At 37.0% G+C, this 72,089-nt stretch overlaps 2 protein-coding genes across 10 annotated transcripts in view; both read left to right on the forward strand.

Moving 5' to 3' along the window:
* The first annotated feature begins 8,889 nt into the window (after positions 1 to 8,889).
* LOC145514642 (UDP-glucuronosyltransferase 2B18-like) lies at positions 8,890 to 31,851 on the forward strand. Of its 5 annotated transcripts, none has more exons than XM_081513019.1 (8): positions 8,912 to 9,116; positions 10,963 to 13,521; positions 15,956 to 16,001; positions 16,814 to 16,962; positions 23,514 to 23,645; positions 27,482 to 27,569; positions 28,423 to 28,642; positions 31,464 to 31,851. In XM_081513019.1, exons 4-8 carry the CDS (start codon positions 16,840 to 16,842, stop codon positions 31,741 to 31,743), a joined length of 843 nt encoding a protein of 280 aa, XP_081369145.1. In that variant the 5' UTR covers positions 8,912 to 9,116; positions 10,963 to 13,521; positions 15,956 to 16,001; positions 16,814 to 16,839; the 3' UTR covers positions 31,744 to 31,851. The 5 variants fall into 5 exon arrangements, with proteins under 5 accessions (XP_081369134.1, XP_081369145.1, XP_081369114.1 ...); XM_081512988.1 differs by having other exon boundaries at positions 8,924 to 9,116; positions 12,833 to 12,975; XM_081513008.1 differs by lacking the exon at positions 10,963 to 13,521 and having other exon boundaries at positions 8,890 to 9,116.
* A 30,154-nt stretch (positions 31,852 to 62,005) lies between these two features.
* The window catches only part of LOC145514648 (UDP-glucuronosyltransferase 2B4-like), a 19,586-nt gene continuing 9,502 nt past the window's right edge, over positions 62,006 to 72,089 (forward strand). For 2 of the 5 annotated variants that reach the window (XM_081513035.1, XM_081513056.1), the window contains exons 1-2: positions 62,006 to 62,735; positions 63,592 to 63,740. In XM_081513035.1, coding sequence (XP_081369161.1) covers positions 62,006 to 62,735; positions 63,592 to 63,740 — 879 coding nt within the window. Of the gene's footprint in view, positions 62,740 to 63,591; positions 63,741 to 72,089 lie in introns of all 5 variants that reach the window. The other 3 variants (XM_081513077.1, XM_081513067.1, XM_081513045.1) reach the window with 3 other exon arrangements.

Consider the following 72,089-nt stretch of genomic DNA (forward strand, 5'->3'; position numbering starts at 1 on the left):
AACCTTGCTGAGCCTTACCACTCATCTGTAAGATGGAATACATATTATCTTATTCTGTTGTAGTGATATAATGAGTTAATACATGTAACCTGATTAGTAAGTGATACTTACTATTTTATTGTGTGTTTTTACAAACACACCTATTTCTGTGCCTGTTGTTATTTTACATACAGAGCATGTACATACTGGACTTAGTTATGTTAGTAGGCAGAGAGATCTGTGAATAAGTATGTAATTTAAAAAAGTCACCATTTAAGTACATATAACAGTTTATCAGGAAGGTTGAAAACCAAAATAATGTATTTGGTGGTTATTCATCTTCATAGACAAGGGAACTGAAACAAAATGTGGGCTTGGAATAGTTTTAAGTAACCCCGTTATACTATAAGAATAGGGACAGTGCCTCATATTTACTGAATCTTTGAACAGTATTAAATAGCTGGAGATACTTAAAAACATACTTTAGAAACCTTGAAAAATAAGTACTGTAGATTAAAGGTTAAGCCCCAAAATATCGCACATGGCTGATTGAAAAAGTAACTAAAGGCACCATGGAAGAAAAACAGAATTGCCCTGAGAGAATAATATGAGATGTTACAGAGTGTGACTAAATATGATCTAGTAAAATAAGAGAACATAGGACATCCTACCTGTGGTGGATTCTAAATTCAGTGGTTTAAATCCTAACTATATTAAAGGTAGACTCTGTAAGATAACAGTGCAGAATGTTTGCCAAGGGGTGACCAGGAAATAGGAAGATCAAGTGACTGCTTTGCTTTTCATAGCAGAAAGCTGTAGGAAAATTATCCTTTATATTCTCTTTGGAAGCAGATAGTTCAGTTGTGCTTAAAAATAAAAAAAGAGAAATAATGTTTTTTCTTAAATGAGATAAAAACTAAGTTGGCTACACTTCTAGGTTTGGACCTAGAACTTGGTCACGTTTTAAATAGAAAGGGTTGTAGACATTCTGTTCTTTGTTCAGTTGTGAAGTTTTCTAGGATGTGTGTATGTATGTATCCTATATATACACACATACATATATTCATAGTATTTCTTATTTGAAGATTTTGTCAGTTTAAGGTTTACTTGATTTTTCATTGATTATTACTGTGTATTATCTCCATAGCTGTAGTCTTTGAACTTGCAGTCCCTTAGGTTGTGATCTCACTTGTATTTAAAGCAAATGAACAGCTATCCTGCTAGTTACGTTTGCTATTTAAGTTGATCATGCAGTCAGTGCCAGTTGATTGAAAAAGATTGTTAATTGAAAATGGTTAAAATGGAAAATGATTTAAGGAAAGAAGGAGATACATATTTTAATATAAAGCATATAAATATATTCATATGCCTATATTTTGATATAGGGTTTAAGTTTCTTGTTTGATTAATGGTGTTCTGAATGGAGTTACATGTTTTTAATTCCGCAACCATATGGTAATGCATTATCCACAGTTGCCTGTTTTTCTTTTTATTTTAGTCATCCATGAGTTCAGTGAACAAATTAGTGGAGATTCTAGGGGAGAGATGATGGTAGCTTGGACTAGAAGGGGAAGTGGTAAGAAGTAATCTGATCTAGGATGTATTTCAAACATGGAACCAAGATAATTTTCTCTTGTACTAATTTCCAAATGTATAACTTTTGGACCTGAAACTGAAAAGGAGAAACCACTGCTCAGAACTGAATATGTGTTCTGGAAGATCAAGTAAGATCTTTTTTCTTCACATCTGAAATCCACTTTTCCAGTGAGCTCCATTGGCTCTACCTTTGAAATACAGTAAGTCTTCAACATAGTAACCTTCAAGTAGTGAACTTTAAAATATGTGAATGTGCAATGTATGAAAGTCCTATTATTGACAGTCTTTCAGCTTTACCATCTCCCAACCCCTGCTTCCTCCTCCAGGAAGTAATTCTTGCCTGTTCACTAGCTACCAGCCTGTTTGCCAGCTGTTGTACTGTACTGCTGTACTTTTCAGGATACTGTACTGTAAGATTAAAAATGTTTATTTTTTGTGTTTTTTATGTATCATTTCTGTGAAAAGTATTATAAACCCATTACAGTACAGTCCTATATAGCTGATTGTGTTACTTGGTTACATAGGCTAATTTTGTTGGAGTTATGAACACACTCTTGGAATGGAACTCATTCATATGTAGGGGATTTTGTGTACCTCTTAAACCAGATAACTTCTCACTGTTTTCCTTGCCACCATCCTAGTCCTTGCTGCTGTCATCTCCCCAATTATTGCAATAATCTTCCAACTGATGTTGCCCCCTTATATTTTGTTCTGTATATACCAGTAGGAGTAATTATTTAAAATGTAATTTATATAATGATACTCATTTGCTTAGAAAACTACACTTAAAAGAAAACCCAAACTTTAAACTGTGGTTTCAAGGTTTATATAATCTGGCCCCTACCAGCTTCTATAGCTTCATCTTCTAAACCAGTGATTCTCAAAATGTGGTCCAAGGGAAGCTGGAGGTCCCGAGTCTCCTTTTAGGAGATCTGTAAGGCCAAAATTATTAATAATACTAAGATGAAATTTACCTTTTTCTCTCTCATTCTCCTGAGTGTAGAATCAAGTTTCCAGATGCTACATGATCTGTGTTATTGTTACAAGTTAATGTAGAAACCGGTATGACAATCCAGCTACCTTCTATTAAACTAGTCATTAAAGAGAATTGCAAAAATGTAAAACAGTGCCATTCTTCTCAGTAAATTTTTTGTTTGTTTTGGACAGTGGACTTGTTTTTTGTTTTTTAAAAAAAGTTGTTTAACACATAGTTTTATTCAAATAATTTTTAAAATAATTTCCCAGTCTGATTTCTTAATAGGGCAAATATCATTAGCTCTAGCTCACAGAAACAGCAGTTTGGAGGATCCTCAATAATTTAAGAGTGTAAAGGGATCATGAGAGCATACTCATAAAGCTTGAGAGCTATTGTCTTGCACTGTATGCATTTTCTTACATCACATCAGCCTCACTGGCTTTCTTGTTGTTTGTAGAATATTCCAAGCATACTTGTAACCTAGGGATTTTTTCATTAATTGCTATTTTTCTCTACCTGAAGAATATTTTCACCAGCTTTCTCACTTTATTCTCATATCTGTTCAAATGTTACTACCTCTTTAACAAGACCTTTCCAAACCACAAGCCTACGGTTTTTGAAAGAGCCTTCTCGGGACTTCCCAGGTTGTCCCATGGTTAAGACTCTACAGTTCCATGGCAGGGGCACTAATTCAATCTGTGGTCAAGGAATTAAGATTCCACATGCCACATGGTCGTGGTGTGGCCAAAATAAATAAATACAATTTTAGAAATAAAGCAAAAGAGCCTTCTCCCTACTCTCTGTCTTTTACCTTGATTGAATTTCTTTCAAAGCATTGATTCACTGCTGGAAATTATACAGTTGTTCTCTTGTTTATTTGTTCCCTTAATAGAATGTATACTCCATGAGGGGAGGAGCTTTGTTACACGCCTAAAGCCTAGAATAGTGTTTGGTACATAAACTGTTAATCAGTAAAAAGAAAATACACAGAAATGGAATTCATTAGTAAAAATGTATGTGACTTAGAGGATAGACTCAGGAGATCTAACATGAATTAATAGATTTCTAGAAGGAAAAAAGAAGCAGGGAAGTAATAGTTAACTGAATAATAGAAAACTATATCCAGACCTGAAGAAAGACTTGAATCTGTATACTGAAAGGCAGAATAATAAGCAGAAGTTATTCTTCATAGTGAAATTACTGAATATTAGGGATAAAGATGATCAGAAGCTTAGAAAGAAAGCTCAGATAGAACAAAAAGGAAAGATAATCAGGTCAACAGTGGCAACACTGAGAGGTAAACAACAGCTGTGATTAAGAATCCCATACCTCACCAAGATATTTTCAGACACAGAAGGAACCAAAGTTTGTCCATCACCCATGTACACTATTTGTACATTTGAGAGAGGATTAGTAAAACTGGAAATCAACAACATCTATAGAGAACTGACCTCATATCTTTTAACATAACTTTTTTAGAATTACGAAACATCCTTTTAAAAAACTGGTTCTCAAAGTGTGATGCCCATACCAGCAGCAGCAGCATTACATGGGAATCTGTTAAAAATGAAGACTTCAGAAACTCTGAGCTTGATACCCTGTAGTCTGTATTTTAAGAAGCCCTTTGAGTGATTCTGATGCATATTTAAAGTAAATTGCTTGTAGAAACTGTGTATTTAGATGTTTTTCATCCCTTCTGATGGTCTTTATTTTTTCATTTGTATCTGTACACTATTTACATTTAATATAATGATATATTTTTAAAAGTTTATTTGTTTACTTATTTTTGGCTCTGCTGGGTCTTTGTTGCTACACAGACTTTGCTCTAGTTGCAACGAGTGAGCAGGGGGCTACTCTCTAGATGTGGTGCACCAGCTTTTCATTACAGTGGCTTCTCTTTCTGTGGAGTGCAGGCTCTAGGGAACATGGGCTTCAGTAGTTGTGGCATATAGCCTCAGTGGTTGCGGCTCCCAGCTCTGGAGCACAAGCTCAATAGTTGTGACACACAGGCTTAGTTGCTCTGTGGCATGTGGGATCTTCATGGATCAGGGATCGAACCCATGTCTCCTGCATTGGCAGGTGGATTCTCTACCACTGAGCTACCAGGGAATCCCAGTGTGTTTTGATTTAGGTTAACCAGTTTAGTAATTCATTTTCTGTTAGTTTCCTCTGTTTTTCATTACTCTGTTTCTCCTTTCCTGCCTTCTCTTAGGTTATTTGAATATTCTTTTAGTATTCCATTTTAAATTTACCTAGTGTGTTTATTTTCTTTAGTTATATCTCTCAATAGTTTCTTTAGTGGTTGCTCTGGCAATTACAGTATATATACTAAAGTTTTCATTGTCTGCTTAGAATAAATTCTCTTCTCCGCTAAGTGGATTATGGAAATATTACTACTATATAGGCCTCTTTATGCACTCCCCCCACCACCAACAACTCCTTTCTGTTCTTCTTGTCTTGCATGTGACATTTCCTTTATGTAAAGTCTCATTAAAAAGAGGACACAAACAGATGGAGAAATATACCGTGTTCATGGATTGGAAGAATTAATATAGTGAAAATGAGTATACTACCCAAAGCAATCTATAGATTCAATGCAATCCCTATCAAGCTACCAATGGTATTTTTCACAGAACTAGAACAAATCATCTCACAATTTGTATGGAAATATAAGAAACCTCGAATAGCCAAAGCAATCTTGAGGAAGAAGAATGGAACTGGAGGAACCAACCTGCCTGACTTCAGGCTCTACTACAAAGCCACAGTCATCAAGACAGTATGGTACTGGCACAAAGATAGAAATATAGATCAATGGAACAAAATAGAAAGCCCAGAGATAAACCCACGCACATATGGACACCTTATCTTCGACAAAGGAGGCAAGAATATACAATGGAGAAAAGACAATCTCTTTAACAAGTGGTGCTGGGAAAACTGGTCAACCACTTGTAAAAGAATGAAACTAGAACACTTCCTAACACCGTACACAAAAGTAAACTCAAAATGGATTAAAGATCTAAACGTAAGACCAGAAACTATAAAACTCCTAGAGGAAAAATAGGCAAAACACTCTCCGACATAAATCACAGCAGGATCCTCCATGACCCACCTCCCAGAATATTGGAAATAAAAGCAAAAATAAACAAATGGGACCTAATTAAAATTAAAAGCTTTTGCACAACAAAGGAAACTATAAGCAAGGTGAAAAGACAGCCTTCAGAATGGGAGAAAATAATAGCAAATGAAGCAACAGACAAACAATTAATCTCAAAAATATACAAGCAACTTCTGCAGCTGAATTCCAGAAAAATAAACGACCCAATCAAAAAATGGGCCAAAGAACTAAACAGACATTTCTCCAAAGAAGACATACAGATGGCTAACAAACACATGAAAAGATGCTCAACATCACTCATTATTAGAGAAATGCAAATCAAAACCACAATGAGGTATCATTTCACACCAGTCAGAATGGCTGCTATCCAAAAGTCTACAAGCAATAAATGCTGGAGAGGGTGTGGAGAAAAGGGAACCCTCTTACACTGTTGGTGGGAATCCAAACTAGTACAGCCACTGTGGAGAACAGTGTGGAGATTCCTTAAAAAACTGGGAATAGAACTGCCATATGACCCAGCAATCCCACTGCTGGGCATATACACCGAGGAAACCAGAATTGAGAGAGACGCGTGTACCCCAATGTTCATCGCAGCACTGTTTACAATAGCCAGGACATGGAAGCAACCTAGATGTCCATCAGCAGACGAATGGATAAGGAAGCTGTGGTACATATACACAATGGAATATTACTCAGCCATTAAAAAAAATACATTTGAATCGGTTCTACTGAGATGGATGAAACTGGAGCCCATTATACAGAGTGAAGTAAGCCAGAAAGAAAAACAACAACACAGTATACTAATGCATATATATGGAATTGGAAAGATGGTAACGATAACCCTATATGCGAGACAGAATAACAGACACAGATGCATAGAACAATTTTATGGACTCTGAGGGAGAAGGTGAGGGTGGGGCGTTCTGGGAGAATAGCATTGAAACATGTATATTATCATATGTGAAACAGAACACCATTCCATGTTCGATGCATGAGACAAGGGCTCAGGGCCGGGGCAATGGGATGACCCAGAGGGATGGGATGGGGAGGGAGGTGGGTGAGGGGTCCAGGAAGGGGAACACATGTAAACCCATGGCTGATTCATGTCAATGTATGGCAAAAACTATTACAATATTGTAAAGTAATTAGCCCCCAACTAAAATAAATAAATTTATAAAAAAAAAAAAAAACGCTGATGCTGTGAAAGTGCTGCACTCTATATGCTAGCAAATTTGGAAAACACAGCAGTGGCCACAGAACTGGAAAAGGTCAGTTTTCATTCTAATCCCAAAGAAAGGCAATGCCAAAGAATGCTCAAACTACTGCACAATTGCACTCATCTCACACGCTAGTAAAGTAATGCTCAAAATTCTCCAAGCCAGGCTTCAGCAGTACATGAACCGTGAACTTCCAGATGTTCAAGCTGGTTTTAGAAAAGGCAGAGGAACCAGAGATCAAATTGCCAACATCCGCTGGATCATCAAAAAGGAAGAGAGTTCCAGAAAAACATCTCTTTCTGCTTTATTGATTATGCCAATGCCTTTGACTGTGTGGATCACAATAAACAGTGGAAAATTCTGAAAGAGATGGGAATACTAGACCATCTGACCTGTCTCTTGAGAAACCTGTATGCAGGTCAGGAAGCAACAGTTGGAACTGGACATGGAACAACAGACTGGTTCCAAATAGGAAAAGGAGTATGTCAAGGCTGTATATTGTCACCCTGCTTATTTAACTTATATGCAGAGCACATCATGAGAAACTCTGGGCTGGAAGAAACACAAGCTGGAATCAAGATTGCTGGAAGAAATATCAATAACCTCAGATATGCGGATGACACCACTCTTATGGCAGAAAGTGAAGAAGAACTAAAGAGTCTCTTGATGAAAGTGAAAGAGGAGAGTGAAAAAGCTGGCTTAAAGCTCAACATTCAGAAAACTAAGATCATGGCATCTGGTCTCATCACTTCATGGCAAATAGATGCGGAAACAGTGGAAATAGTGTCAGACTTTATTTTTTTGGGCTCCAAAATCACTGCTGATGGTGATTGCAGCCATGAAATTAAAAGATGCTTACTCCTTGGAAGGAAGGTTATGGCCAACCTAGATAGCATATGTAAAAGCAGAGACATTACTTTGCCAACAAAAGTCTGTCTAGTCAAGGCTATGGTTTTTCCAGTGGTCATGTATGGATGTGAGAGTTGAACAGTGAAGAAAGCTTAGAGCCGAAGAATTGATGCTTTTGAAGTGTGGTGTTGGAGAAGACTCTTGAGAGTCCCTTGGACTGCAAGGAGATCCAACCAGTCCATCCTAAAGGAGATCAGTCCTGGGTGTTCACTGGAAGGACTGATGTTGAAGCTGAAACTCCAATACTTTGGCCACCTCATGCGAAGAGTTGACTCATTGGAAAAGACCCTAATGCTGGGAAGGATTGGGGGCAGGAGGAGAAGGGGACATCAGAGGATGAGATGGCTGGATGGCATCACCGACTCGATGGACATGGGTTTGGATAGACTCCGGCAGTTGGTGATGGACAGGGAGGCCTGGTGTGCTGCCATTCGTGGGGTCGCAAAGAGTCGGACACGACTGAGTGACTGAACTGAACTGACTCTTATAATTCCAGAATATATCCAATTCCCTCTCTTTCGGTCTTTGGAGCAATCTTTTCAATACTTAACACTACTGAACCATACATTTAGGAATGATTAAGATGGTACTCTAATAATTCCAGAATATATCCAATTTCCTCTCATAAGGTCTTTGGAGCAATCTTTTCAATATGTTGCTCCATTGTGATGAAATGTCTCGCTGATCCTGTTTGTGATTCCAATTGTCTCTCCATTCACACTGTTCACATTAGATGAACCCAGGGTAGGCAAGGCACAAGCTAAGAGGCTGGAAGGAGACTCAAGGAGCCATAGGAACTGCAGACAGGTTTATTCTCTCCTGACTGGTACGGCAGCCATAACACAGCTTCTCTCCTGGCTGATGCAGCATCTGTAGCAGCAGCCATAATATAACCATAACCTAGCCTTACCATAACCTCACGTAACATAACCTTGGGTCGCGCCAATGTAGCCCCAATGCAGCAGCAGCAAGGGTTTTCATGGTGAAGCTCCTACAGGTCTACTGCACAAAGCAGCCCATGACCAGTAAGTACCTCATGACGTGCATGTGCAGTGCTGCAAGTAATCTCATCTGTTACATAACTGTGCAAACTCATTGTTTACAGAACATGGGGCGAGAGGGCATGAGAGCATGGGGCAGGAGAGCCTGACTGGAGCCATCTTGTTAATTTCCCCACATGAAGCAAATTTTTTTTCCACAGGAAGTGAGTTTGCCCAGGGCTCTGGAGAAAAAGATATCGTGGTGTTTTCTTTGGAGTCAATGGTTATTAACAGAAGAAAAAGCCAATATGATTACATCAGCTCTTGCCCAGATTCCACAAAAGGTAGGTAAAGTAATATAATAGTGGAAAACTATTTAATGTGTCACTTAAATAATAAAAAAGATGTGATTACAGACAATTTCTGCAAGAAAGGTAAGCTACTATGATAGTTCCAACTCATCTCGGATATTTATAAAAACCAAAATGTATATGGCAAGTGCTACAGTAGTTTAGAGTATCTTTTATTAACAATAATTTTATTGTTATTAAAAAATAAAATAAAAAAACATTTTATTAATAAACTTTTGGATTCAGTTCAGTTCAGTCCCTCAGTCGTGTCTGACTCTTTGTGACCCCATGAATCGCAGCATGCCAGGCCTTCCTGTCCATCACCAACTCCCGGAGTCTACCCAAACCCATGTCCATCGAGTCAGTGATGCCATCCAACCATCTCATCCTCTGTCGTCCCCTTCTCCTCCTGCCCCCAATCCTTCCCAGCATCAGGGTCTTTTCATAGAAAATATTTAAGAGATCCAGTATGAATTTTGATATTATAATGGGACTGAGGGCAGGAAGATAAACCATCAAATTCTGCTTTGTCATTTGTTTCTTTTCATTGAAAGACTCCTGAGTACACAGTAAACATACAAATATTATCAAGAGTTAAATTTTAACAGTAAGTGCATTAGCACAAAGACATTATGCAATAGTGGTAAAAGTCTGGAATGCATTATGCAGATTGTACTTGCCAGATAATCCTGGCCCCTTCCATTTCCCCTAAATTTTAAAGCAGCCCTATCAGTGTGCTTTGCAGGGTGCTATTCAGAAAAAGGATGGTCAGGGCTCCCCAAGAGACTTCCAGATCCCATCCAGACACAGTGACTTAGAGAAAGAAATATCATCCTCCCTGGTGACTTTGTCCTGCCAAAGTCTGAATCAGGAAGATCAAAGAAAAACGATGAAGATGGGGTCCTGCTCTTAAGTAAACTCTGTGCATTGTAAGGTCTGGCCTTTAATGGACTCTGCTTCTAACCTGTCACATTGCTCTTCCTGAGTAAGAAGGGAGAGGGACTGTAAGAAGGAATAAAGCATAAGGAAACTAGCATGGAAAAAATTCAGCAGCCTCTTTCTCCATAAAATAGAGTGGTACTTTATTTTTTAACACATAAAATTCCCCTGGAGTCTTTGGATATTTTGAACTACTTTTATAATTTGCTGTCTGATATTATAATCTTCTCCTGATGACCTATGCTGTTTCTTTGCTGATAGTTACTTTACATTCACAGAGCAAATAGAGGTTAAACATTATAAATTATAATCCAGTGTATGAGAATTGGTTGGGAATTCCAAAATTCATACCATACTTTTGTACTGGGCATAAAAACTACATGATTGTTGCTGTCACTCCTTTGTGGTTCATTGTTTATGTGTTCATGGTCAGCTGAATAAATTTTATTATCACAAAGTTGGAACTTTTCAAACAGCCTTATTGATACTTATAAATTGCCAAAAAAAAAGTCTTCCTTTATAAATGTAAACTATTTCCAAACCAGGAAAGTTGGAAACACTTTTGATTCATGTCAAAAATTACTAATTGTTTTTTTCTTGTAAGTAATGCTTTACAATTTGTAATCTAAGAAGCTATACTTTTCAGGTAGCCTTAATTAACTTATTACTAATAAATTATAAATAAGATTTATTTCTTTTAAGTGGCTGATTCAGTTCAGTTCAGTTCAGTTGCTCAGTCATGTCCAACTCTTTGCAACCCCATGGACTGCAGCATGCCAGGCTTCCCTGTCCATCACCAACTCCCGGAGCTTGCTCATACTCATGTACATCAAGTCAGTGATGCCATCTAACAATCTCATCCTCTGTCGCCCCTTCTCCTCCTGCCTTCAATCTTTTCCAGCATCAGGGTCTTTTCCAGTGAGTCAGCTCTTCACATCAGGTGGCCAAAGTATTGGAGTTTCAGCTTCAGCATCAGTCCTTCCAATGAATATTCAAGACTGATTTCCTTGAGGATTGATTGGTTTGATCCCCTTGCAGTCCAAGGGACTCTCAAGAGTCTTCTCCAACACCACAGTTCAAAAGCATCAATTCTTTGGTGTTCAGCTTTCTTTATAGTCCAACTCTCACATCTATACACGACTACTGGAAAAACCATTGCTTTGACTAGATGGACCTTTGTTGGCAAAGTAATGTCTCTGCTTTTTAATATGCTGTCGAGGTTGGTCATAGCTTTTATTCCAAGGAGCGAATGTCTTTTAATTTCATGGCTGTAGTCACCATCCGCAGTGATTTTGGAGCCCAAAAAGTAAAGTCTCTCCCTGTTTCCATTGTTTCCCCATCTATTTGCCAAAAAGTGATGGGACCAGATGCCGTGATCTTAGTTTTCTTAACGTTGAGTTTTAAGCCAAGTTTTTCACTCTTCTCTTTCACTTTCATCAAGAGACTCTTTAGTTCTTCTTCACTTTCTGCCATAAGGGAGGTGTCATCTGCATATCTGAGGTTATTGATATTTCTCCTGGCAATCATTCTCCATATAAGTTAAATAAGCAGGGTGACAATATACAAGCTTGATGTACTCCTTTCCCGATATGGAAACAGTGGCTGAGTACACATGTATTTTCCTTGTATATCAAAAGATGTAAAAGATGTATATCAAAACATATATTAATGAGTGGATACATAACTGTCTTCTATAACATAAGCCAGTAAATATCAATTTTGAAAATGAGGAGTAGTAGAAAATACAAAATTGTAAAATATATAGTAAACTTAAGTTTTGTAAAACTTGTGAATTCTGAATTTTTGTCAATGACATGTTTAAAACTCTGAGGGTTGAGGATTGAAAAGATATAGAAGTTAAGAAAATTAGAAAAAGAAACAAAGTATGTTGGTTATTAGAAATTTCCCACTTTTTTTTTTGCTTTAGAATAAAGACCATCTAGTAACTTTTTAAAGTATCTGTATTTGGCGATTAAAACCTCTTTTGTCTATGCCATCATGTGTGAATGGTCATGTTTATATTCCATAGCTGATTGAATATAGAAATAAATATGCAAAATTTAAGTATTCCTACTGATGTCAGTGCATTAGTAGTTATCGTTGCTTAAGATCACTCATCCTTTCTTCCTTACATGCCATATGGAAGACATTTAACTAGTTATCTTTTAATATCTTTTGAATTGTAGTGCTATAACTTTAAACTCATTGAATAAGGTTTTTTCGTTACCCTAACAGGTTCTATGGAGATATGATAGCAAAAAAACAAACACCTTAGGACCCAATACTTGTCTGTATAACTGAATCCCCCCAGAATGACCTTCTTGGTAAAAATTGGCAGAACAAATCTAAAAACATGGTTAACAGCTGAGCTGAGTGATAGTACTTCAATAGGAAACAAAATTATCAAGTGTTTATTATTGAAATATTCAGAAAGAAAACTTTATTTCTGTGTTTTTACTCCCTAACTAGAGTGGAGAAGGAAAACATATCATAGTTGGCAATGTATTATACCTGGTCATGTCCCTTATGCTCAGAATTAAAATATCTTCATTTGCCTGTAATTGCTTCTAACAGTGAGTAGCTTAATGGGTTATTGTTCTACCTCTGAATTCTTTCCTTACATCTATTGGTTCTCCTGTGTAAGAGTATTTTAAATACTACTGATAAATAACAGCTCTTTATTTATTACCAGTGACTCTCCATTTTCTATAGAAAAAAAAAATCCACAATCATTTTCATGAAGTAGTAGCATATTTCTTAATAAAATGTAGATTCTCCTTTCTTTGGTTCCACTGCCACTACCATTACCCTTCCTGTGACCTTCACTGCCGGAGTCCTGCTCCAGCTGCTCCAAGGGTTCCCTCAGGATGGACGGCGTCGGGAAGAGAAGAGAAGACACAGCGAGACTAGGCAGGTGTGAAGCAGCGTCTGCGTCTGAGCTTTATTTTTCAAAGGGAGCTTTTATATCGTGAGTTGTAGAGTCATGCCAAATCAGCTTAACGGGTTTTTGACCCTTATCGAAACCAGGATATTTTTTGTATATATCTTATTTACAAAGGTCTTAAGCTGTTTACATTATCTTCTGGCCTGGAGGCCTGTTAACATCTTTATGACTCTTTAGTGATAAGGGTTGATTAGCCAAAACACTTGTTTTTTAAAGAATACAGGCACAGTGTATTATGACAAAGAAAGGATTTATTAACTCAAAGGTTTAAAGTAAAACCTGTTTTTTGTAATCTATCTTTTGCCTTGAGCTTAACAGAAAAGAATGCGGTCCCATAAGGTCATCGTACAGCAAGCTGAAACAATGGAGCACAAAAGTCAGTTCTTTAACAAAAATCACCAGCTAAATTAACAACTGTCTTATTATTTTTATATTAAGGCTAAACCTTTATTTATATAAGTCTCTAACTATTATACCTTTATTATACAGGCTCAGGACGTTAATAACAAAAACATAGTAAGTAAATATATACCGAATAACAGTTTCATAGAGTAATATTTCTTATGTTTTCCAATAGGCTTTCTCCCCCTCGAAGGGTTCTGTGCCCATTGGAACCTTTTGTGCGTACAGACTCTCAGTGCTGTTTATTGTTGAGGAGCAGTCATGCACATTAGCTCTAAAGGCACAGGCACATTTATCAAGCAAACTAAGATGTTAACAAGAGGAGTTTAGATTAAAATACTCTCTTTTATGGATAATCTTATAGAGTGCTGCTGTTTGGGGGGCATGTCAATTAGAGTTTTAAATTGAGCTGGTTAGGAAAGGATCAGGGAAGGCCTTCTGCGTAAGTCACAGAAATTAGGGAGCAGTCTATTACAGCAAGCATCAGAAAGATATTATCTTTAAGGTGAGCGCTGAGGCAGCTTATCGAAATCCCTGAGGCCTGAGTTACCTTGCTCGTCAGGTCTTCTCCTCATGACCTTGTCATGGGTGGGATCTCGTGTGCTGGCTCCCAGCACTTGACACCATTCTTATCAGATTAAATGACTTCCTAATCTTTAAGAGAATATGTTTCTGAATGTCCCCTTTTTATGCATACGTGGTTTCTTTTATCCAGAGTGTTCTTTAAATTGTTCATCTGCCAATCTTGAATTCACTTGTGAAGTTCAAGTGACAAAGCACTTTTTTCATGAAGTCTTCACTTATCTCTCTAGCAGACAGGAGTTTCTGGCTTTGAGTTCTAAAAGCAATTTAAATGCAGTTTCCTGTGTGTAACCATCTGTTACCTTAAAAACACTGCTTTTTACAGTGACTTATAATGCCCATTTCTCATTTTATTCTGAGTTATAATTATAATTTTACTGAAAGTCACTCAATGCTAGGTCATCCAAAAACCAAAGGCTTTATAACTCATGGTGGAATCAATGGCACTTACGAGGCCATCTACCATGAGATCCCTAATGGTGGTCTTTCATATGTTTGCTGATCAACCTGATAACATCACCTGATGGACCACAGCACACCAGGCTTCCCTGTCCTTCACCATCTCCCAGAGTTTGCTCAAACTCATGTCCATTGAATCAGTGATGCTATCCAACCATCTCATCCTCTGTCATGTCCTTCTGCTTTAACTCCCCACTGTCATCAGTAGGCAGATCGTTCAGACAAAAAAATCAACATGGCAATAGTGATCATAAATTATACAATTGACCAGTCAAATTTCATTGATTTCTTTAGTATTAATGCATTACGCTCAAAAAATCAGAACACACATCCTCAGTCTTTGCAAACTGCAGGATTTCTACTGCTTTTTCATTTTAGACCAGAACTTTCCCAAAATAATTTACATTGGTTTGCAGTTGGTCTTTTATTGTTTTTGCTGTTTCTGTGAGGGACACAATTGTTGTGATCTCATAACCCTCCATCTTGTTGATGTCACATTTTCTCTAATTCTGTGTCAAAGAAACTGCAGACGCAAGAGCCTCTCACTTGCTATTGTTTTACACTTGTCTTCCTTCTCACAAAATATAATTGATGTGTGTGTACAAGATAGGTGACAGCACTGACAAATCGATACTAAACACACTGTATAATCTCGGAGTGTTCTGCACTTTGCCTTTTCACCTGATTTCCACATCTGCTGACTATTCATGTAATCTACTTTTTTAAAGAATAAGAGTTATAATTTAACTTCTGGTTGATTTCTTCTGGATATAAGCCTGAGCAATAGCAAAAGCATACAATAATTATTTAAAAAGTACTGCATATGAGCAAGATGTCTACGAAAAGGCTCTCGCTTCTGCTGCTGCTACAGCTGACTTGCTACTTTAGCTCTGGGAGTTGTGGAAAGGTTCTGGTGTGGCCAGTGGAATTTAGTCACTGGCTGAATATAAAGACAATTCTGGATGAACTTGTCATGAGGGGTCATGAGGTGACTGTTCTGATATCTTCAGCTTCCACTATTGCTAATTTCAGCAAACCACCTACTATTAAATTTGAGACTTTCCCTGTATCTTTAACAAAAAATGATTATGAGAATTTTATAGAACTTTTTCTTGAGAAATGGACGTATGCGACAAAAGATTTCTTTTGGACCTATTTTTCAACAGTGAAAAGTTTATTTTGGGAATTTTTTGATATTGCTTTAACTATGTGTAAAGAGGCTGTTTCCAACAAGAAATTAATGACAAAACTACAGAAATCAAGGTTTGATATCCTTATTGCAGATGCCGTTGGACCCTGTGGTGAACTGCTGGCTGAATTACTTAAAATACCATTCGTGTACAGTCATTACACCTCACCTGGCCATATAATTGAAAAGAAAAGTGGAAGACTTCCATTCCCACCATCTTATGTACCTCTTATGCTTTCAGAATTAAGTGATCACATGACATTCATGGAGAGGATCAAAAATATGTTATATACAGTTTATTTTGACCTTTTCTTCCAGGCATACAAAGAGAAGGAGTGGAATCAGTTTTACAGTGATGTACTAGGTAAGTTGGGCTTCTTAATAGCTCAGAGGTAAATAATCTACCTGCCAATGCAGGAAACACAGGTTCGATCCTTTGGTCAGGAAGATCCCTTGGAAAAGGAAATGGTATTCTATTCCAGTGTTTTTGCCTGGGAAATCCAATGGACAGAGAAGCCTGTTGGGCTATAGTCCATGGAGTTGAAAAGAGTCAGTGGTAACTTAGCAACCAAACAACTAGGTAAGTCATGTTTTTAGTTGGTAGCATTAAGTCCTATTTTTCCTAGTGCCTTGGAAGTTGAGTTTGTATAAATATAAATTCATAAAAATTTATCTCAAATAAGTGAAACAGTGAAATAAAAATATAAAATGACCCTCAATCTAACAAATATTAAGCAAACACTTAAATTATAGGGTAGGGTAAAGCCCATTACTAGTATCGGATACCAGGAAGTCATTTACCACAAATTGAAGTACCTAGGGCTTCCGCAAGTGACTATCCAACTTACAAAACTTCTTTTTTTAATTTAAAGTCATTAGGGATCTCATAAACTGTCTTGATAAATGAAGACATGTAAATTGAGAGTTATACACATATTTGTAGTACAAGTATCCAGTTAGCTTTTAGAAACTGTTTCTACTTGTGTAGAAACAGATGTATTCCGGATATACTTTATTATACTATACTATGCTATGTTATGTATTTATCAAACAACAGACATATTCAAACATCTTTGGCCACAACATCCCAAGTTCCTTTACAAAAATTATCTAATATACACATATGACAATAGTCTCATTTGTTCAAACATTTGTTGTTTTTCTTTTTACTTTCAGGAAGACCTACTACCTTATCAGAGACAATGGGGAAAGCTGATATGTGGCTCATTCGAACCTACTGGGATTTTTCATTTCCTCGTCCACGACTACCAAATGTTGAATTTGTTGGAGGGCTCCACTGCAAACCTGCCAAGCCCCTGCCTAAGGTCACTTACTCCTCCTTGTTTTTCTTTGTGAACTTTGTGTTTTCAATAGGAATTATTCTATATTCTTTATTTAGAATGTTTGATTACAGGTAGTCAGATGTGGGAACCTGGATAAAGTGACCTTCCACTTAGAAAGTGATGTATTTCTATATCAACACAACTATCTGAATTTCACTATCATTACAGAATAAACTAGAGTACATGGGACACTTTGGTAATACGTCAATTAAATTACAACCTCATTATTCAACACATAGAGAAGCATCTTTCATTAAAGGATACTTGTAGTTATATTATATTATTATATAAAATATATATTTTATATAAATAAAATAATAGTTATATTATCTCCTTGTGATGCCATCCAATCATCACATCTCACTATAATATGTTACATTATAATTGTATTATAATTATTATAGGATAATTTTGTATATAGCATATTCCAGAAGTGAGTGCTAATATAGGCAAATGGTGTAGCCACAGTTTCTACCACCTGACAGTCCACCTGGAATGACAGAACACAATCAAGTTGTAAAAAATGTTATAATATGGAAAGGCCAGAGTGCTAAAGAAGTATTCAGCATGAATCATAGAAAGTATCTCTGATTCATAGATAATTATGAGATCTGAAGGATGCTCAGGAATAAACAGAAGGAATAGGGCAGGGATGGAAGAAGATATGGGCTTCCCTCATAGCTCAGTTGGAAGAAAATATAAAAGAAAGTAGGTGGAGTAGTAATGACAGTTGCCAAAAAGTCCAAGTTTAGTCTAGATAGGAAAAGGCTGAATAAAGAAGAAGATGATGCTGTAGAGGTAAGTTGGAAACAGATAATTATAAAGATTTGAAACATCTAGTAGGGGCATTGGGAAGAATATTGAAAGGATTAAGAAAGAAAGAGATGGTGGTGGTGGTTTAGTCTCTAAGTCGTGTCCGACTCTTGCAATTCCATGGACTGTAGACTGCCAGGCTCCTCTGTCCATGGGATTTTCCAAGTGTGAATACTGGAGTGGGTTGCCATTTTCTTCTCCAGAGGATCTTCCCAACCCAGGAATCGAACCCGGGTCTCCTGCATTGCAGGCAGATTCTTTACCGACTGAGCTATGACAAAAACCCTGAGAAAGAGATAGTCATATATTATTTAAAAATAAAAAGCAAGATGTAGTCACTGGGTTGGATTGTAAATGGTAAAGAGTCAGAAGAGACCATTTAGCAGATTGTTGCTAGATATAGACAATAATGAGTGAAAACTAGAGTACAGTGTTCACAGAGATATCACATTAACTCATTTTTTTCCTTATTTTAAATTAATTTATTTTAATTGGAGGATAATTACTTTAAATTATTGTGATGGGTTTTGCCATACATTGACATGAATCAGGATGGTTTACTTTAAATAAATTTAAATAAATCTCTGGGTTGGGAATAAAAACATACATTTATATATACATTCATTTATATTGTTGGAAAAAGGTATTTATTTTAGCTAGTGCACTGGTGAAAAGCCTTAAAACTTACAAAAATACTTTAGTATTTCATCTTCTTCATCTGATCACCAAAACCTTAAAAATTCCTAACATTAAAAATTTTACATTAAATGCTGCTGCTGCTAAGTCACTTCAGTCATGTCTGACTTTTTGTGACACTATAGACTGTAGTCCTCCAGGCTCCTCTCTCCATAGGATTCTCCAGGCAAGAATACTGGAGTGGGTAGCCATTCTCTTCTCCAGGGGATCTTCCTGGCCCAGGGATCAAATCCTGGTTTTCTGCACTCCAGGCAGATTCTTTACCATCTGAGCCACTAGGAAAGCCCAAACAATGTTAAATTATACTAAATCAGATACAATAAAATATTTACTTGGAAAATAACAAATATAATAAGATCACAGTTTTCTTGAAGGTTAAAAAAGCATAAGCTACAATTACAATTTTCAGGATATATATCATAGTGTATATTGGATTATAGGAATAAAGATTAAAATGACAGCACAAATTTTAGCATAATGTCTTCAAGGTTCACCCATGTTGTCAAAAATGGCAGGATTTCCTTCTTTCTCATGGGTGAATAACATTCCATTCTGAGCATGTGTGTCTGTGTGTCTGTGTGTGTGTATGTCTGTGTGTATCTATGAAACATCTTAAAATAATTCATCCATTGGTAGGCACTTAAGTTTTTTCCTTTAGCTAATTGTGAATAATACTGCAGTCAACATGGGAGTACATATACCTCTTCAATATCCTGTTTTTATTTCCTTTGACTATATACCCAGAAGTAGAATTGCTGGATCATACAATAGATCTATCTTTAATCGTTTTAGGAACCTTCAATTTATGTTCCATAATGGCTAAACCAATTTACATTCCCACTGAGAGTGTACAAGCAATCACTTTTCTCCACATTCTCACAACACTTTTCTCTTCTTGGTGATAGACTTTCTAATAGGGGTGAGGTAATATCTGATTGTGATTTAGCAATACATTTCCCTGATGATTACTGATGTTGAGTATCTTTTCCTATACCTGGTGACCATTTGGAAATCTTCTTTGTAAAGTGTCTATTTTGTTCATCTGCCCATTCTTTAATTGAATTTTGTTGTATGAGTTGTGTATATATTCTGGATCTTAACCCCTCATTCAATATGTGGTTACAAAACTTTTCTTCCATTCTGTAGATTGCATTTTCATCTTGTTGATTATTTCTTTTGCTGTGCAGAAGCTTTTAAGCTTGATGTAGTCCCACTTGTGATTTTTTTCTTTTGTTGTGGTCTTGATGTCATATAAAAAACATCATTTTCAAGACCAGTGCCAAGGAGTTTCATCCTTATATTTTCTTTTAGGGATGTTATGGTATCTGCTCTTATGTTTAAGTCGTTGATTCATTTTGAGTTGTTTTTGTGAGTGGTATAAGATAGAGGTCTCGTTTTTTGGTTTTGTTTTTTTTCATATGTTTATCCACTTTTCTCAGAAAAGAAAGAAGTGACTAATATTTCCACAATGGATGTTCTTGTCTCCCTTGCTCCCTTGTGGAATATTAGTTGAACCCTGTATGCTGTTCCATGGTCTATGTGTCTATTTCGGGGCCAGTACACTATTATTTGAAATATTGCAACTTTGTGGTAAATATGAAATTTGAAGGTGTGATTCTTTTGGCTTTTGGTAATGTCAACATTTTAACAATATTAGTCTTCTGGTCCATGTCACATGATGACTTTCCATTTATTTGTGTTTTCTTCTAATTTCTTACAATTTCTTAGAGTTATCACTATATAGATCTTTCACTTCACCGATTAAATTTATTTCTAGTTATTTTCTTGCTTTTGATGCTATTGTGAATGGGATTTTTTTTTCAGATGTTTCATTATTAGTACACAGAAATGGAACTGAGTTCTATATAGTGATTTTATATCTTGCAACTTTACTGAATTTGTTGACTAGTTCAGGGATTTTTGTTGTTCTTGAATCTGTGAGATTTTCTGTACAAAAAAAAATCATGTCTTCTATAAAAAATAAAAATTTTACTCCTTCCTTTCTATTTAAGGATGTCTTTTATTTCTTTGTCTCACCTAGTTGCTCTAGCTAGAACTTCTACTACTATATTGAATCAGTGTGGGAGTAGGCATCCTTATTTTGTTTCTGATTAGAGAAAAAGCTTTCAAGTGTTCACTGTTGAGTATAACGTTAGCTTGGGTTTGTCATATATGTTCTTTATTACATTGAGGTATGTTTCTTCTATACCCTATACATTGAGGGTTTTATCATGAAAGAATGTCATACCTTGTCAAATGTTTTTTGGACATCTATTGAGATAATCAAGTTCTTTTATAGTCCATTCTATTTATCCTTGCATCCCAGAGATAAATCTCACTTGGTCTTAGTATATAATTCTTTTAATGTATTCTTGAATTTGGCTTTTTGATATTTTGTTGAGAATTTTTGCATCAATACTCAATCTGGATCGTGACTTTAGTTTTTTCTTCTTGTAATGTCCTTATCTATTTGGTATCATGATCATGATGATGACCTTGTAGGATGAGTTTGGAAATATTCCTGCCCTCCTCTTTAATTTTGAAAGTTTTTTGAAGAACTGGCATTAATTATTCTATAATATTTCATAGAATAAGTCAGTGAAGCCATCAGGTCCTGGGCTTTTGTGTGTTGATAGGTTTTTGATTACCAATTCAATTTCTTTATTTATTAGTACTGTTCAGATTTTCTACTTCTTCCTGATTCAGTCTTGGTAGGTTCTGTTTTTAAGAAGTTCTCCATTCTTATCATATATGTATTAATAATTTCTTAGCTTATAATTGTTCATAGTAGTCTCGGGATCCTATGTATTTTTTCAGTATCAGTTGTAATGTCTCCATTTCATTTCTAATCTTATTTATTTGAGTCACTGTTTTTATTGATTAGTCTAACTAAAGGTTTTCAATTTTGTTCATCTTTTTGACTAGACACAGAAGGACAAATACTGTAAGATATCACTTGTATATGAAATCTAAAAATGCCGATCTTGTAATAACAGAGAGTAATATGGTGGTTACCAGGACTGAGAGGTGGAAGAACAGAAGAAATGTTGTTTAAGGATACAAATTTGCATTTCTTAGTAAATAAGTACTAGAGATCTAAGGTACAGAGAAGTAAATATGCATACATGCTCAGTCATGTCTGATTCTTTGCAACCCTGTGAACTATAGCCTGCCAGTCTCCTCTGTAGATGGGATTTCCCAGACAGGAATATTGGGGTGGGTTGCCATTTGAAATTTGGAATTACTCTAGTATAGAAAGTAACTTTTTTTAATCAGAAAGGATCAAGGACCACAAAGCAAAATAATTCAGAAACAATTCCAGGCAAATATGGATTCACCAGGATCTTTATTTAGTTAGAGGTGAATTATTCAAAAGTTGACCAGACCTGTGCTGCAGAAATCCCTGGGCACCTCTTCCTCTGTGGAGCAGGTGCTCCCAGGGGGACTCACTGAAGTCATGCTGAAGGTCCTTCACCGCAGTTAGACATAGCACATCCATCTGTGACATTAATTATACAAGTTTAGGACAAAGGTGTCATATGTAAAGAAACACAGCAATATGGTCGCTCAAATAAGTAACTATACAAGTGTAACTTTGGATTATAAATAGAACTCACAGAACTATTTCATAGAACTTCCAAACTATAATACTTGACTTCTCAAGTCAGTAGTTAGCAATTTAGACAGAGAGTTTGGAACTTATGACAAAGTTTAAGGTGAAGAATAGGATTACAGAGCTGAATGAATGACATAAAGTGATTCAGATCATATTTTTTTCATTGTGCTCACAGTCAGGAAATGAAATACTAATGAATAACCTAAAATAATTCTCAAAAAGTCTGTCTGGAATAAATAAATGATTTAGTAGAATTATAATAACAAAGAACCAAAGGGAGTTGAATCCGGCAAGTAACTTCCTTCCAAGAATCTATGTTAGTAATTAACATCATGATTAATGAAGAGTCTGAGGATAATATAGTTTAATAGTATCTCCTTGTCACTACTGAGTACTGGCTCTATCTTATTTCCTGCTTATACAGAAACACATTTGCACAAATATATATAATGGAAGAAACTGACCTCATATCACCCATTCTTTTCCCAGGATCTCAAGAATGAAAAATGTTTAAAAAAAAAAAAAGCAACATTATAAAAAATAATATAAAGTTCCTCAAAAAAAATTTTTTTAATGATTTTTTTAGTGTTGAATATTTATTAGCACAACTGACCAAAGTCCAGGATGTGAAGTTAACATGTTCAAGAGAATTGGGGGAGTGGGGTGGGTGAGGGAAGGAAATCACTCTATTAGCTAACTGTATAGTATGTGATAAGAATAATGTGTACTTTATTATATAAAACCTGTCTACACATATAGCTCAGCAATTCTTTTTCTGGGTTTATATCCAAAATATTTGAAACTAGGATCCCAATGAGATATCTGTACAACATATGCATGAAAGCTCTATTCAAAGGAGCCAAGAGGTAGAAGCAACCCAAATGTCCATCAACAGAGGAAGCAATAAACAAAATGTCATATACACAAACAACAGAATATTACTCACCTTTAAAAGGAAATTCTGACACATGTCACAACATGAATGAACCTTACATTAAGTGAAGATAACTAGTCAGAAAAAGACAAATACTGTAGGGTTCAACTTATAAGAAGTATCCCAGCTAATCTCATTTGTAGAAACAGAGTAGAATGAAACTCGCCAAAAGTTAGAGAAAGGAAATAGAGTTTCTTCATGATCATAGACTTCCAGTTTTGTCAGATGAAAAAGTTCTGGAGGTTGGTTGCACAATGTGAGCATACTTAACACTACTATACTGTACATTTAGGAACAATGAAGAAAGTAAATTTTATGCCATGTGTAGCTTACCACAGTATTTTTGTAAGAAATCACTACTCTAATATCTCAAGACATTTCTGATTTTCTCTCTTTAGTTGCTTGTAGCAATCCTTTCAATAATGTATGCTATGCTGCTGCTCTTTTGTGATGGGGCAAATTCTTTTTTCACAGGAAATGGAAGAGTTTGTGCAGAGCTCTGGAGAAAATGGTATTGTGGTGTTTTCTTTGGGGTCAATGGTCAGTAACATGTCAGAAGACAGAGCCAATGTGATTGCATCAGCCCTCGCTCAAATTCCACAAAAGGTAGATACAATAACTTAATCATGGACAACTATTTAATGAGTCTGTTAAACCCTGTAAAGATCTGATTTTAGACATTTTCTATCAGAAAGGTAAATAATATGATAGCAGCAATTTATCTCATATATATACATACATATATATATTTATATATAAACCAAAATATACACGGCAGGTGCTACGGCAGTACAGGGAGTGCCTTTGATCCATAATAATTTTAATTATTCAACATAGTAATCAAAAAGAATGATATTTAAGAGACACAGCTTTTTCACTCTCCTCTTTCACCCACATCAAGAGTTTCTTCAGTTCCTCTTCACTTTCTGCCATTAGAGTGGTATCATCTGCATGTCTGAGATAGTTAATATTTCTTCCAGCAATCTTGATTCCAGCTTTTGAGTCACCTAGCCCAGTATTTTACATGATGTACTGTGCATATATAAGTTAAATAAACAGAGTGACAATATACAGATTTTTTGTACTCCTTTCCCCATTTTGAACCACTCTGTTGTTCCATGTCTGGTTCTAACTGTTGCTTCTTGACCTGCATACTGGTTTCTCAGGAGACGGTTAAGGTGGTCTGGTATTTCCAAGTCTTTAAGAATTTTCCACACTGTGTTGTGATCCACACAGTCAAAGGTTAGCCTAGTCAATGAAACAGAAGTAGATGTTTTTCTGGAATTCTCTTGCTTTTTCTATGATCTAATGAATGATGGTGATTTGATCTCTGGTTCCTCTGCCTTTTCTAAACCCAGATTGCACATCTGGAAGTTCTTAGTTCATGTACTGCTCAGGCCGAGCTAAATGATTTTTGAGTATTACCTTGCTAGCATGTGAAATGAACATAATTTTACAGTAGTTTGAACATTCTTTGGCATTACCCTTCTTGGGGTTTGGAATGAAAACTGACATTTTCCAGTCCTGTGGCCACTGCTGTGTTTTCCAAATTTGCTGGCATATTGAGTGCAGCTCTTTAACAGTATCATCTTTTAGGATTTGAAATACCTCAGCTGAAATTCCACTAGCTTTCTTCATAGTAATACTTCCTAAGGTCGATTTTCTTCACACTCCAAGATGTCTGGCTCTAGATGAGTGACCACACCATCATGGTTATCCAGGTTACTAAAATCTCTTTTTATAGTTCTTCTGTGTATTCTTGCCACCTCTTCTTAATATCTTCTGTTTCTGTTAGGTCCATACCATTTCTGTCCTTTATTGTGCCCATCTTTGCATGAAATGTTCCCTTGGGATCTCTAATTTACTTGAAGAGATCTCTAGTCTTTCATATCCCATTGATTTCTCTATTTCTTTGCATTGTTCATTTAAGAAGGCCTTCTTATCTCTCCTATCTATCCTCTGGAATTCTGCATTCAGTTGAGTATATCTTTCTTTCCCTTTCTCCATTGGCTTTCACTTCCCTTCTTTTCTCAACTATTTATAAAGCCTCCTCAGATAACCCACTTTGCCTTCTGTCATTTCCTTTTCTTTGGAATCTTTTTGATCACTGCCTCCTGTACAATGTTACATACCTCTATCCACAGTTCTTCAGGCACTCTGTATATCAGATATAATCCCTTGAATCTATTCATCACCTCCACTGTGTAATATATTGGATTTGATTTCTGTCATACCTGAATGGCTTAGCAGTTTTCCTCGTTTCAACTTAAGTCTTTCTTCAAATCAAATCTGAATTTTGCACTAAGGTACTCATGATCTGAACCACAGTCAACTCCAGATCTTGTTTTGCTAACTGTATAGAGCGTCTCCATCTTTGGCTGTAAAGAATATAATCAATCGGATTTAAGTATTGACCATCTGGTGAGGTTCATGTATAGAGTCATCAGTTGTTGGAAAAGGATGTTTACTATGACCAGTGTGTTCTCTTGACTAAAGTCTGTTAGCCTTTGCCTGCTTCTTTTAGTACTACAAGGCCAAACTTGCCTGTTATCCTAGATATCTCTTGACTTCTTACTTTTACATTCCAATCCTTATGACGAAAAGACTTCTTCGTTTTTTTTTTTTTTAGCGTTAATTCTAGAAGGTCTTATAGGTCTTACTGAACCAATCAACTTCAGCTTCTTCAGCATTAGTGACTGGGGCATAGGCCTGTATTGCTGTGATGTTGAATGGTTTGCCTTGGAAATGAAACAAGATCATTCTGTTGTTTTTGAGACTGCACCCAAGCACTGCATCTCTGACCTTTTTGTTGACTGTGAGGGCTACTCCATTTCTTCTAATGGATTCTTAACCAGAGTAGTAGATATAATGGTCATCTGAATTAACTTCACTGAACTTGTCCATTTTAGTTCATGGATTCCTAAGATGTTGATGTTCACTCTTGCCATCTCCTGCTTGACCATGTCCAATTACCCTGATTTTATTGGCCTAATATTCCAGGATCCTACGTTCTTTACAGCATCAGAATTTTGCCACCAGACACATCCACAACTGAGCGTCATTTCTTCATTGGCCCAGTCACTTCATTCTTTCTGGAGCTATTAGTAATTGCCCTCCACTCTTTCTCAGCAGCATATTGGACCTGACCTGGAGAACTGATCTTCCAGTGTCATATAATTTTGCCTTTTCATACTGTTCATGTGGTTCTCATGGCAAAAATACTGGAGTGGTTGGCCATTCCCTCCTCCAGTGGACCACAGCTTGTCAGAACACTCCACCATGACCCATCTGCCCTTGGGTAGCCCTGCAGAGCATGGCTCATAGCTTCACTGAGTTACACAAGCCCCTTTATCATGAAAAGGCAGTGATCTATTAAGGGGATTAATAAATTATAAATAAGCCAAAATATTTATCTTAGGTAATTGATTGCATACATTTTCCTCTTTGTAATCAAAATGTGTAAAAGTCTAATAAAATAACTTCCCATTTTAACTACTTGATATAAGTAGACTCTTTTATAATAGTCAAAAATAAATAAATCAGTGAATATTGAATTTGAAAATGAGCCCTAGCATATAAAGAAAGCAAATGAATGTGTAGGTTATATGTAATCTGCCACTGACTTATTGTATTAGAAACAAAACCACCTATCCATGGAAGAAAAGCTATGACAAACCTAGACAGCATATTAAAAAGCAAAGACATCACTTTGCCTGGAAAAGTCCATACAGTCAAAGCTATGGTTTTTCAGTAGTCATGTATGGATGTGAGAGTTGGACCATAAAGAAGGCTGAGTGTCAAAGAATTGATGCTTTTGAATTGTGGTGCTGGAGAAGACTCTAGAGAGTACCCTGGACTGCAGGATCAAACTAGTCAGTCCTAAGGAAATTAACCTTGAATATTCATTGGAAGGACTGATGCTGAAGCTGAAGCTCCAATACCTTGGCCACCTGATGCAAAGAGATGACTCATTGAAAAAGACCATGATGCTGAGAAAGATTAAGAGCAGGAGGAGAAGGGAGTGACAGAGGATGAGTTGGTTAGATAGCAACACTGAATCAATGGATATGGATATGAGCAAATTTTGAGAGAAAGTGAAGGACAGGGAAGCCTAGCATGCTGTAGTCCATGGGGTGCAAAGAGTTGGACACAACTTAGTGACTGAAAAGCAACAACAAAACAGTTTTTTTTTTTTAATATTTGAATTGATCATTGAAAAATCTCACTTGTCTGTGCATCATGCGTACATAATTAATACATCAAACACAGGTATTCCTATTGACGTCTTTGTGTTAATAGTTACCATTACGTAACATGTCTTTCATTTCCTTACATGTTATATGGAGGACATGTAATTATATGCATTTTAGTCAATTTAGAAATTATTAGTATAGCTTTGAAGTTCAACTCATAGAATAAGTTATTTCCTTTACCTTTAACAGGTTCTATGGAGATATGATGGCAAAAAACCAGATACCTTAGGACCCAACACCCGGTTGTATAAATGGCTTCCCCAGAATGACCTCCTTGGTGAGACTTGTCAGAACAAATAATGAAAACATGGGTAACAGCTGAGCAGAGTGAGAGTGCTTCAACAGGAAACACACTTACAAAGCAATTATTGAAACACTGAAAAAGAAAACTTTACTACTTTATTATCATTTGCTATGGGAGAAAAGGAGAACATATAAAAGTTGTCAGTTTATTCTACGTAGTCACATCCCTTACAGCCAGAATCTTTACTTTAGCTGTAATTACTTCTCACAGTGAACTTTTCAATAACTTCCTGGATTGTTGTTCTGTCTCTGAATTCTTATACTTATCATTTCCATTCTGTAGAGGTATGTTAAGTGCTACTAAAAATAAGAACTCTCCTGCCATTACCAGTGACTCTCAATTTCCTGTAAGAAAAAATTCACAATCATTTTTGTGAAGCAATAACACACTTCATGATAAAATTTAGCTTTTCCTCCCTCTGGTTCCAGTGCCACTACCATTATCCTTCTTTACCCCTGACACCATTCCTGTCAGACTAAATGACTTCACTATATCTTTAGGAGAATAAATTCCAGCATGCCCTCCTCTTTTTTTGCACATGTGGTTTCTTTTACCCAGAATGCTCTTTCAAGTTGTTCACCTGCCAATCCTGGATTCATTTGTGATGTTCAAGTGACTCAGCACTTCTTTCACAAAGTCTTCATTTACCCCTTCAGCAGACATAGCTGTTTCTTCTCTGAGTTCTGAAAGCAATTTAAAAGCACTTTCATATACATAATAATCTGTTATTTAAAAGATACTGCTTCTTCCAATGCCTTATAATACCCATTTCTCATTTTATTCTGAGTTATAATTAATAATTTTACTGAAATTCACTCAATCCTAGGCCATCCAAAAACCAAAGCCTTTATAACTCATGGTGGAAGCAATGGCGTTTATGAGGCCATCTACCATGGGATCCCCATGGTGGGCACTCCTTTGTTTGCTGATCAAGCTGATAACATCGCTCGAATGAAATCCAAGGGAACAGCTCTCAGGTTGGACTTGGAAACAATGTCAACAAGAGATTTGCTCAACGCATTGAAGGAAGTCATTAATAATCCTTCGTGAGTATCTATCTATCTATCTATCTATCTATATATATATATATATATAATTTTTTTTTTCACTAGCTAATCTTTCTAGAGAAGTTCTCATCTGAAGGCCAGGGAGGCAGCCATGAGTCTTCACATAAGCACAGTGAGGTATAAGATTTGCTCAATGCTTTGAAAACAGCCAGTAATAACAGGTTGTGAGTGGCACATTGAGATTTTTTCATGGTTTTATGGAAAAGGTTTGTCAATGTTTTAAAGATAGTGGAGAAATCTTGAAAAACTTAATCATTAGAATGAGAAGAATCACTGAAATGGTAATAGAAGGATTAAGAAGCATTGAGAACAAAGTTGTTGTAGGGAACCATGAATGCTATGGATACTCATCTGCCCACTTTACTTTCTTTCAGCATGTGAACTTCTCAAGTGTTTTAAACTCTTAAAAGATGGTTTATCTTCGGTAAACCACCATGACATAATCCATTTCAAATTCCGATTACATTTACTAATTTCCAAGTTTTCTATGCTAATATTTTGACTCCATCTCTGATAAATGATAAACAGTTATAACTTTCTAATTACCCAGTTTCAACTATGTATATACTATTTATAAATGTGGGTATATTCTTGGGTGTTTTTTTTACTGTGATCATTTTGTCTTATTTGGAAGAATTATAAAATCTAAACATAATTGACTCGGGAGGAATATGTTGATATGCAAATGTGAAGGTGTTGGTTTCTCGGTTGTGTTCGACTCTTTGGGACCCCATGGGCTGTAGCCCACCAGACTCCTCAGTCCATGGAATTTTCCAGGCAAAATCATGGGAGTAGGTAGCCATTCCCTTCTCCAGAGAATCTTGCTAACCCAGGGATCAAACCAGGTCTCCGCATTGCAGGCAGATTCTTTACATCTGAGCCACCAGGGAAACCCATATGTTGGGATGTTCCTTTTTTAAAAAAATGTTACACCATTTTTAAAGGTTATTTTCCATTTAAAGTAATTACCAAATATTGGTTAAATTTCCAGTGTTGTACAACACCTCCTTGAGCTTATATTATTCCCAGTAATCTTGCCTCCTACTCCCCCTCCTGTGTGGTTCTACTCCCCCAAATCTGGTAACCAATAGATTGTTCTCTACATCTGCTAGTCTGTAATAATATTTTGATCCCATCATTGATAAATGGTAAACAACTAGAATTTTCTAATTTACTCAATTACAACTATGCAGATACAGCTTATAAATGTAAGTATATTCAGAGTTCTTTTATTTGTGCTTGTTTTTGTCTTATTTGGAATAGATAGTTATGTTGGGATATTCCTATTTAAAAGCCACATTTTCTGAAAACAGAAATATTTGATTTCCAGATCACTTCAGGATATACATGAATTTCAGTGACACAATTATATTAATATCACAAATATGATGTATATATTCCCCCCTTTTTATCATAATGACTTTGTAAAGAAAGCATTTTGAGAATGTGTCAGTAATAGCAGCAAAATGCATTTTGTGTTTTATAAGCAGTGTTATTTAAATTTAATTTTAGCACAGCTATTGTCCTAAGTGAGCAGCATAAAAAGTAACTTTTTTTCTTTTTTTAAAAGAAACAAATCTTTCATTAGCTGTTTTTATGTAAATGTACATATCTCTAGAATATTTATATGTCTTTTTAATTTTTAATAATGTAAAGTTGGTGTCAAAAATGAAGATATACTGAATGTTCATGATATGCTACATGTTGTATTTAGTAAAACAGTGTTACTTTACATATATTAAGTAACTTCTTTATTGTAGTCTATTCCTATTGTACTAAAAATATATTTCCAGAATTACTGCAGTCTTCGCAAAAACCCAGTTCTCCTGTGTTTTTGACAGAAAAGGGAGAAACGTTACTTCCATTGTTGTTACTACATTGCCATGTTATAGCACTTCGTGATTTAAAGTTCATGAGCTATATCTCTTTATTCTTCTTTCTTGTCTATCAGTCTGCCATCATTTCAACAGTAGAAACAAGTGTGTCTGCAATGCCTGAGAGTGAAATGTTGAGCCTTCTCCAGAATTTTTAGAACAAGAACCAGACAACAATACTAGTAAAAATTGACTGAGTGTCTACTGCATGCTAGGAATGCCTCTAAGAATCAATACAATATTCTCAAAATAATTAGATAAAGTACTATTCCTAGCCATTTTATATAACAATGAAAAACTGAGAAACAAATTCTGTCACGATTGAGCCCTCCAAAGTAAAATTAAAAGTTTAAGAAATAAAAAAGTTTTAAAATGTTAGTAAAATTAATTTTTTTAAAAAAATCTGAGGAACAGAAAGAATAAAAAAGCAGCCAACAAAGTAAGAGTCAGGAATCAAACTGAGTCAATATACTTCCACACTTTCAACCACCATTTCGCTAATGCAAGATCAGCCCTGTCTGGACATGTCTCCAAACCTCAACACTGATTTACCTGCTATATCTGGATTATAACATTTTGAAATACGTCTACCAGGTCTATTAACAATTCTTTATGAGATAATTCAAACTTTGGACAAACATATTACGAATTTCTTTTCTTTTATTTCCTTTTGGGACAGCTCATTCCATTCTTTAGAATACACAATCTTGTTCTCTCCCATTTTCTTTCTTTTCTTTGTAGCTTGAAATGCTATGCATTTAAGAAATCCTAGCCCATAAGCTAATATCTCAATAATCACCTCGGAGAAAATTATCTATTTTTCTTCCACTCTCTGTTGCACTCTTTGTTACCATCTGCAAGAAATTTTCACATATTTATCTATTATAGCTCATTCCATAAATGATCACTGTTTGATTTTTCTTCAGCTACAAAGAGAATGTGATGAGATTATCAGCCATTCAACATGATCAGCCTATGAAGCCCTTGGACCGAGCAGTCTTCTGGATCGAGTTCGTCATGCGTCACAAAGGAGCCAAGCACTTGCGGCCAGCCTCCCACGACCTCACCTGGCTCCAGTACCACTCTCTGGATGTCATTGGGTCCCTGCTGGCCTGTGTGGCAACTGCCATATTTGTCATCACAAAATGTTGTCTATTTTGTTGCTGGAAGTGTGCTAAAACAGGAAAGAAGGGGAAAAGAGACTAGCTGTATCTGAGACCTCAGCACAGGGGTCCCCAACCTCTGAGATCTAATGCCTGATGATCTGAGGGGGAGCTGATGCAATAATAGAAATAAAGTGAGCAATAAATGTAATGTGTTTGAATCGTTCCAAAACCATTGCTTCCTACCCCAGTCCATGGAAAAATTGTCTTCCACAAAACCGGTTCCTGGGGCCTAAAAGGTTGGGTACTGCTACTCTAGCAGTTCTGCCTCATAAATAGAACTCCTCCATAAAACTATGTGGGTATGTATTGAAATTTATTATTTTACTGCAAAACTTATACTAAAAAGATATTATTGAATTTAACTGTTTTTCACATGTTGGGTGTACAAACAAGAACAATAAAATCTATTCATAGTATCCATATTACTTTGTAGATATTCAGAATTTTACCTTCATTTCTGTATAGAATTTTATAGCTTTTCCTTGCTATAGAAATTGTTTGATAATTAGAATTCGATTAAAAGATTCACCCTTTAATTTTATTTGTGAGACCACTAATAGTTCTTCGTTTTTACTGTGCATCCAGCCTCAACATCACTTCTTACCCAAAGCCATGGCAAGACACTTGCCTTCATCCAGTTAAACTCATTTGCCATAGGAGTGTTTGTGGAATTAGAAGTATAGCAACTGCTACATGCTTCCTATTATAAAATTGAGATATTTGCAAAAATCTTTAATTTCATGACCTAATTCTCTTTTTGTCATCCACCTTTTATTCACCTATTATTTTCACTCCCATAATCAGCTTTTGGTAATGGATATAAGTTCTCAACTGTATGTTAAGAAAATTATAACCTGGACTCTAAAGGGACTTTTGAATTTTCATTATCTCCAAAGCTACCTGAATATATCTACGATCTTATCTATATCTATATACATATCTAAATCTATGTATATTTTTACAATTCAGGACACAGCACCACTTAGCTACTTGCAGAAATGATGAAAAATTCAATGGGTTTGTTGAACACAGACTGAATTATTTACTATTATATTATAATATGGGCTTCCCTTGTAGCTCAGCTGGTAAAGAAACTGCCTGCAATGCAGGAGACTCCGGTTTGATTCCTGGGTTGGAAAGATTCCCCTGGAGAAGGGATAGGCTACCCACTCCAGTATTCTTGGGCTTCCCTGGTGACTCAGATGGTAAAGAATCTGCCTGCAACGTGGGAGACCTGGGTTCGATACCAGGTTGGAAAGATCCCCTGGAGAAGGGAACAGCTATCCACTCCAGTACTCTGGCCTGGAGAATTCCATGGACAAAGGAGCCTGGTAGGCTACAGTCCATGGGGTCACAAAGAGTTGGACATGACTGAGCAACTTTCACTTTCATATTATATTATACCATAACCACACTTTAGATCAGCATTTATCATTCTTTTGTCTCTTTCCTCAGGAAGCTATTGTGTCGTCCCTCCCATAACACTTACTTGTAAACATTCAATCCTTTATCATGACAGAAAATATTATAGACATTATTTTCTTTAAACTTAGGTCCACTATGACTGAAATAGTCAGAAACAATGAGCAAAATACAAAAATCATGTAAATTTTGTAAAAAATTGGTGAATCAAATGAAAACAATCTGAAGGCACTGAGGAAAACTGCACATCAGGAAAGCAGTTTATAATCAAAATGTCCAGGTGAGGGAATGAGTTTTGTCTTATTGGTCAAGGGGACCACCATCCACAGCATATAACAAAACATTCATCAGCCTTAGGCATAATTTATTTTAAAAATGAAACATTGTTGTTTGGGGAATTATAGGAAAATTTACCATAGAATTTTCTATAGAACCCACCTAGATAATTGACACATATTTAAAGAAAAGTAGAACTAAAAAAAGTAATAAAGTAAAACTATATGTTTCCATGGTAGAAAATGTTTTTCAATCAAGCATATAGGCTTACAAAATTTTCCTCAAATCTATACAGCAGCACTTGTAATAGGCAAAGGGTTGGTAAGTCACTGTGCAGTAAGAAAGACTACAAATCTCCAATGAAAAGTTGAGCAGTCCAATATGAAAATAAATGAAAAGTATAAACAGGAAATTCACAGAAGCGAAATGGCCAATGACATATAAAAGGTGACATGGAAAATATGGGAAATTGAAATTGTCAACAAGTAATATTCCTACAAATAATTTGTAGAACAAATAATCTGGTAGGACTAATTTTGAGGGAGTATAATATGGAAATACCATTTAAATAAAATTTATGCACACTTTTTTATATTGCAACTCATCATCTAGTTATCTGTCATGCAGAAAGACTGGCACATGTTCATAATTACATACTGAATATTCCCACTAGTACTTAAATGGCTATCAATTTGTGAACACACTTACCTACAACATAGGTATGAGTTATACAGCCATGAAAGAAAACAGTTAAATTATGGGTAATATTGGTAAATACTCTCCATGTCACATTACAAAACAAATAAAAAGTTCCAGAAATTCTAAAAAAAATAAGCATGACATTCATCTTTGGAAATAAAATTAAGCACATTTTATGTAAATATATGTAAATTTGTAGACCACAGAGGAAAGGATCTTTAGAATACATTGAATTTCCAATGAAGACAATTTAAATTTTTATTCTATGTACTTCTTCATTACTTGACCTTTCACAATAATCTTTTCATTTATTAATTATGTGATTTTAAATAATTAGTGAAATAAACATATAGATTCAAGATATTCAGTTCTTATTATCTTAAGATATTAAATCATAAGATTTTCATATGTATTAGTTTCACTCAGAATACTTGAATTGAGGACTTCCCTGTTGGTCTAAGGGGCTCCCCAGCTGGCTCAGTGGTAAAGAATTTGCCTGCCAATGCAGGAGATACAGGAGACCTAGGCTCAATCCCTAGGTCGGGGAGATATCCTGAAGGAGAAATGACAATCCACTCCAATATTCTTGCCTGGGAAATCCCATGAACAGACAAGCCTGGTTGGACACAACTGAGTGACTGAGCACATACTTACACTGGTGGTCCAGTGGTTAAGACTCCAGCTTCCACTGCAGGAAGCACATGTTCAATCCCTGGTCTAGGAATTAAGATCCCCATCCCACATGGTGGGGCCAAAAGTAAAGTAAAATAAAAAAAAAAGCTACTGGAAATTTGGCATACTATCCAATATGTCAAACAAGGACTCTCTCTTTTCTTTAGAACACCTTATATTTATAATTCCAATAGTTTTTAAAATCTTAACTCACATAGTCTACTGATTTTACTGTGGTTTTAACATCAATATTATATGAATTTTACAATAATTTAGGGACCTCTTCTGGATTACATCTATACTTATGGTGTTTTTGAGACATGGCTACAAGTACTCTGCCAGCTCTCCTAACAAGTAATTCCCTCTCTCTTTAACTTTAGTAAATCTAGATGCTGTCGCACAAATGTTTCAGCCTAACCTCCAAGGCTCAGTTACAGAACACAGCACAATCTGTCTCTGCCTCTCTGTCTCGGTCTTTCAGCCTGTCTATGTCTCTATCTATCTATCTATATCACTATCTCTATTTCATCTCTCTGCCTACTCACCATGGAGGTCTGTAACATATTAAAGTTTCCATGATAAATGACCATTTGTGGAAAATTCCAGCCCTCCAGCAATTTGAGTCTTTTAAAAGCAGTCACCAGAGGTCCTCATGATTATAGCCCCAGTCACCATAAGACTGGAACCACCTGAAAAACCTATTACAAGAGTCGCCTGAATGAGCCCCACCAACACTCAGAACTATGAGAGATAAAAATAAAATAAATATTGCTATTCTAAGGTCAGTTTTTTGCACTAATACATAACCTAAACAATAATCATGCTTTTATCATAATATCATAGTGATGATATATCTTAATAATGGGAAACTATTAATGTTACATCTTGAAAGTAACTCTAACCCAGGAAATGGAGTCACCATACCATAATGGTTAAGAGGTTGCACTCTGAACACAGACAGTGTGGATTTAAGTCGCTGAAAAACTACTACATGAATCACAATATTCATAGCAGCACTGTTTACAATAGCCAAAACATGGAAGCCAACTAAGTGCCCAACAACAGGTAATTGTCTTAAGATGTGGGATGTATATACAAAGGAATATTATTCACCCTTAGAAAGAATAAAATTTTGCCATTTTTAGCAACATGGATGAACCTAGAGAATATTATTCATGGTGAAATATGTCATTCATAAAAATACTATATCACTTATACATGAAACCTAAAAAGTAATACAAATGTATCTATGCATAAAACAGAATCAGATTCACAGATGTAGACAATAAACTTATGGTTACCAAACTGGAGAAGAGGAAGAACAAATTAGGAGTATAGTGCTACAAATATAAACTATTAAACATAAAATAAGCAACAAGAATCTATTGACTAGCACAGAGAATTATACCCAATATCTTGTAATAAAAGATGATGAGTATAATCTACAAAAATCCTGAATCATGATGCTATGCACCTAAAACTCAGACAAAATTGTAAAACTACACTTAAAGATAGATAGATGATAGGTAGATAAGTTTGTATTACAAACCAGGGGCTATTAAACCATGGCCTCTGAGCCAGATCTTGGTAGCACCCATTTGTGATTCTACCAGTGAAGCTAAATTTATATAACACAAAATTCACCTTTTTAACCATTATAAATTGTATAACAGTTACTGAATTACACGATGTGCAACTATCACCTCTAGCTAGATCCAGAGTCTTTTCATCTCCCAAAAGCGACTATGTACCCATTATATAGTTACTTCCCATTCACTCATTCCTCAGCCCTAGCAAATTGACATCTACATTCTATTGAATGTATTAAAGCAGCAGAATGTAGAGAAATTTCACAACACCTTGAACCTCCCTCTTCTTAAATGGCAGCATGACATATTCCATGAACCAGCTCTTACATGAAACAAGAATAGCTAGTGGAAATTGTGTCTTAAAACACCTATTTAAAGTGTCTAGAAATTGTCCTGAAGACACACGGTAAAGACACATTTGTTCCAGAAAAGCATTACAACAGTAAAACCACTGAAATCCTGTGCCATTTAAACCTCAAATTGCTCCCTCTCTCACTATCCTTAATCAGAAAAATAGATTCCACTCTAAGGAGGCTCTGAAAGAACAGAGCTCTCACTCCTCACAGTTCCTTTTGAGTGCATAGTATCTTCTTAGAAGGGTCAAGCCACTTGAATTCCTCATACACACACACACCTCTCAGCTGTGTGTTACAGAGGCTAAATTCCAGGCAAGAGTGGTCAACAAGGTTCTCCCTTCTTCCACCCAGCCACACTCAAAGGACAAAGATTCTATTTAGGTACAACATATTGAATATAGTGAATTGCAGATAGTCATTTCCTCAGCTCATTCATAGAATGCAGCTTCCATGATGAAAGAAGCAAACTAAAAATAGACACTATTTTACACCTAAAAGAAGCGTGTAACAGAGAGAGAAGTGTGCCACTGTCCATATTCCCAGCTCTTGAAGCCAAGGTTCAGAGAGTTTGATCAGAGGGAGATTCAAGGCATAAAACACAGCTGCTGCTGCTGCTGCTAAGTTGCTTCAGTCGTGTCCGACTCTGTGCGACCCCATAGATGGCAGCCCATCAGGCTCCCCCATCCCTGGGATTCTCCAGGCAAGAACAGTGGAGTGGGTTGCCATTTCCTTCTCCAATAAAACACAGAGCTCCAAGCTATTCTCAAGGCACTCATTTTATTTGAATCAGACTGTGGGAAGGTCAGGGCTTCCCTGATAGCTCAGTTGGCAAAGAATCTACCTGCAATTCAGGAAACCCCAATTTGACTCCTGGGTCAGGAACATCTGCTGGGGAAGGGATAGGTTACCCATTCCAGTATTTGGGGGCTTCCCTGTGACTCAGCTGGTAAAGAGTCTGCCTGCAATGAGGGAGACCTGGGTTTGATCCGTGGGTTTGGAAGATCCCCTGGAGAAGGGAAAAGCCACCCACTCCAGTATTCTAGCCTGGAGAATTCCAGGGACTACAATCCATGGGGTCACAAAGAGTCAGACATGACTGAGCAACATGCACTTAATGGGAAGGTCAAGCCTATGAGTATCACAAGCTATGAAAGAATTTGTTGCTAAGAAGCTAAGAGGAAGCTAGTTGCTTCATGACAGATACAAGCTAAACCATTGGGAAGTTAGTTTACCCTAGAAAACCAATGAAAGACACAGCCAAGAAGAGCCTTTCTGAGGTCAGAACACACATCAGACACTGACTTCCAAAGTATCCCTGCAAAAATCTGAACTTTTTGGGGTCAGATGCTGGAGCACTTTATACTCCCAAGATATTATCCAAAACTATAGCACAATCACCCAACAACTGGTGAGGGCTAGCAGTTAAAAAAAGAGACGGTCAAAAGGAGTGTCCCACTATAACTGCTGTCAGCCCAGGGAATGTGAGTATGCCCAAGGCTGCACCCTCCAAGTAGTCATATCATAGCTTTAACATAGTAGAGGAAAAAGACTTCACTAAAATAGTCCATTCAATTACTGAACAAATAGCAGTAAAAATACATGGACCTGGAGAGGACCAGTATTCAGATTTGCTATACTCTATTATCTAAATGTTACAGTTTCACAAAAATTTCACCATACATACAAATAATAAAAGGGAAATGTGACCTACATGTGGGGGGAAAAAAAAGCAATAGAAACTGACTATGAGAGAGACTAATTGTTCTAACAGGGAAAAACTTCAAATTAGCTATTGCAAATTGTATTCATTGACCCAAAGGAAACTATGAGAAAGGCAAAGTACTCAAATAAATGAAATGATAAACTAAATATATACATTAATATGTGTTTGTGTATATATATATATATAAACAATCATGGGTTTCCCAGGTAGCACTAGTGGTAAAGAACTCGACTGCTAATTCAGAAAACATGAGAGATGTGGATTCAATCCCTGGGTTGGGAAGATCACCTGGAGTAAGGGTATTCAACCCTCTCCAGTATTCTTGCCTGGAGAATCCAATGGACAAAGGAGCCTGGCGGGCTACAGTCCATGGGGTCACAAAGAGTCAGACATGACTGAAGAGACATAAGACGCTCGCAAGCAAATGACCATGAGACCATTGTGAATCATTATATTACAAAAAATGGAGAACTTAGAAGAAATAGATGAATTCCTAAAAGCATGCAACCCACCTTCAGTAAACCATTCTTAAAGAAGTAAAGAGAAATATAAAAATAATGTCCCATCCAATTGAATGTATAAGTAAGAGATTGCTGTTTTTCAGTCATTCAATCGTGTCTGACTCTTTGTGACTTCATGGATTGCAGCACTCCAGGCTTCCTGTTCTTCACTATCTCCCAGAGTTTGCTCAAACTCATTTCCATCAAGGAGGTGATGCTATTCAACCATCTCATCTTCTATCACCCCCTGCTCCTCCTGCCCTCAATCTTTTTCAGCATCAAGGTCTTTTCCAATGAGTCAGCTTTTCACATCAGGTGGCCAAAGTATTGGAGCTTCAGCTTCAGCGTCAGTCTTTCCAATGAATATTCAGGGTTGATTTCCCTTTAGGATTAACTGGTTTGATCTCCTTGCTGTCCAAATGACTCTAAAGAGCCTTCTCACAGGTGAAAAGCATCAATTCTTGAATACTTAGCCTTCTTTATCGTCCAACTCTCATATACATACATGACCACTGGAAAAACCATAGCTTTGACTACCTGGACCTTTGTCAACAAAGCAATGTCTCTGCTTTTTAATGTGCTGTCTAGGTTTGTCATAGCTTTTCTTCCAAGGAGCAAGCGTCTTTTAATTTCGTGGCCACAGTCACTGCCCACAGTGATTTTGGAGCCCAAGAAAGTAAGAGATACAAAGTATGAGATAGAAATCATGTTTTCAAAAGTATCAAATGAAAATTTTAGTGTTGAAAATTACAATAATGAAAAAAATTCACTAGAGGGAGTCAGTAGTAAAGTTGAAGCCACAGATGAAAAAGCCAGCAATTCAATATAGATCAATAAGATAATACAATCAAAAGAACAGAGATTAAAAAAGAATAAAGAGAAATGAACAGAAGGGTAGCAAATTGTGGGACATAATCCAACACACTAACATACACAAAATAGGAGTGCTATAAGAAAAATAGGCAAAGCAAAATATTAAAAAAAATAATGGCAGAAAACATCCTAAATATGATGAATGATATCAATCTACATATCCCAATGTTTCAATCAATTCCAAGTAGCATAAACATGGGAGAGTCATACACAGACACTAGTGAAATGTTGAAAGCTAAAGACAGAAAATCTAAAAGCACTAATAGAAGATAATACATCCTACCAGTGAATTCCAATAAGATACTTATATCTCATCAGAAACTATGGATGCTCTTTGGCAGTGAGATGATATATTCAAAGGGTTGAAAGACAAAACTGTCAGCCAAAATTATATGTCAAACAAAGCTATCTGTAAAACTGAGGGCAAAAAATAGATAGTCCTTTGCCTACCCCATCTCCACACGCTCCCCCCTCCCCCACCCCCTCACACCCCTGTGTTCAGAAGATACCCTGTTGGAGACTATGGCAATCCACTCCAGTATTCTTGCCTGGAGAATATCCTAAAGGAGCCTGGCTGGCTATCGTCCACAGGCTCGTAAAGAATCAGACACAACAGAAGCAACTTGCCAGGCATGTGCATATTGTGTATTATACACACACATATATATTTGCTTTATCAAAAAACAGACACTTCAGAACATCTTTGGCGAAAACATTCCAAGCTTTTTTCCAAAAAGTACCTAATATATGCATTTGACAATATTGTCACTTCCTCTAAGATTTGTTTTTGTTCTCCCTTCAGGAAGACCCACTACAACATATGAGACAATGATTGGAAAGCTGAAATATGGCTCATTCGAACCTACTGGGATATAGAATTTCCTCTCCCAGTGCTACCAAATTTTGAATTTGTTGGAGGCCTCTTCTGCAAACCTGCCAAATCTCTGCCAAAGGTATTCCTGTTTTGCTTTGTTTACTTTGCATTTTCAATAGAAATAATTCTGCATTCTTAATTTAGAATGTTTGATTACAGAGAGTTAGATGTGAGAAGCTTGATAAAATTACCAGCCAATTAGAAACTCGAAGAAATTCCTGTATCAACTCAAGTGTCTGAATTTAATTATCATTACAGAATCAAATGGGATACCTGGGAAACCTTGAGAATATATGAAAAAAATGAGTCTTCATTATTCAACACATAATATAACATCAGACATTCATTAAAAGAATAATTGTTCAATGATTAGCATATTCCAGAAGTGAGTGCTAATATAGAGAAATGGTGTAAATCTAACTTGTGCCCTTGGCACTCTACCTGGAAAGACAAAATACAAGAAAGTCATAAAAAATTGCATGCTCGGTATCATAATAAGGAAACTCCTACCTTGGTGGCTCAGATGGTGAAAAATCTGCTTGCAATGCAGGAGACCTGGGTTCAATTCCTGGGTCAGGAAAATTCTTCGAGAAGGGAATGGCAACCCACTCCAGTATTCTTGCCTGCAGAATCCCATGGACTAAGGAGACTAGCAGATTGAAGTCCATGAGGTCGCAAAGAGTGGGACACGACTGATTGACTAACACTTTCACTTTCACCCATGTTATGGAAATATCCAATAGGAATTGTGGAAATTATCTCTGAAGCATTGATAATTAAAGTGAAATCTGAAGCATGTTCGGGGATAAGTAGAAGTGATAGGGCAGGGGTGGAGGAAAACATGAAAGAAAAGCAGGTGGAATAGTAATGACAGTTTCCAAGAAGTTCAAGCTTAGTCTAAATGGAAAGAGACTGAGTAAGAGGCTGATGATGTTGCAAAGATGAGTTGAAGAGAGAGCATCATAAGGAGTTTGAAAGATCTAGTAAGAGAATTGGGAGAAAGTTAAAAGAGTTAAGAAAGGGAAAGATATGATCACATTTTATTTCTTGAAAAATCACAGGGTGTAGTCACTGGGTTGGATTGCAAAGGGCCAAGAGCAGAAAGGAACACCATTTAGCAGGTTTTTGTGAGATATAGGCAACAATGATGGAAAACTAGACTACAGTGTTCATAGAGATATAACCACTCACTCTTAAAATCATAGTTCCAACCTCCCATTGTTGTTGTGCAGAAAATTTTTTTAGTACATTTGAAACATCCAAAATGTGACTGGCACATATTCAAGAATCCAGAAGAAATACTAACTGTTGTTAATACTTTTTCTTTTTTTTACTCTTATATACTATCTATAACTTAATGTGTGCTAGCCACCTGTGCCTAATTATTAATTGAACCAAAAATGGTTTTCAATTACATCAAGATTATAACTTTTTCCTGGTTAGTGTAGTAAGAGATTGTCAGTTTTGTTCATCTTTTTAAAAAGACAGAGAAAGACATATTCCATATGATATCACTTATATGTGGAATCTAAAATAGTCAAATTGTAAAAGCAGAGAGTAATACAGTGGTTGCCAGAAGCTGACAAAATGTCATCCACTGGAGAAGGAAAAGGCAAACCACCTCAGTATTCTTGTCTTGAGAACCCCAGAAACAGTATGAAAAGGCAAAAAGATAGGACACTGAAAGATGAACACCCCAGGTCGGTAGGTGCCCAATATGCTACTGGAGATCACTGGAGAAATAAATCCAGAAAGAATGAAGGGACGGAGCCAAAGCAAAAACAACACCCAGTTATGGATGTGACTGGAGATAGAAGCAAGGTCTGATGCTGTAAAGAGCAATATTGCATAGGAACCTGGAATGTTAGGTCCATGAATTAAGGCAAATTGGAAGTGGTCAAACAGGAGATGGCAAGAGTGAACGTTGACATTCTAGGAATCAGCAAACAAAGATGGAATGGAATGGGTGAATTTAACTCAAATGACCATTATATCTACTACTGTGGGCAGGAATCTATTAGAAGAAATGGAGTAGCCATCATAGTCAACAAAAGAGTCCGAAATGCAGAACTTGGATGCAATCTCAAAAACGACAAAATGATCTCTGATCATTCCCAAGACAAGCCATCCAATATCACGGTAATCCAAGTCTACGCACCGACCAGTAATGCTGAAGAAGCTGAAGTTGAACTGTTCTATGAAGACCTGTAAGACCTTCTAGAACTAACACCTAAAAAAGATGTCCTGTTCATTATAGGGAACTGGAATGCGAAAGTAGGAAGTCAAGAAACACCTGGAGTAACAGGCAAATTTGGCCTTGGAGTACAGAATGAAGCAAGGTGAAGGCTAATCGAGTCTGCCAAGAGAAAGCACTGGTCATAGCAAACACCCTCTTTCAACAACACTAGAGAAGACTCTACAGATGGATGTCACCAGATGGCAAACACTGAAATCAGATTGATTATATTCTTTGAGTCAAAGATAGAGAAACTCTATACAGTCAGCAAAACAAGACTGGGAGCTGACTGTGGCTCAGATCATCACAGTAGAAGTGAGAAATAGATTCAAGGGACCAGATCTGATAGACAGTGTGCCTGATGAACTATGGATGGAGGTTCATGATATTGTACAGGAGACAGGGAGCAGGGCCATGCTCAAGAAAAAGAAAAAAGCAAAATGGTGTCTGAGGAGGCATTAGAAATAGCTGTGAAAAGAAGAGAAGCCAAATCAAAGGAGAAAAGGAAAGATATAACCATTTGAATGCAGAGTTCCAAAGAATAGCAAGGAGAGGTAAGAAAACCTTCCTCAGTGACCAGTGCAAAGAAATAGAGGAAAACAGTACACTGGAAAAGACTAGAGATCTCTTCAAGAAAATTAGAGATACCAAAGGAACATTTCATGCAAAGATGGGCTCAATAAAGTACAGAAATGGTAGGGACCTAACAGAAGCAGAAGATATTAAGAGGAGGTGGCAAGAATACACAGAAGAACTGTACAAAAAAAGATCTTCAAGACCGAGATAATAACAAAGATGTGATCACTCACTTAGAGCCAGACATCCTGGGATGTGAAGTCAAGTGGGCTTAAGGAAGCATCACTAAGAACAAAGCTAGTGGAGGTGATTGAATTCCACTTGAGCTATTTCAAATCCCAAGAGATGATGCTGTGAAAGTGCTGCACTCAATATACCAGCAAGTTTGGAAAACGCAGCAGTGGCCACAGGACTGGAATAGGTCAGGGTTCATTCCAATCCCAAAGAAAGACAATGCCAAAGAATGCTCAGACTACCGCAAAATTGCACTCATCTCACATGCTAGTAAAGTAATGCTCAAAATTCTCCAAGCCAGGCTTCAACAGGGTGTGAACCGTGAACTTCCAGATGTTCAAGCTGGTTTTAGAAAATGCAGAGGAACCAGAGATCTAATTGCCAATATCCGATGGATCAACAAAAAAGCAAGAGAGTTGCAGAAAAACATCTATTTCTGCTTTATTGACTATGTCAAAGCCTTTGACTATGTGGATCACAACAAACTGTGGAAAATTTTGAAAGAGATGGGAATACCAGACCACCTGACCTGCCTCTTGAGAAACCTGTATGCAGGTCAGGAAACAACAGTTAGAACTGGACATGGAATAGACTGGTTCCAAATACCAAAAGGAGTACGTCAAGGCTGTTTGCTGTCACCCTGCCTATTTAACTTATATGCAGAGTACATCATGAGAAACGCTGGGCTGGAGGAAGCACAAGCTGGAATCAAGATTGTCAGGAGAAATATCAATAACCTCAGATATGCAGATGACACCACCCTTATGGCGGAAAGTGAAGAAGAACTAAAGAGCCTCTTGATGAAAGTGAAAGAGGAGAGTGAAAATGTTGGCTTAAAGCTCAACATTCAGAAAACTAAGATCATGGCATCTGGTCCCATCACTTCATGGGAAGTAGATGGGGAAACAGTGGAAATAGTGTCAGACTTTATTTTTTTGGGCTCCAAAATCACTGCAGATGGTGATTGCAGCCATGAAATTAAAAGGCCCTTACTCCTTGGAAGGAAAGTTGTGACCAACCTAGGTAGCATATTAAAAAGCAGAGACATTACTTTCCCAACAAAGGTCTGTCTAGTCAAGGCTATGGTTTTTCCAGTAGTCAGGTATGTATGTGAGTTGTACCATAAAGCAAGCTGAGCACAGAAGAACTGGTGCTTTTGAACTGTGGTGTTGGAGAAGACTCTTGAGAGTCCCTTGGACTGCAAGGAGATCCAACCAGTCCATCCTAAAGGAGATCAGTCCTGGGTGTTCACTGGAAGGACTGATGTTGAAGCTGAAACTCCAATACTTTGGCCATCTGATGTGAAGAGCTGACTCATTGGAAAAGACCCTGATGCTAGGAAAGATTGAGGGCAGGCGGAGAAGGGGACAACAGAGGATGAGATGGTCTAAGTGTAACACTGTTTTATAGTATCTCCTCTTCACCACTGTGTGTTGCCTCTGTCTCCTTTCTTTCCTAACTCACACACACAAGTGCAGAAATACACATAACACTAGAAGAAATTTACCTTATACCAAGGACCTCAAGAATCTCAGGGATAAGGTCTGTTAAAAAACAGTCATTATTGAAAACACTATGGAGTTTCCTAGAAAGCTTAAAAATAGAATTGCCATATAGTCCAGCAGTTACCCTTCTGGGAATGTATTCATAAGAATTCAAACTAGGATACCAACGAGATATTTGCACATCATGTTCAGGAAAGCACTCTTCACAAGAGCCAAGAGGCTGAAGCAACCCAAGTGTGCATCAACCAATAAAGCAATAAACAATTACTCAACCTTTAAAAGGAAACTCCGAAACACCACACAACTTGGAGGCACCTTCCTCTGAGTGCCATAAGCCAGTCCAGAAAGACAAGTACTATAAAATTCAAAAGTATATAGCTTAGTCAAATTTGTAGAAACAGAAAGCAGAGTGATGGTTGCCAGAGGCTGAGGAAATAGGAAAATGTAGTTTCTTAATGATATAGATTTTCAGTTTTGCCAGATGTTAAAGTTTTGGTGATTGTTTGCACAATATGAATACACTTAACACTACCGAACCACACATTTAGGAATGATTAATATGGTAATGTCTTTTAAAAATCTACTACTCTAATAATTCCAGACCATATCTGATTTTTCTCTCTTTAGTTGTTTGCAGCAATCGTTTCAGTATTGCTCGCTATGCTGTTGCTCCTTTGTGATGAAGCAAATTCTTTTCTCACAGGATATGGAAGAGTTTGCCCAGAGCTCTGGAGAAAAAAGTATTATGGTATTTTCTTTGGGGTCAATGGTCAGTAACATAAAAGAAGAAAGAGCCAATATGATTGCATCAGCTCTTGCCCAGATTCCACATAAGGTAGGCAAAGTAGCTTAATAGTGAAAAACTATTTAATGACTTGCTTAAATAATGTAAGAAGTCAGATTACAATTTCTGCAAGAAAGATAAACTACTATGATGGCTCCAACTTATCTCAGATATTTATAAAAGCCAAAATATGCATGGCAAGTGCTACAGTAGTACAGAGTGTCTTTTATTAACAACACTGTGGATTAACATTATTATAAAGAAACATATTTAAGAGATACAGTGTGAATTTTGGTATTATAATGGGATTGTGGACTGAAAGGTAAATCACCAAATTCAGCTTTGTCATTTGTTCCTCTTGAATGAAGGACTCCTGAGGACAGTACACATACAGATGTTCTCAAGAGTTAACTTTTAACAGTACATGTAGTAACACAATGATATTATGAAATAGTGATAAAAGTCTGGAATGCATCATGCAGACTGTATTTGCCAGATAATCCTGGCCCCTTTCATTCCCCCTAAATTTTAGAATAGCCCTATCTGTGTGCTTCTCAGGGTGCTGTTCAGAGAAAGGATGGCCAGGGCTCCCCAAGTTGCCTCCAGATACCCAACCAGCGACAAAGACTTAGAAAAAGAGAAATATCAGCCTCCCTGGTTGACTGAGCCCTGCCAAAGTCTGAAGCAGGAAGATTAAAGAGAAAAGTGGGAAGATGGAGCCTTGCCCTTTAGTAAATAAACCCTGTGCATTGTAAAGCCTGGCCCTAAATGAACTCTGCTTCTAACCTATCACATTGCCCCTCCTGATTGAGGAGAAAAAAGTGATTATAAGAAGAAGTGAGGCACAAGGAAGACTGGCATGGAAAAGATTTAGCAGCCTCTTTCTCCATAAAATAGAGTGGTACCTTATTTTCTAATGTATAAAATACCCCTGGGGTCTTTGGATATTTGTGAACTACTCTTTTAGTTTGACATTTGACACTGTAGTCTTCTCCTAATGACCTGTGCTATTTTTATTTTGTTGAGAAACTAAACTAACTTTATATTCACATAGCAAATAGACATTAAAGACTATAAATTATAATCCAGTGTATAAGAATTAATTGGGAATTCCAAAATTGGTACCTTATTTTGGTACTGGGCATAGAAACTACATGATTGTTACTGTCAATGCTTTGTGCTTTGTTAAAGTATTCAAGGTCAGCTGAATAAATTTTATTATTACAAGGTTGGATATTTTCAATAAACTTATTGATATGTATAAATTACCAACAAGCTCTTCTTTTCTAAATTTAAACTATTTCCAGACCTAGTAAGTGTGGTAATACTCTGGGTTCATGACAAAACTTACTTATTATTATTTTTCTTGGAAGTAATGCTTACAATTTGTAATATAAGAAGGTATGCTTTCTAGGTAGCAGTAACTTATTATTGATAAATTATAAATGAACAGAAAGATTTATTTCTCTTAAATGGCTAATTACACATGCATTTTCCTTGTATATCAAAAGAGTAGAAGATATCTATCAAAAGATACATTAACAAGTGAATATAAGTTAACTCTTTTCTGTAGCATGTCAGTGAATATCATATTTGAAAATGACAGCAAGTATAGGAAGGTGAAGTCACTCAGTCGTGTCTTGACTCTTTGCGACCCCATAGACTGTAGCCCACCGGGCTCCTCCATCCATGGGATTTTCCAGGCAAGAGTACCTGAGTGGGTTGCCATTTCCTGCTCCAGAGGATCTTCCCAACCCAGGGATAGAATCCAGGTCTCCCACATTGTAAGCAGACACTTTACCATCTAAGCCACCAGGGAAATCAAAAATATATATACAACGAATGTCTAAGCTTTATAAAATTTATGAATTCTGAAACACTGTCAATAATGTGTGTAAAACTATGAGGGTTGAAGGTAGAAGATATAAAATTTAAGATATTAAGAAAACTAAGAAAATTAGATATAAAAATTAATAATTTAGAAGAAAATAAAGCAATAAAGTATATAGATTATTAGAAATTTCCCAGTCTTTTTACATTAGAATAAAGACCATGTAGCAATTGTTTAAAATATCTAAATTTGGCACTGAAAATTTCATTTGTCTATGCCATCATGTGTAGCAAGTTCATGATTATATTCCATACCTGACTGAACATAGTAATAAGTATGTAAAATATGGGTATTCCTATTAATGTCAGTGCATTAATAGTTGTCATGACTTAAGATCTCTTGTCCTTGTTTCCTGACACATCATATGAAAGACATTTAACTCGTTGTCTTTTAATCTCTTCAGAATTCTAATGCTATAACTTTCAGTTCAGTTCAGTCGCTCAGTCGTGTCCGACTCTTTGTGACCCCGTGAACTGCAGCACGCCAGGCCTCCCTGTCCATCACCAACTCTCGGAGTTTACCCAAACCCATGTCCATCAAGTCGATGATGCCATCCAACCATCTCATCCTCTGTTGTCCCCTTTTCCTCCTGCCCCCAAACCTTCTCAGCATCAGGGTCTTTTCCAATGAGTTAACTCTTCGCCTGAGGTGGCCAAAGTATTGGAGTTTCAGCTTCAACATCAGTCCTTCCAGTGAACACCCAGGACTGATCTCCTTTAGGATGGACTGGTTGGATCTCCTTGCAGTCCAAGGGACTCTCAAGAGTCTTCTCCAACACCACAGTTCAAAAGCATGAATACTTTGGCACTCAGCTTTCTTCACCGTCCAACTCTCACATCCATACATGACCACTGGAAAAACCATAGCCTTGACTAGACGGACCTTTGTTGGCAAAGTAATGTCTCTGCTTTTAAATATGCTATCTAGGTTGGTCATAACCTTCCTTCCAAGGAGTAAGCGTCTTTTAATTTCATGGCTGCAATCACCATCTGCAGTGATTTTGGAGCCCCTAAAATAAAGTCAGCCACTGTTTCCACTGTTACCCCATCTATTTCCCATGAAGTGATGGGACCAGATGCCATGATCTTAGTTTTCTGAATGTTGAGCTTTAAGCCAACATTTTCACTCTCCTCTTTCACTTTCATCAAGAGGCTCTTTAGTTCTTCTTCACTTTCCGCCATAAGGGTGGTGTCATCTGCATATCTGAGGTTATTGATATTTCTCCTGACAATCTTGATTCCAGCTTGTGCTTCCTCCAGCCCAGCGTTTCTCATGATGTACTCTGCATATAAGTTAAATAGGCAGGGTGACAGCAAACAGCCTTGACGTACTCCTTTTGGTATTTGGAACCAGTCTATTCCATGTCCAGTTCTAACTGTTGTTTCCTGACCTGCATACAGGTTTCTCAAGAGGCAGGTCAGGTGGTCTGGTATTCCCATCTCTTTCAGAATTTTCCACAGTTTGTTGTGATCCACACAGTCAAAGGCTTTGACATAGTCAATAAAGCAGAAATAGATGTTTTTCTGCAACTCTCTTGTTTTTTCGATGATCCATCGGATGTTGGCAATTTGATCTCTGGTTCCTCTGCCTTTTCTAAAACCAGCTTGAACATCTGGAAGTTCACGGTTCATGTACTGTTGAAGCCCGGCTTGAAGAATTTTGAGCATTACTGTGTAGGGGTATTTTGAAAGCTACTGAAAAATAACAGCTCCTTTTTTATTACTAGTGACTCTAATTTTTTGCAGGAAAAAAATCCGTAATATTTTTTTCAAGGCAATTACACATTTTATGAGAAAATATTTTTCCTTCCTCAGGTTCCACTGCCACTACCATTACCTTTCCCTTGGCCTTGACACCATTCCTATCAGATTAAATGACTTCACTATTTCTTTAAGAGAATATATTTCTGAATGTCCCCTTTTTATGCATATGTGGTTTCTTTTACCTAGAATCTTCTTTCAAGATGTTCACCTGCCAATCATGAATTCATTTGTGAAGTTCAAGTGTCAAAGCACTTCTTCCATGAAGTCTTCACTTACCTCTTCACAGACTTAGGGGTTTCTTGTTTTGTGTTCTGAAGCAATTTAAACGGGCTTTCATATGTATAATCATCTGTTGTCTAAAAGACACTGCTTATTTCAGTTACTTTATAGTGCTCATATCTCATTTTACTTCTCAGTATTATAATTAATAATTTTACTGAAATTCATTCAATCCCAGGACATTGAAAAATCAAAGCCTGTATATGGTAGAACAAATGGCATTTATTAGCCAATGAATCACAGGATCCCTATGGTGAGACTGCTTATGTTTGTTGATCAACCAGATAACATCCCTCTAATGAAGGTCAAGGGAGCAGCTGTTAGATTAGACTTGGCAACAATGTCAAGATCAGATTTTCTTAATGCATTGAAGCAAGCCATTAATAATCCTTCGTGAGTATAATTTTTTCTTTACTAGATACTATTTCTAGAGAAATTTCATAGGAAGACCAGGAAGGCAGCAGTGAGTCTTCATATAAACACAATGAGGAGTAAGATTTGCTCAACTCCTTGAAAACAGTAATCAGTAACTTATTATTAGGGTCACAAAAGTTTTTCTGGTGCTTTGAGGGAAAAGGTTTGTCAGAGTTTCAAGGATAGTGGAGAAATATTGAAAGAGCTAATCATTAGAAGAAGAATCACTGCAATGGTAACAGGAAGATTAACAAAGGTAACAGGAAATATTGAAAACAAGATTAGAGCAGGAACAATTAATAGTATGAGTACTCAGCTGCACAGTCATAGATTTATTTTAGCAAATGAGCTCCTCAAATGTTTTCAACTCTTCTAAGATTGTTTATTCTCAGTAAGCCACCATGATTTGGTCAATCTCAAATTCCCTTTACATATAAGACATCCCAAGTATTATGTACTATGATTTTGACTCCATCACTAATAAGTGGAAAAAAGCTAGAACTTTTTGATTTACCCAATTACAACTATGTAGATACTACTTATAAATAAAAATACATTCCGATTCTTTTTTTGTGCTTGTTTTGTCTTATTTGGAAGTTCAGTTCAGTTCAGTCGCTCAGTCGTGTCCGACTCTTTGCGACCCCATTAATCGCAGCACGCTAGGCCTCCCTGTCCATCACCAACTCTCGGAGTTTACCCAAACCCATGTCCATCAAGTCGGTGATGCCATCCAACCATCTCATCCTCTGTCGGCCCCTTCTCCTCCTGCCCCCAATCCTTCCCAGTATCAGGGTCTTTTCCAATGAGTCAACTCTTTGCATGAGGTGGCCAAAGTATTGGAGTTTCAGCTTCAACATCAGTCTTTCCAATGAACACCCAGGATTGATCTCCTTTAGGATGGACTGGTTGGATCTCCTTGCAGTCCAAGGGACTCTCAAGAGTCTTCTCCAATACCACAGTTCAAAAGCATCAATTCTTTGGCGCTCAGCTTTCTTCATTGTCCAACTCTCACATCCATCCATGACCACTGGAAAAACCATAGCCTTGACTAGACAGACCTTTGTTGGCAAAGTAATGTCTCTGCTTTTAAATATGCTATCTAGGTTGGTCATAACCTTCCTTCCAAGGAGTAAGCGTCTTTTAATTTCACCATCAGCAGCGATTTTGGAAACCAAAAAAATAAAGTCTGACACTGTTTCCACTGTTTCCCCATCTATTTCCCATGAAGTGATGGGACCAGATGCCATGATCTTAGTTTTCAGAATGTTGAGTTTTAAGCCAACATTTTTACTCTCCTCTTTCACCTTCATCTAGAGGCTCTTCAGTTCTTCTTCACTTTCTGTCATTAGGGTGGTATCAACTGCATATCTGAGATTGCTAATATTTCCCCTGGTAATCTTGATTCCAGCTTCTGATTCTTCCAGTCTGGCATTTCACATAATGTACTCTGCATATAAGTATAAAAAAAACAAAAAAACAGGGTGACAATATACAGCCTTGACATACTCCTTTCCCAATTTTGAACCAGTCCATGGTTCCATGTCTGGTTCTAACTGTTGCTTCTTGATCTGCATACAGAATTATCAGGAGGCAGATAAGGTGGTCTGGTATTCCCCTCTCTTTAACAATTTTCCACAATTTCTTGTGACCCACACAGTCAAAGGCCTTGGTGTAGCCAAAGAAGCTGAAGTAGATGTTTTTTTCTGGAATTCTCTTGCTTTTTCTATGATTCAATGAATGCTGGCAATTTTATCTCTGGTTGCTCTGCTTTTTCTAAATCTATCATGTACATCTGGAAGTTCTTGGTTCATGCATTGTTGAAGCCTAACTTGAAGGATTTTGAGTCTTATCTTGCTAGCAAATGAAATGAGTGCAATTGTATGAGAGTTGAAATATTGTTTTGGATTGCCTTTCTTTGGGTTTGGAATGAAAATTGATCTGTTTCAGTCCTGTGACCACTGCTGAGCTTTCCAAATTCACTGTCATATTGAGTGCAGCATTTTGGCAGCATCCTATTTCAGGATTTGAAATCAGTTCAGTCACTCAGTCGTGTCGACTCTTTGCAACCCCATGGACTGCAACATGCCACGCTTCCCTGTGCATCACCAACTCCCGGAGCTTGCTCAAACTCATGTCCATCAACTTGGTAATGCCAACCAACAATCTCACCCTCTGTCGTCCCCTTCTCCTCCCACATTCAAACTTTCCCAGCATCAGGGTCTTTTCTAATGAGTCGGTTCTTCGCATCAGGTGGCCACAGTACTGGAGTTTCAACTTCAGCATCAGTCCTTCCAATGAATAGTCAGGACTGATCTCCTTTAGGATTGACTGGTTTGATCCCCTTGCAGTCCAAGGGACTCTCAAGAGCCTTCTCCAACACCACAGTTGAAAAGCACCAATTCTTCCATGTTCAGCTTTCTGTATGGTCCAACTCTCACACCCATACATGACTACTGGAAAAACAATAGCTTTGACTAAACAGACATTTGTTGGCAAAGCACTGTCTCTGCTTTTCAATATGCTGTCTAGGATGGTCATAGCTTTTCTTCCAAGAAGCAAGTGTCTTTTAATTTCATGGCCACAGTCACCATCTCCAGTGATTTCGGAGCCCCCCCCCCGCAAAAGTCACTCACTGTTTCCATTGTTTCCCCATCTATTTGCCATGAAGTGACTGAATGCCATGATCTTAGTTTTCTGAATGCGGAGTTTTAAGCCAACTTTTTCACTCTCCTCTTTCACTTTCATCAAGAGGCTCTTTAGTTCTTCTTCTCTTTCTGCCATAAGAGAGGTGTCATCTGCATATCTGAGGTTATTGATACTTCTCTCAGCAATCTTGATTCCAGCTTTTGCTTCATGCAGCCTGGCATTTCACACGATGTCCTCTGCATATATGTTAAATAAGCATGGTGACAATATACAGACTTGACATAATCCTTTCCCGATTTGAAACCAGTCTGTTGTTTCACATCCAGTTCTATCTGTTGCTTCTTGACCTGCATACAGATTTCTCAGGAGGCAGGTCAGGTGGTCTGGTATTCCCTTCTCTTTCAGAAGTTTCCAGTTTGTTGTGCTCCACACAGACAAACGCTTTGGTGTAACCAATAAAGCAGAAGTAGATGTTTTTCTGGAGCTCTCTTGCTTTTTCAATGATCCAACTAATGTTGGCTATTTGATCTCTGGTTCCTCTACTTTTTCTAAATCCATTTTGAACATTTGGATGTTCACGTTTCACACACTGTTGAAGCCCGGCTTGGAGAATTTTAAGAATTATTTTGCTAGCATGTGAGAAGAGTACAATTGTGTGGTAGCTTGAAAATTCTTTGGCATTGGCTTTCTTTGGGATTGGAATGAAAACTGACCTTTTCCAGTCCTGTGGCCACTGCTGAGTTTTCCAAATTTACTGGCATATTGAGTGCAGCACTTTCACAGCATCATCTTTTAGCGTTTGAAATAGCTCAACCGGAATTCCATCATCTCCACTAGCTTTGTTCATAGTGATTCTTCCTAAGGCCCAATTGACTTCACATTCCAGGATGTCTGGCTCTAAGTGAGTGATCACATCATCGTGGTTATCTGGGTCATGAAGACCTTTTTTCTACAGTTCTTCTGTGTATTCTTGCCACCTCTTCTTAATATCTTCTGCTTCTGTTAAGTCCATACCATTTCTGTCCTTTATCGAGCCCATCTTTGCATGAAATATTCCCTGGCATCTCTAATTTTCTTGAAGAGATCTCTGGCCTTTTCCATTCTATTGTTTTCCTCTATTTCTTTGCACTGATCACTGAGGAAGGCTTTCTTATCTCTCCTTGCTATTCTTTGGAACTCTGCATTCAAATGGGTATATCTTTCTTTTTCTCCTTTGCCTTTCACTTCTCTTCTCAGCTATTTGTAAGCCTCCTCAGACAACCATTTTGTCTTTTTGCATTTCTTTCTCTCGGGGATGGCCTTGATACCTGTCTCTTATACAATGTCATGAACTTCCACCCATAGTTCTTCAGGCATTCTGTCTATCAGATCTAATACCTTGAATCTATTTCTCATTTCCACTATGTATTCGCAAGGGATTTGATTTAGGTCATACCTGAATGGTCTAGTGGTTTTCTCTACTTTCTTCAATCTAAGTCAGAATTTGGCAATAAGGAGTTCATGATCTGAGCCACAGTCAGATCCTGATCTTGTTTTTGCTGACTGTATAGAGTTTCTCCATCTCTGGCTGCAAAGAATATAATCAATCTGATTGCGGTGTTGGCCATCTCGTGATGTCCATGTGTAGAATCTTCTCTTGTGTTGCTGGAAGCGGGTGTTTGCTATCACCAGTGTGTTCTCTTGGGAAAATTCTGTTAGCCTTTGCTCTGCTTCATTCTGTACCCCAAGGCCAAATTTGCTTGTTACTCCAGGTGTTTCTTGACTTCCTAGTTTTGCATTCCAGTCCCCTGTGATGAAAAGGACATCTTTTTGGGGTGTTAGTTCTAGAAAGTCTTGCAGGTCTTCATAAAACCATTCGATTTCAGCTTCTTTAGCATTACTTGTTGGGGCATAGACTTGGATTACCGTGATATTGAATGGCTTGTCTTGGGAACGATCAGAGATCATTCTGTCGTTTTTGAGATTGCATCCAAGTACTGCATTTCAGGCTCTTTTGTTGACTATGATGGCTACTCCATATCTTCTAAGGGATTTTTGCCCACAGTAGTAGATATAATGGTTATCTGAGTTAAATTCACCCATTCCAGTCCATTTTAGTTCACTGATTCCTAAAAAATCGATGTTCACTCTTGCCATCTCCTGTTTGACCACTTCCTATTTGCCTTGATTCATGGACCTAATATTCCAGGTTCCTAGGCAATATTGCTCTTTACAGCTTGAACTTTACTTCCATCACCAGTGACATCCACAACTGGTGTTGTTTTTGCTTTGAATCTGTCTCTTCATTCTTTCTGGAGTTATTTCTCCACTGATCTCCAGTAGCATACTGGTCACCTACCGACCTGGGAAGTTCATCTTTCAGTGCAGTAACTTTTTGCCTTTTCACACTGTTCCTGCGGTTCTCAAGGCAAGAATACTGAAGTGGTTTGCCATTCCCTTTTCCTATAGACCACGTTTTGAACTCTCCACCATGACCCATCTGTCTTGGGTGGTCCTACATGGCATGGCTCATAGTTTCATGGTCCTACACTGCATGGCTCATAGTTTCATTGAGTTAGACAAGGCTGTGATCCATGTGAGCAGTTTGGTTAATTTTCTGTGACTGCAGTTTTCATTCTGTCTGCCTTCTGTTGGAGAAGGATAAGAGGCTTATGGAAGCTTCCTGATGGGGAGACTGACTGAGCGGGAAACTGGGTCTTTTTCTGATGGGCAGGGACAGGTTCAGTAAATCTTCAATCCAATTTTCTGTTGATGAGCAGGGCTGTGTTTCCTCCCTGTTGTTTGACCTGAGGCCAAATTATAGTGGAGGTAGTGAAGATGTGTGTGTGTTAGTCACTCAGTTGTGTCCGACTCTTTATGACCCCACAAAGTGTAGCCCGTCAGGCTCCTCTATCCATGGGATTCTCCAGGCAAGAATGCTGGAGTGGAATACCATTCCCTTCTCCAGAGGAATTCCTGACTCATGGATCGAACCCAGGTCTTCTGCATTGTAGGCAGATTATTTACTATCTGAGCTACAGGGAAGAGCTGGTAATGAAGATAACCTCCTTCAAAAAGATTTTAAATAGCACTAGCTTTGTTCCTAATAATGCTTTGTCAGGCCTGCTTGACTTCACACTTGGAATGTCTGGCTCTGGGTGAAAGACCACACCATTGTGGTTATCTGGATCATTAAGACCTTTTCTGTACACTTGCCACAACTTCTTAAACTCTTCTGCTTCTGTTAGGTCCTTGCCATTTCTGACCTTTATTGTGCCCATCTTTGCATGAAATGTTTCCTTGGTGTCTCTAATTTTCTTGAAGAGATCTCTAGTCTTTCCCATTCTATTGCTTTCCTCTATTTATCTGCATTGTTCACTTAAGAAGGCTGTCTTATCTCTCCTTGCTATTCTTTGGAACTCTGAATTCAGATGGGTACATCTTTTCCTTTCTCCTTTACCTTTTGCTTCTCTTTTTACTCAGCTATTTTTAAGGCCTACCCAGACAACCATTTTGCCTCCTTGCATTCCTTTTTCTTTGGGATGGTTTTGGTCACCGCCTCCTGTACAGTGTTATGAAACTCCATCCATAGTTCTTCAGGCACTCTATCAGATCTAATCCCTTGAGTCTATTTATCACTTCAACTGTATAATCATAAATGATTTGACTTAGGTCATACCTGATGGCCTTGTAGTTTCCCCTGTTTCTTCAATTTAAGTCTGAATTTTGGGATAAGGAGCTCATGATATGAGCCACAGTCAGCTCCCAATCTTGTTTTTTCTAACTGTATAAAGCTTCTCCATCTTCAGCTGCAAAGAATGTAATCAATCTGATTTCAGTATTGACCATCAGGTGATGGCCATGTGTAGAGTCATCTTTTGTGTTGTTGGAAGAGGCTGTTTACTATGACCAGTGCATTCTCTAGACAAAACTGTACTAGCCTTTGCCCTGCTCCACACCTGTTTCATGGTAGATACAAGCTAAACCATTGGAAAGCAAGTTTATTAGAGAAAAACACAGCTAAGAAGAGCACTCCTGAGTTCAGAACATACCTCAGATACTGACTTCCAAAAGTTTCCCTGCAAAACACCCTGAACCCTTGGGGTCAGATGCTGGAGCTATTTATATTACCAAGATCTTATTAAAAAAAAAACAAACTATAACATAATCCCCCAACAAATGGTGAAGCCTCAGTCAGTTCAGTCACTCGGTCGTGCCCAACTCTGCAACCTCATAAACTGCACCATGCCAGGCTTCCCTGTCCATCATCAACTCCTAGAGCTTGCTCAAACTCATGTCCATCAAGTCGGTGATGCCAACAAACCGTCTCATCTTCTGCCGTCCCCTTCTCCTCCCACCTTCAAACTTTCCTGACATCAGGGTCTTCTCCAATGAGTCAGTTCTTCCCATCAGGTGGTGAAGGCTCAAGAGTGCCCTAGTAAAACCACTATTACCCCAGGGAATGTGATTATGCCAAAGCTACACCCTCCACATAGCCACATCAGAGCCTTTACACTGTTGGGAAAACAAACTTCACTAAAATAGTCTATTTAGTCATTAAAAAAATAATACTAACAGTATCTGGAACTGGAGAGGACTAGTATTCAGAGTTCTCTATTATCTAAAAGTTACAGTTTTTAACAAACATTTCACAAGACATATAAAGAAATAGAAAAATATGACCTTAATGTGGAAAAGAACAGGCAATAGTATCTGCCTGTGAGGGGAACTGATAATCGGCTCTAACAGGAAAAATTTTCAAAACGGCTATTGTCAATGGCTTCAGTGACTTAAAGGAAACTACCAAGAAGACAAGACTTTGATTAAATAATATAGAAACTAAAATAAAAATACAGATGACTATAAGAGACTATTGTTATGATTCAACAAACTGGACAACTTAGAAGAAATGGATTAATTATTGGAAGTACTCATCTACTTTAAGGAAACCATGGTTAAAAAGTAAAAAAGTTATAATAACCATGTTCCATCGGATAGTCTTTAAGCAAGAGACAGACATCATATTTTACAAAAGTAAAAAATGGAAATTTTGAAGTTGAAAATTAAAATATATGAAATAAATTCACTAGAGGATGTCAACAATAGCTTTGAAAAAGTTGATTTCAAAAAAGCTTGCAAACCTGAATATCAATCAATAAGATGATAAAATCCAAGGAACAATGGGAAAATGAATGAAGAAAAAGGAGCAGAAGTATTGAAATCTGTGGGACATAATTAAGCACAGTAAGATACACAAAATAGGAGTGCCATTCTAAATTTCTTCAATACTACTTTGAAGTTTTTCTGTGTTAGAGCCAATCACTAGTTCTTCTCATAGGCAGATCATATCGCCTGCTTTTTCCCCAATGCAGGTTACATTTTCCTGTTTTTTAAATATGTCTTATGAAGTATTTGTTGACATACACAAAATAGGAGTGCATAGAACAGTATTTTTAAAGATAATGCCTGAAAATATCCCAAATATGATAAAAAGCATTTATCTACATATCCCAATTGTTCAACCAATTCCAAGTAGGATAAACAGAGGAGAGCCATACATAGACACCAGTGAAATGTTGAAAACTGAAAACAGAAAATATTGAAGCACTGAAAGAAATTTATCCATACTTGTGAACACTAATAAGACACTACTTATATCTCATCAGAAACAATGATGCTCCCACTGTTTACAATAGCCAAGACATGGAAGCAACCTAAATGTCCATCGATAGAGGAAAATTTAAGAAAATATGGTACATATATACAATGGACTGTTACTCAGCCATTAAAAAGAATGAAATAATGCCATTTGCAGCTATATGGATGGATGGAACTAGAGATTGTCATTCTGAGTGAAGTATGAAAAAGTGAAATCAGACAAAGAAGGAGAAATATCATATGATATCCCTTACATGTGGAATCTAGAAAGAAATTATGCAAATGAACTTATTTAGAAAACAGACTCACAGAATTAGAGAATAAACATATAGTTGCCAGAAGGAAAGAACAGGGGGAAGATATAGGGAGTTTGGAATCAACATGTATACACTCTTATACCTAAAATGGATAACCAACAAGATCCTACTGTATAGCACCAGGAACTCTGTTCAATGTTATGTGGCAGCCTGAATGGGAGAGGAGTCTGGGGGAGAATGGATACATGCATATGTATGCCTTGTCCCTTCGCCGTCCACCTGCAATTATCACAACAATGTTAATCAGTCACACTCCATTATAAAATAAAAAGTTTAAAAAAAGAAAATGATAGAGGACTTCCCTGGTGGCACACTAGAGCCCACACGCCACAACTACCAAGCCCAAGAACTGCAACTACTGAAGCCCATACCCCTGAGCCTGTGTCTTCAATAAGAGAAGTCACCACAATGAGAAGCATACACACTAGAATCAAGAGTAACCCCCACTAGCCGCAACTAGAGAAAGCCTGAAGCTAAAAAAAGCAATGAAGGCCCAGTGAAGGCAAAACTGAATAAATAAAAATAATTTTTAAAAAATTTTAGAAAGAGAAAATGAAAGTAAAATAGATCACAATGATATCATTATATAAAAAAAAGAAACATTGGATGTTCTCTGGCAGTGGGATGACATATTCAAAGTGCTGAAAAACAAAACTGTCAACCAAAAGATCTGTATCAAGCAAACTATCTCTCAAAAAGGAGAGCAAAAGATAGGTATACCTCTCCCCCCGCCTTGTCCTACCAAAAAATTCAAAATCTGCCCAACAGGAAAAACTGAAGGGAATTCTTCAAACTGAAGAAGGTAAACCTAGATTGCAATTCTAATCTCCACAATAAAGCAAATACACTGATGAAGATACAAGACAGTGTAAGTGCATATATCGTCTCCTTCCTTCTCTTAATAAACAAAAAAAGCAAGCATGTAAAAAATGTATATATCTCTAATCCTAGGCATTTGACATATAGATAATATATTTGGGGGGAGTCAGTGGTGTTATAGGCCCTGAGCTGACAGGGTTCAACAATGGCTTAGGTCCTTGGAGTCTAGGGTTCTATAGCAGCAAAGCTTGGGGTTGATGAGCCAAGATTCCAATTCTGGCCCTAGTGAAAGTCTCAGAGCAGCAGCAATGTGTTCCCAGGGATGGCCTGCTAAAGCCACAGGTCAAATCCACGGCGTGGGGTGCAGAGCCCCAGCAGTGTGGCCATAGTAATTGTGGATCAGAACCCTGACTAGGACCCAGGGTGAGGAACATAGTAGCAGCACTTTGTTTTTGCTGTTCAGTCACTAAGTCATGTCCAACTAACTATGCAATCCAGTGAACAGCAAGCAACACACCAGGCTTCTCTATCCTTCACTATTTCCTAGAGTTTGGTCAAACTCATATCTATTGAATTGAGGATGCCATCCAACCGTCTCATTCTCTGTCACCCCCTTCTCATCCTGCCCTCAATCTTTCCCAGCATTAGGGTCTTTTCTAATGAGTTGGCTCTTCATCTCAGGTGGCCAAAGTATTGGAGCTTCAGCTTCAGCATCAGTCCTTCCAATGAATATTCAGGGTTGATTGACTTTAGGATTGACTGGTTTGATCTCCCTGCTATTCAAGGGATCTCAAGAGTCTTCTCCAGCACCATAGTTTGAAAGCATCAATTCTTTGGCACTCAGCCTTCTTTATGGTCCAACTCTCACATCTGCACATGACAACTGGAAAAACCATAGCTTTGACTATATGGATCTTTCTCAGCAAAGTGATATCTGTTTTGGAATACACTGTCTAGGTCTGTCATAACTTTTCTTCCAAGGAGCAAGTGTCTTTTAATTTCATGGCTGCAGTCCCCATCCACAGTGATTTTTGAGCCCAAGAAATTAAATATCTGCCACGGTTTCTATTTTTCTGCATTTGCCATGAAGTGATGGGATCAGATGCCATGATCTTAGTTTTTTTAATGTTGAGTTTTAAGCAGCACTTTACCCCAGCAATGATAGTCTAAAACCATTCTGACTTAGGACCCAGAAATGGTGTGTAAAATAGCAGCAGCTCAACCTAGGTAATGGCCACTCAAAGCCACAACTAGGAATACAGAGTTAGGTCCAAAGAAATAGCAGCATTGCCCTAGTTATGGCCAGACAAAACACTAACTTAGTACCAGGTGGCAGGGCACAGAGCACCAGTTCCAATCTCATAGAAGTCAAAGCCCTATGACATCTCATCCATGGCAAGCAGGGTACAGGAGTGATGGGGCCCCAAGTTCAGGTCTCACCACAGTGACATTTCCAGCCTCAGGAAAGATGCAAAAGCAGGGACTCTGGGCAGCTCTGTCAAATGGAATCAGTGCTGGGGAAGACTGTGGAAGTCCTCAGTAGCTAAAATTTGCACACATCTAAGATGGTGAGACTTACTGGGATTCTCTTGCTGTCCTTATCCTCATGGGGTGAAATCCCTTTGAAGGAATCTCTGCTGGTGCCAAGTTCTCTGAACTAGAGGATGGGGTGTTGGAGGTAAAATTTTTCCAAGCTTTTCTGCACAGTCATCCTCAGGTTTTGCAATCTGCCAGAGTTTCTGAAACTTCTTCATTGTAGTCCAGAACTTTCTCAAAGTAATTTACATTAGTTAGTAGTTCATTTATTGCTTTTGTTGTTTTTGTAAGGGATACAAGTGTCAGAAATTCCTAACTTTCCATCTTGTTGATGTCATCTTATCTCTAATTCCATGTCGAGGAGACTGCAGATAGGAGAAACTCTCACTTGCTTTTGTTTTTACACTAGTCTTCTCTCTTACACAATATAATTGATCTGCATGTGCAAGGTCTTTGCTTTTTGGATGGGTGACAGCATCGAGAAAACAATATTAAACACATTGTATAAACATGAACTATTCTACACTTTACCCTTTCACTTGCTTTCCACAACTGCTGACTGTTTCATATAAAGTCACTACTAGAGGCATAGGAGTTATAATTTAACATCCTGATCAATTTCTCTTTGGATATAAACAAGCAATGGCAAAAGGATACAGTAATTTTTGAAAAGCTCTGCATATGAATATGATGTCTATGAAATGGCTCTCATTTCTGTTGCTGCTACAGCTGACTTGCTACTTCAACTCTGGAAATTGTGGAAAGGTGCTGGTGTGGCCAGTGGAATATAGTCACTGGATGAATATAAAGACAATTCTGGATGAAATGGTCTCAAAGGGTCATGAGGTGACTGTTATGACATCTTCAGCTTCCATTTTTATTAATACCAGAAAAGAATTTGGTATTAAATTTGAGAATTTCCCTGTATCCATAACTAAAGATGATTTTGAGTGTGTCTTCAAGTATTTGCTTGAGAAATGGACATATATGGAAAAAGATTCATTTTTGTCATATTTTTCAGCGGTGCGAAGTTTATTATGGAAATATTCTGATATTGCCATGAAGATGTGTAAAGAACTTGTTTCAAACAAGAAACTTATGACAAAACTACAGGAATCAAGTTTTGATGTCATTCTTGCAGATGCCATTGGACCCTGTGGTGAACTGCTAGCTGAGATACTTAAAGTACCTTTAGTGTACAGTCTCCGCTTCTCTCCTGGTTTTTCAATTGAAAAGTATAGTGGGGGCCTTTCATTTCCACCATCCTACGTACCTGTTATTATGTCAGAATTAAGTGACCAAATGACATTCATGGAGAGGGTCAAAAACATGATATATGTACTTTATTTTGACTTTTGGTTCCAGACATTTAATGAGAAGAAATGGAATCAATTTTACAGTGAAGTACTAGGTAAGTCATGCTTTTAATTGGTAGTATAAAGCCCTAACTTTCCTAGTGCCTTGGAAAATGAATTTGTATAAAGTCACAAAACTTTGTCTCATAAGTGAAATGATGAAATGAAAATATAAAGTTATCTAATAAATATATAGAAATATCAAATTATAGAGTAAGGTATAACCCTGTTGCCCATTACTTGTCCAGACACTCCAGGAAGTCATAAACCACAAATTTGAAGCACTTAGGAATTTTCCAAGTAGTTATATATCCATATGAATGAACTTCCTTTTTTAATGTAAAAAAAGTCACTAGAAGCCTCATGAAATGTCTCAATAAATGAAGACAGATAGATTGGAAAACACAAATATCTGTAGCACCAGTATATAGGTAGCATTTAGAATATTTTTTCTATTTGTGTACCTTGGCTTCTGTATTATGTTATGTTGTATTATATAATGTGACATGATATGATATGCTACAATATGGTATTATATGCCATTGTTGTTGCTTAGTCATTAAGTTGGGTCCAACTCTTTGCAACCCCATGGACTGCAGCATGCCAGGCTCCTCCATCCATGGGATTCCCCAGGCAAGAATACTTGAATGGGTTGCCATTTCCTTCCCCAGGGGATCTTCCCAACCCTGGTGTTGAATCCATGTCTCCTGCATTGACAGGTGGATTCTTTACCACTGAGCCACCAGGGAAGACATGTACTATAAACATACATGTTTATTTGCTTTACCAGAATACAGACACTTTCAAGTGTCTTTGACTATACCATTCCAAGCTCCTTTCAAAAAATTAGCTAATATATTCACATGACAATATTATCATTTCATCTCTCATTGTTTTTGCTTTTCATTGTAGGAAGACAGACTACATTATCAGAGACAATGGGAAAAGCTGAAATGTGGCTCATTCGAACCTACTGGGATTTTCAATTTCCTCACCCACTACTACCAAATTTTGAATTTGTTGGAGGCCTTCACTGCAAACCTGCAAAACCCCTGCCTAAGGTTACCTATTCCTGTTTATTTTGTTTTGTTTACATTGCATTTTTCATAAGAATAATCCTACATTCTTTATTTAGATGCTCAGTTACAATGAGAGAGATGTGGGATGCTAGATAAAGTGACTTGCCAATTAGAAACTCATATATTTATTTCTATAGCAACAAGAGTATCTGAATTTCAGTATCAATACAGAATAAATTGGGATCAGTGGGAGACTTTGAGAATATGGCAGTAAAATTATGACCTTCATTATTCAGCACATAGTAAAGAATGATATTTAGAAGAATTATAAAAAAAAGAATAATTTTTAAAATGACTAGCATATTCCATAAGTAAGTGCTAATATTCAGAGAAATGGTGTAGATACAGTTTCTGCCACCTGCCACTCTACTGGAAACATAGAATACCAATAAGTAATAAAAATTGTGTGAAAGTTGCTATAATAAGGCAAAACCACAATAATAAGGAAACATCCAGCATGAATTATAGAAAGTGTCTCTGAAGCACTGATATTAAGATTAAGATCTGAAGGATGTTCAGGAATAAGTAGAAGGGATAGGACACGTGTGGAGGAAGAGTCAAAAGGAAAGCTGGTAGTATAGTAATGACAGTACCAAAGAAGTCCAAGTTTAGTTTAAATGTGAAGAGGCTGAGTAAAGAGACAGATGATGATGCCAGAGAGGTGAATTAGAGACAAGTAATCATGGAACAACAGACTGGTTTCAAATAGGAAAAGGAGTACGACAAGGCTGTATATTGTCATCCCGCTTATTTAACTTATATGCAGAGTACATCATGAGAAATGCTGGGCCAGATGAAGTACAAGCTGAAATCAAGATTGCCGGGAAAATATCAATAACCTCAGATATGCAGATGGCACCACCCTTTATGGCAGAAAGTGAAGAAGAACTAAAGAACCTCTTGGTGAAAGTGAAAGAGAAGAGTAAAAAGTTGGCTTAAAGGTCAACATTCAGAAAACTAAGATCATGGTATCCGGTCCCATCCCTTCATGGCAAATAGATAGGGAAACAGTGGCAGACTTTATTTTTGGGGGCTCCAAAATCACTGCAGATGGTGACTGCAGCCATGAAATTAAAAGATGCTTACTCCTTGGAAGGAAAGTTATGACCAGCCTAGACAGCATATTAAAAAGCAGAGACATTACTTTGCCAACAAAGGTCCATCTAGTCAAGGCTATGGTTTTTCCAGTATTCATGTATGGATGTGAGAGTTGGATTATAAAGCAAGCTGAGAGTGGAAGAATTAATGCTTTTGAACTGTGGTGTTGGAGAAGACTCTTGAGAGTCCCTTGGACTGGAAGGAGCTCCAACCAGTCCACCCTAAAGGAAATCAGTCCTGAATGTTCATTGGAAGTTGAAGCTGAAACTCCAATACTTTGGCCACCTGATACGAAGAACTGACTCATTTGAAAAGACCCTAATGCTGGGAAAGATTGAAGGCAGGAGGAGAAGGGGATGACAGAGGATGAGGTGGTTGGATGGCATCACCGACTCAATGGACTTGAGTTTGAGTATACTCCGGGAGTTGGTGATGGACAGGGAGGCCTGGCATGCTGCAGTCCGTGGGGTCGCACAGAGTCGGACTCGACTGAGTGACTGAACTGAACTGAAGCATCTAGTAGGAGCATTAGGAAGAAAACTAAAAGGATAAAGAGAGGGAGAAAGATGATCACATTACCAAAAAACCACACACAGGATGTAGTCACTGGGTTGCCTTGTAAAGGGGCAAGAGTGGAAAGGGACAACATTTAGCAGTTTGTTGTGAATTACAGGCAACAATGATGCAAAACTAGACTACGATGTTCATCGAGATATGACCACACTAACTCTTATAATAATAGGATCATCTTCATATTGTCATGGGGAAAAATAGTTTTTAGTATGAAACAAATGCCTCTGGCACTTATTCAGTGATTCTAAAGAAATATTAACTACTATAATCATTTTCATTTTGTTGCTATTCCATACTATCAATAACTCAATGTGTACCAACCACTTGGATCTAATTTCTAAACTAATGGAAACTGGTTTTCCAATACATCAAGATTATATCAATATAATCTAGCAAAGTCCTAGAAAGTATATATCCCAAGGAGTTGTTTAAAAGTAAAGTTTTTTAATTAAAAAATAAAAGTAATTAAATAATAATACATTTAACAAAATTTAAGTTAAAATATAATTTAAGACATTTAATTTAAAAGTTTTTAATGTTAACAATTTTTTTAAGGTTTGGCTATCAGATAACCAAGATGAAATGCTAAAATTCTTTTCAAAGGATTGCAGCTCTTCACCAGTGCTCTAGCTAAAAAAGACCCTTCTTCAACAATATAAATGTATGACTTAACAGTTTTAACAGTCAAATTCAGCACTTCCTAGTTTTCACATCAACATTTAAACCATTCTTCATTTGCAATCCCAGGGTTTTACAATTTACAGATTTAAAAAGATCAGTAAGTTTATTAGGACAACTGTTTTGTGTCTACACCTACACTAAAGAAAAGCCCGGTAAAGCTCCCTCTAGGAATGTGCATTTCAACATCATAGCTGTCTAAGAGAATGAGCACAGGAAAAATATAAACTGCATGTAGAAGAATAAATTCTGCACAGACCCTAAAGAGCAAATAATTTGCATCTTTTGAATTGGAAAACGTCCCATAGTTTAAAATTACAAAGAATTCCTTATGAAGGTAAGCAAGAATCTAATCTGTTTTAAATTGATATGATCTCGTTTAAATTGACTTAAGACATAAATAGGAAGAAAACAATCTTCAGCTAACTACTTTGTGATCTCTTAAGAGTTCCTTTTGTCTTCCCTTTGCTGGTGAAAAAATTAAATTGATATTTTTTTTTTGAAAATAGAACAGTCTCTCTGTGAATTGCAAATCATTTGCAACTTTCATAGTATACAAAGACTGAGATGAGATTAGTGAAGTTCTGTTCTATCTAATCCTAATTTTTTTAAAGATTTTCCCATTCTCAGTTCAGGAATAGTGTTAGTGTTATAGTAGTAGTAGTGATACTGTTATATAGTGATATATAATCTTTAGATATAGATATATAATCTATAGATAGTGACAGAGTATAGTAGTGATAGTGTTAGTAGGAGGGGAGGGAAGGAGGAGAGGAATAAGAAAAAAGAAAATATGACTAGTAGGATAATGATAACTAGTTAATAGTAGCTGTTGTTATTAAGTTGAAAACAAGATTTAAATCCAAGTCAATGATTATGAAGATTTCATTATATAAAGAAACTATTCCATCAAACTCTTAACTTTTCCATTCATTATTAGATTCTCAGAAAATTTCTGTAATTTTTTTTTATAAAGCCCACTTGACCATGATGTATGATTTTTTTATTTTAAATTTATTTAATTTTTAATTGAAGAATAATTGCTTTACAGAATTGTATTGGTTTCTGCCAAACATCAGCATGAATCAGCCGTAGGTTATATATATGTCCCTTCCCTCTTGGATGAATAACATCTCATTCTGTGTGTGTGTATGTGTATTCATTCATTGATGGATACTTGATTCTTTCCCTTGGCTACTGTGAATAATGGTACGATAAATGGTACGATAAACTTGGGATCCCTGGTAGCTCAGCTCGTAAAGAATCTGCCTGCAATTCAGGAGACCCCAGTTCAATTCCTGGGTAGGGAAGATCTCCTGGAGAAAGGAACTGCTACCCATTCTAGTATTCTGACCTGGAGAATTCCATGAACTCTATAGTCCAGGGGGTCACAAAGAGTCAAACATGACTGAGTGGACTTTCACAAACATGGGAGCATATGTATCTCTTTGCTATCTTGTTTTTATCTCTTCAGGATATGCACCAAAAATTGGAATTACCAGAGCATATAGTAGACCTATTTTTAAGTTTTTTTTTACAAACCTTCATTTTTTTTTCCATGGTGTCTTAATAAATTTACATTCCCACTGACAATGTAGAAGCATTTACTTTTCTCCACATTCTCACCAACAGTTTTCTCCTCCAGGTGGTAAACTTCTAACAGGTGTGAGGTGATAGTTCATTGTAGTTTTGATTTGAATTTCCTTGATAATTAGTGATGTTGAGCATCTTTTCATATACCTAATGGCTGTTTAGATGTCTTCTTCGGAAAATTGTCTATTTTGTTTGTTTCCCTATTCTTTAACTAATTTTTTCTTGTTGTGTTGTATGAATTACATATATATGTAACTCATATGTATATATATGGTTTCCCTGGTGGCTCAGATGGTAAAGAATTCACCTGCAATGCAGGAGACCCTGGTTCGATCCCTGGGTCAGGAAGATCTATATATGTATCTATATGTATGTGTATATATGTGTATATATATGTAAATTATACAACACAAAAAAAATTTAAAGAATGGAGAAACAAACAAAATAGACAGTTTTCCAAATAATACATCTAAATGGCCATTAAATATGAGAAAAGATGCTCAACATCACTAATTATCAAGGAAATTCAAATCAAAACTACAATGAGCTATCACCTCACATCTGTTAGAAGTTTATATAATATGGGCTTCCCTGGTGGCTCAGATGGTAAAGAATCTGCCTATAATGTGGGAGACCTGGGTTCGATCCCTGCATAGGTAAGATCCCGTGGAGGAGGGTATGGAAACCCACTCCAGTATTCTTGCCTGGAGAATCTCCATGGACAGAAGAGCATGGCCGGCTACAGTCCATGGGGTTACAAAGAATTGAACGCAACTAAGCAACTAAGCACAGCACATGTATATAATATATATTTATACATATTATGTATAAATATATATATGATATTAGCCCTTCAATACGTAGTTTGCAAAATTTTTCTTCCATTCTTTACGTATATTTTTATCTGGTTGATTGTTTCTTTTACAGTGGAGAAGCTTATAAGTTTCATGTAGTTCTACTTGTTGATTTTTCCTTTTGTCACAGTTTTGGTGTCATATCCAAAGAAAATATTTCCAAAACCAATGTCAAGGAGATTTCTTCCTATGTTTTCTTTCAGGAATGTTATAGGGTTTGGCCTTACTTTAAGTCTCTGATTCATTTTTAGTTGATTTTTGTGACAGGTGTAATAAAGGGGTCTCGTTTCACTTTTTCACATATGTTTATCCAGTTTCCTCATTGAATGTTCTTGCCTCCTTTGTTGAATATTATTTGACTATAAATGCAGGTGGGGTTTAAATTTATTTATTTATTTATTTTAATTGGAGGCTACTTACTTTACAATATTGTGGTGGGTTTTGCCATACATTGACATGAATCAGCCATGAGTGTACATGTGTTCCCCATTCTGAATCCCCCTCCCACCTCCCTCCCCATCCCATCCCTCAGGTTTGTCCCAGTGCACCGGCTTTGAGTGCCCTGTTTCATGCATCAAACTTGGACTGGTGATCTATTTCACATATGGTAATATGCATGTTTCAATGCTATTTTCTCAAATCACCCCACCCTCGCCTTCTCCCACAGGGTCTAAAAGTCTGTTCTTTACATCTGTATCTCTTTTGCTGTCTCGCATATAGTTACCATCTTTCTAAATTCCATATATATGTGTTAATATACTATACTGGTGTTTTTCTTTCTGACTTACTTCACTCTATATAATAGGTTCCATTTTCATCCACCTAATTAGAACTGATTCAAATGCATTCTTTTCAACAGCTGAGTAATATTTTATTGTGTATATGTACCACAGCTTTCTTATCCATTCATCTTCTGATGAACATCTAGGTTGCTTCCATGTCCTAGCTATTGTAAACAGTGCTGTGATGAACATTGGGGTACACGTGTCTCTTTCAATTCTGGTTTCCTCAGTGTGTATGCCCAGCAGTGGGCTTGCTGGGTCATATGACAGTTCTATTTCCAGTTTTTTAAGGAATCTCCACACTGTTCTCCATAGTGGCTGTACTAGTTTGCATTCCCACCAACAATGTAAGAGGGTTCCTTTTCGTCCGCACCCTCTCCAGCATTTATTGTTTGTAGGTATTTTGATAGCAGCCATTCTGACCGGCATGAGATGGTACCTCATAGTGGTTTTGATTTGCATTTCTCTGATAATGAGTGATGCTGAGCATATTTTCCTGTATTTGTTAGCCATCTGTATGTCTTCTTTGGAGACATGTCTGTTTAGTTCTTTAGCCCATCTTTTGATTGGGTCATTTATTTTTCTGGAATTGAGCTGCAGGAGCTACTTGTATATTTTTGAGATTAATTCTTTGTCAGTTGCTTCATTTGCTATTATTTTCTCCCATTCTTAAAGCTGTCTTTTCACCTTGTTTATAGTTTCCTTTGTTGTGCAAAAGCTTCTAAGTTTAATTAGGTCCCATTTGTTTATTTTTGCTTTTATTTCCATTAATCTGGGAGGTGGGTCATAGAGGATCTTGCTGTGATTTACATCAGAGAGTGTTTTACCTATGTTTTCCTCTAGGAGTTTTATAGTTTGTGGTCTTACACTTAGATCTTTAATCCATTTTGAGTTTATTTTTGTGTATGGTGTTAGAAAGTGTTCTAGTTTCATTCTTTTACATGTGGTTGACCAGTTTTCCCAGCACCACTTGTTAAAGATTGTCTTTTCTCCATTGTACATTCTTGACTTCTTTATCAAAGATAACTTGTCCATAGGTGCATGGATTTACCTCTGGGCTTTCTATTTTGTTCCATTGATCTATATTTCTGTCTTTGTGCCAGTACCTTACTGTCTTGATGACTGTAGCTTTGTAGTATAGTCTGAAATCAGGCAGGTTGATTCCTCCAGTTCCATTCTTCTTTCTCAAGATTGCTTTGGCTAGTTGAGGTTTTTTTGTATTTCCATACAAATTGTGAAATTATTTGTTCTAGTTCTCTGAAAAATACTGTTGGTAGCTTGATAGGGACTGCATTGAATCTATAGATTGCTTTGGGTAGTATACTCATTTTCACTATATTGATTCTTCTGACCCATTGAACATGGTATATTTCTCCATCTATTTGTGTCATATTTGATTTCTTTCATCAGTGTTTTATAGTTTTCTATATATAGGTCTTTTGTTTCTTTAGATAGATTTATTCTTAAGTATTTAATTCTTTTCATTGCAATGGTGAATGGAATTGTTTCCTTAATTTCTCTTTCTGTTCTCGCATTGTTAGTGTATAGGAATGCAAAGGATTTCTGCATGTTAACTTTATATCCTGCAACTTTACTATATTCATTGATTAGCTCTAGTAATTTTCTGGTGGTATCTTTAGGGTTTTCTATGTAGAGGTCCATGTCATCTGCAAACAGTGAGAGTTTTACTTCTTTTTAAATATGGATTCCTTTTATTTCTTTTTCTTCTCTGATTGCTATGGCTAGGACTTCCAAAACTATGTTGAATAGTAGTGATGAGAGTGGGCACCCTTGTCTTGTTCCTGACTTTAGGGGAAATGCTTTCAATTTTTCACCATTGAGGATAATGTTTGCTGTGGGTTTATCATATACGGCTTTTATTATGTTGAGGTATATTCCTTCTATGCCTGCTTTTTGGAGTGTTTTTATCATAAATGAATGTTGAATTTTGTCAAAGGCTTTCCCTGTAAATGCAGGGTTTTAATTCTGGATCCTGTATTCTGTTCCACTGATCTATTTGTCTTTTTTAGGCCTGTGCCATATTGTTTTAAACATCATAGATTTGTACTATTTGAAATTGTGAGATATGATGCCTTTGGCTTTGGGTAGTGTCAATATTTTAAAAATATTACCTCTTGAGATCATGAACACAAAGATGACTTTCCATTTATTTGTGCTTTATTCTATTTCTTTCTACAAAGTGTTATAATTATCACTATACAGATCTTTCACTTCATTGGTTAAACTTATTTCTAGTTATTTTCTAGTTTTTGACCCAATTGTGAATGGGATAGGTTTTTTTCAGATGTTTCATTATTATTATTTAGAAATCCAACTGACATTTTTTTCAACCTTACTGTTAATCATAGCAATGCAAATTAAAATATGTTTCAAACATCAAATTTAGCAAAAACTTTAAAAGCATACAATATTCAGTGCTATTTAAGTACATTGTGCTTGAAGGCTCAGTCATTTTGGTGCATGGACTTAGATGTCTTGTGGCATGTGGGGTCTTAATTCCCAGATGAGGAATCGAATCCATGTACGCTGCATTGGCAGATGGATTCTTAATCACTGGACCACCAGGGAAGTCCTTATAATGTGAACTTTAATACAACTAATTCCCTTATGCTAATTTTCTATCCCACAACTTTACTGAAGTTGCCAATTAGTTCATATTTTTGGCTGAATCTCTGGGATTTTCTGTATTAAAATATATATATATCACTTGCAAAAGAAATGATAATTTTACT

This window comes from Giraffa tippelskirchi, chromosome 1, assembly GCF_054371585.1.
Source record: "Giraffa tippelskirchi isolate mGirTip1 chromosome 1, T2T-mGirTip1v1.2.pri, whole genome shotgun sequence".
NCBI classification, from domain to species: Eukaryota; Metazoa; Chordata; class Mammalia; order Artiodactyla; family Giraffidae; genus Giraffa; species Giraffa tippelskirchi.

Coding starts and splice junctions, on each gene's coding strand:
- LOC145514642 (XM_081512978.1), top strand. CDS start 15,272: ATGAGCAAGATGTCTACGAAAAGGCTCTCGCTTCTGCTGCTGCTACAG. Junction 16,002..16,813: donor GTTTTACAGTGATGTACTAG/GTAAGTTGGGCT, acceptor TTTTACTTTCAG/GAAGACCTACTACCTTATCA. Junction 16,963..23,513: donor CTGCCAAGCCCCTGCCTAAG/GTCACTTACTCC, acceptor CTTTTTTCACAG/GAAATGGAAGAGTTTGTGCA.